Source organism: Cimex lectularius, unplaced genomic scaffold, assembly GCF_000648675.2.
Source record: "Cimex lectularius strain Harlan isolate CLEC.00 unplaced genomic scaffold, Clec_2.1 scaffold177, whole genome shotgun sequence".
Classification (NCBI taxonomy): Eukaryota; Metazoa; Arthropoda; class Insecta; order Hemiptera; family Cimicidae; genus Cimex; species Cimex lectularius.
The window spans coordinates 276,831-348,919 of record NW_019392787.1 but is presented as its reverse complement, the minus strand read 5'-3'; the positions used below and the strand labels follow the sequence as shown (position 1 = coordinate 348,919).

The 72,089-nt window shown below is 33.2% G+C and overlaps 2 protein-coding genes across 4 annotated transcripts; both read left to right on the top strand.

Annotated features, from left to right (window-relative positions):
- The first annotated feature begins 11,999 nt into the window (after positions 1–11,999).
- On the top strand, positions 12,000–55,771 carry LOC106660968 (atrial natriuretic peptide-converting enzyme). Of its 2 annotated transcripts, none has more exons than XM_024227859.1 (18): positions 12,000–12,035; positions 32,389–32,502; positions 40,128–40,272; positions 40,568–41,257; positions 41,343–41,475; positions 41,534–41,623; positions 49,136–49,245; positions 49,486–49,618; positions 49,676–49,828; positions 49,887–50,006; positions 50,072–50,167; positions 51,421–51,562; positions 51,629–51,822; positions 51,907–52,087; positions 52,151–52,310; positions 53,778–53,901; positions 53,966–54,114; positions 54,173–55,771. In XM_024227859.1, the coding sequence occupies exons 2-18, from the start codon at positions 32,411–32,413 to the stop codon at positions 54,350–54,352; spliced, it is 2,892 nt and encodes a 963-aa protein (XP_024083627.1). In that variant the 5' UTR covers positions 12,000–12,035; positions 32,389–32,410; the 3' UTR covers positions 54,353–55,771. The 2 variants fall into 2 exon arrangements, with proteins under 2 accessions (XP_024083627.1, XP_024083626.1); XM_024227858.1 differs by having other exon boundaries at positions 41,340–41,475.
- Positions 55,772–61,712: 5,941 nt separating this feature from the next.
- LOC106660826 (tripeptidyl-peptidase 2) lies at positions 61,713–70,310 on the top strand. Of its 2 annotated transcripts, none has more exons than XM_014383798.2 (22): positions 61,713–61,855; positions 61,930–62,106; positions 63,004–63,132; positions 63,323–63,502; positions 63,560–63,717; positions 63,796–63,959; positions 64,020–64,124; positions 64,201–64,342; positions 64,413–64,543; positions 64,611–64,844; positions 64,905–65,035; positions 65,090–65,270; positions 67,402–67,558; positions 67,615–67,802; positions 67,864–68,018; positions 68,075–68,292; positions 68,354–68,588; positions 68,666–68,913; positions 68,976–69,054; positions 69,196–69,605; positions 69,665–69,851; positions 69,909–70,310. In XM_014383798.2, the coding sequence occupies exons 1-22, from the start codon at positions 61,841–61,843 to the stop codon at positions 70,119–70,121; spliced, it is 3,837 nt and encodes a 1,278-aa protein (XP_014239284.1). In that variant the 5' UTR covers positions 61,713–61,840; the 3' UTR covers positions 70,122–70,310. The 2 variants fall into 2 exon arrangements, with proteins under 2 accessions (XP_014239284.1, XP_014239283.1); XM_014383797.2 differs by having other exon boundaries at positions 61,713–61,870.
- Positions 70,311–72,089: the final 1,779 nt, after the last annotated feature.

The window sequence follows — 72,089 nt, the reverse complement described above, 5'->3', positions numbered from 1 at the left end:
CATAATTGATACCTGATAATTGATTTACCTTAGTTACGATGATATTACAGCTTCACATTAAAATGGTTTATTTTTAAGCATTCAGCCATATTTAAAATTTTATTAATCTCTTTGTTTGCTAAACTTTAAACGTATTGGAGAGTGTACTTTATTTTGAATTTTATTTTATTTTGAAAGCTTTGGCTTTGGCTTATTAGCCTGAAAATACTTTTAATTTTTTAAACCATTAATTAATTAATAAAATTCATAGACTAGTTACTAGTTACAGTAAGTTTGTTTGAAACCTTGGAAACGTTGGTCGAAAACAATTTAAAACTATTGTGAAAAGAACCCTCTCACTCATATACACTCTCAATTTCTTTCTCTCAATGTTTTTTCTTTCACTCTTTTCTCACTTTTTCTCTCTCTCCATCTCAATCTATCCATCCATTTATCTAGCTATCAACAACTGTCTCCCTCTCTTACTCTCTTACTCTCTCTCTCTCTCCCTCTCTTTTTTTTCTTATACTTAATATACTTTATATTTAATATTGTGTATTTGATTGCATTGTATGACACTGTTCGTTTTGTACAGGGTGATCAGCTCGTCATGTTAAAAAAAAAATCTGTGCTAGGGAAATTAAAGTGGAGAAGAATGCCGTAAACTTCATGGTTTTCTCAACCCATTCAAAAGTTATGATTTTTTTGTGTGTTTATTTAAGAAAATACGTTTCTTTGCATAAAACTTGAATTTTTTCCACTATAATTCGATCTTCTTTGCTGTGTTTTCGCTGATGGAGGTTTACAAAGATTCTGCATTTACTTTTATATCATTTACGTGAAATGTAGCTCTGTATTTCAATTCTTACCACTTGGAAGTACCCGAACGATTTTTCTAACCAGGTAAAGATAAATAGATTTAAACAAAAGGTAAAAAACTGTTTTCATGTTTATACATTTTGTATAATGCTGGTTTAACTAACAATTACATAGTGTTTTCAACGCAGTTCTCCTTGTTCACAAGACTGTTAATTTTTTTAATTGGCACAATAATTAAAAAGCATCGACATCATTGGGGCAACGGACTTGAGCTCAAGTGTTATTTATTTTATCCTGTTTGAACAAAGCGGCCCAACAAACGGTTTATCGGTCAATTGCCCAATTTTGTCTAAATTAAAAAAAAGCGGTCTTGCCGTTCATTCAACCAATCGAGCCTTTTATAACTTTGCCTTTTCCTTTCAAACTGCTTGGTTTAAAAAAAGGCCAAGTTTTTTAATCTGTAAAGTTGTACTTTGAAACAGATAAAATTAGGATGCTTGCTTTTCTTTGATGTTATTTTTAATAATATCAGTGAATTTCGAAAGTACACAAAAGTAACTCGAATACCATTATTCGCGTCAACAGAAAGTAATTGAAAGCTGTGAGTGTCTATCTTTGATTTATGGAAGGGTCCTAGGAGCCTCTGGCTAATAGGCAATAAAATATTATTTCTGAGAAATGCGAGTGTATTTCTAACGGGTACAACTTTATTGCAGGGCTAATCTGGCTCAATATCTTTTTATGGAAGTGTCGGCTTTCTCCCAGGGCAAGCCTCGGAATCGTAAAATGTACCACCCCCGTGTTGGATAAGGTTCCTGATAAGGGACATAATTAAGGTATCAACCCCTCGTACCCCTTCTGAAACGGCAAAAGCAACAGGTAGCCAAAGGTTTATAATACACTTTCCTCACTTTTTACGTTTCAAAACCTACGGAATTCTCTCGGTGGAATAAACCATGCTGCTTAAATGTTTGACAAACCGTTTTAGCCGATTAAAACGCCAATGTGGAAAATATGTTTTTGCGATTTTTTGTCTTAATCAACTAAAGCGTTTTTCATATTGTGTTTATATGTTTAACAAAATAAAGCCTGTTATGTACAAAGAGAATTTATCATAAATTAATTTGCTTTATCTCCACTGGAAGATTGTACAAACTCATATCAGTTGTTTTTATTTTGTATTTTATTAAAAATGATGGTAATTGTTTTTCGCAATAATTCCATTGTTTTTCCTTTATTTATCGTTTATGTTTGTCTATTTCATTTAAAACGAAACAACTATATATTTTATTTTATTATTGGATTATTAAAATACCGTTGCAGTAGTTTATTATGGTGATAATAATAAATTCACATCCTCCCATGGAACAATAGAAGGGAATTTGACTATTGTTAACGCCGCCCTGATAGTCATGGAAGTTCCAAGTTTCCACATTTCGGACCAACATCAGATTTGGTATGGAATGCAATGGAACCTTGTCGGTTGTAATTTGTAGGTAGGCGTGAACAATTGACTCTCAGGGCAAAAACTAATTTTAAAAACAATACTTTCGAAAATTATCCTTTTTAAGGATTTTCTTCAGGGAAAATGGAGGAAAACGGGCATAAATAAAAAATAAATTAAACTGTCAGATAACAGGTGGATTCCAAGATTCTATTTCCCCTGTTAGATTTTAATAACTGACTCTCAAGGATTTATGCTCCGCTGAGGTCTTTTAAAGCTTCTAGCCTTTCCTAACTTAAAAATAAATTGTAAAAATGTCATATTTTCTTCAATAATACATAACAACAATTTTGCCCCAAACTCCAGCCATAGGTTATGTTACACATTTTTTAACATGAATATGTTTTTTGACCATTTCATCGTCATCGGATTTGAGTTACCGGAGTGCCCAAGAGTTGAGTTAGGTTAGAGTTAGCGACGGGCTAGGTTAGATAATGTTAGTGAGTGGTAAGTTTAGGAAGGGCTATGGAGGGGTTAGGTTAGGTTATGACGGGTTAGGTTTGGTAGGATTAGATTAGAGTTTGGTTAAGGTTAGGGACGAGTTAATTTATGACTGACTGGATAGATAAGGTAGGTTAGAGTCGGGTTTGGTAGACTTAGGTTAGTGTTAGGTTAGAGATCTGGAACTTAGGAACTTGACGTCTGTGGGGTGCGTGTATTTAGTTGGTGGTATGACAGGGAGAGAAAAGTCAAAGAATTCAGCGATATGATCCGATACGAAGTGGCATTGCAATCGAGATATGCTATTTTTTGCATAATTATTGTAATAATTTTATTATACAAATGTTTTGACTGTATGATTTATAATTCAAATTTGAAATAAAACTGTAATTGGTTAAACAAAATTAAACTATAAGATTTTTATCAATAAGTTAGGCCAAATATGCTCCAGTAACAGTTAAACGTCTTGTCAGCTGGAACCATTTAAACACATTCCTCCCTTATTATTTTTTATTTTTTGACATTATGAAATTAATTTTTGGAATTCCTCTCGCTGAACTGGCTGCTAACAAGAAAGGGGAATGTGGGAGGTGAAGAGTGGCAGGGCGTTGTTTGCATACTTGCAAACTATTCGGCTGGAAAGCAATCAAAGAAAAGTTAACCCGGAGAAGCAGTGATCCGCTCAGAAACTTGTCAAAATGTTATCGAAAGTGAGGGGATAAACTTCCATTTTTAGAGGGAAATTAATGCCAAAGATATCAAGCTAGATTCGTTTTCACAGTTGCTTTAATTGCTTTGTCGAAAAATTACGCAAGTTGAGCCTAACTTGTTTTCATTGTTGTAAAAACAAATGTCAGAAATTTAATTAAATTCCAACAGTTCCAGATTTTCAAAGCATTTATCTTTCACTTCAACTAAAAAGATTATGATTATGCATACATAGATTACACGCTAAGGGGTGGAATGCTAAACAAGAAATAAAAACCTCAACAGAAAATATTAGTGATTTTATACACAAAATGTGTTAATCGACTTAATTGAATTAAAACTTAGTTCTCCATGTTTTATTTACCTTAGCTGCCTATGCAATAAGCGTTCAAAAAATCAGAAAATCAAAGCAGGATAAAATTAAATTTAACCTTCTAAAATATAATTTAGCAACTCTGCCTTTTTTAATCGTTAATCGGCAGAAGTTTGGCAAAGAAACGGAAAATGAAAACGGCAAGAACATTTATTTAAATATGACAATGATTAAAACATTAAAAAGTGATGTCAACTCTGCAGGGTGGAAAACTGGCCAAGATTCAATCATTTAAAACCAAGCAAGAAGAAACAATTTTTTTGTTAAGTAGAAGCTAAAATCAAAAGAAGAAAACAGAGAGAAATTTGTTTATATTTAATAATGGTTAAACATATTTAAGAATAGAGAGAACATATATTTATAAAAAATAGAGGGATTTGTCCTAGAGGATGAATACTTTTCCCGTGTACAATAATTTTAGATCCAATTAACAAAAAGCAATTTGTTGTTAAGAAGAAGCTAAAAAAAGAAAACAGTAGAGAGAAATTTTATAATATCTAAAATAATTTAAAAATTAAAAATTGCAAGGTCTGCCCAGCAGGTGAATATCTTGGCCGGGATGCAGAAAAGAAGTTAAAAAGAACTTACCAATTAAAAAGAAGCAATTATTTTGATAAGCTGTATTTGAAGAAGAACAAAATGGTATAGAGACACTCTCATATTCGGCAACGTGTAAAACATGTCCAAAAAAATTGAGTAGTCTGCCCTGCAGGGTGGAAACCTGGTCGGGAAACAGTAATTCCAGACCCTCCAGATCCAGTTAAAAAGAAGAAATTTTTTGATAAGCACCATCTTAGGAAGAAGAAAATGCAAAAAGCAATTATTATTTGATAAGATTTTAAAATATTCAGGATAACAAAATGGTGATTTCAGAAGCTAAAGTAGAAGAACGAAACGGTTTTTTATTAATGAGAACTTCAAGTTAAATCTTGGATAGGTTTAAAAAAATATTTAAATATGTTTTTAATTTTTTACGTAAGTGTTTTATTATATATTAATATTTTGTATGGGCTTTATCGAAATTTTATGTGAACTTACTGACTTTTGGAGCAAACACACCGACTATATGTGGAATTTTTTAAAAAATATGTATGTCAAGATCACAAAATTATTTTTTCCTTGATAGATGGATTTTTTGTCGTGTCAGAAGCATTGTTTTTAGATAATTGACCGTTTTGAGATACAGTTCATTGTAGAGGATTTCAAATATAATCCTATTAAATACATCGGGTTATCTTTGGATGGAGTCGTTTGATGTGATACAGAGATTGTTAAACGTAATCCACTTTAGATCCTTTGCCTTTTAATCTAACGAAATACGGAGAATAAGTACAAATATCAAATTCTAAAGTTTAAGGGACTTGTTTAAAAAATATATATTGAAATCGAGGGTTTGTATAAACAACAGTTTGACAGAAAGTTCAAACCTTTATATTTTTCTTATTGTAAAAACAACAAAGAATGTAACTGGTGTTATATGAATATTTAAAAGATTTGGGCGTGCATATGATTGCAAATTGATATAAAACAGTCGTTCGTTTGGGAAAAAATTGGAAATCGTGTGTCTAATTCTGAAGTTGTTATTACCCGTCACAATATGAGAATAATTAATTTAGATATTAGGGTATTTATAGGCGTTATTAAGCTGATATTAAGAAATTACCATCTTCCTTAATCGTAGGGGTTGCTATGCAAATGAGCCCCCGCCCCGAGGCAAGTGACGCTTTCGGGCGGTTGTCATCCCGAATGTCACCCGGCTTTCAAGTCCTTGACTTGACTTTGTCGAAGCATTGCGGTGAAGGGAGGAGAGAGAGGCTTGATTTTCAACCGGCTCGTCTCTCTTGTCACACTCAGATTACCGATCGGTTTAAAAACGTCATAACAATTTCTCGAGAAAAATTAACAATCGGATTGAAATAAATCTGGTGTTCTTTGACTTTATATTTAGAATTTATTTGATTAAAAAAACTCTTTTCAGTTTTATAGAATAAATATAAAACACTGTGATGAAACTCGTACTCACTGGGCCTAGTGTTAATTTTTTAATTAAAATAAACAGATACGGATCGGGATAGAGATGAAAAGCGGCCTTCCGAAACTCGACATGCGTAGGTCTATTCTTCTCTGGCTTTTACAGCACACTGGCAAGCCTCAGGTTGTTGATCAACCTCCCCAGCCTCCCCCGGCTCCCTAAGTAAAGATCTGCACCTACATAGACCTTCTCAAAATCTTAAAATATGTTCTGCAGTCTCCTCCTCTTCCTGGCCGTATCTGCACAGTGTTTCTTCTGTCTGTACCCCTATGCGATGCATTACCTTCTTAGTTGGCAGTGCCCCGTCAGCAGGTCAGCAGTCCAATCAGAATCCTAGTTTGGTTGCGGTTGTCTTCTAGTTCTTTTGTAAGTTTTGCGGATGGCTGTTCTATGAATCATTTCGCGCGCCTCATGCCTGAGGTATTATTCCACCAAACTTTGGACTCATTAAGGATCCATTTTAGTGAGTATACTCTTTTGTGGCAAGATGTTAGGACTCAGTAGGGTTCAGGGCCTAGAGAGTCAATGTTGGCTCCCCCTTTGGCCAACATGTCAATCTTTTCATTGTCTCTAAGCCCCGAATGCCCAGGGACTTTTGCCAGGGTCATGACACTGATGTCGCTGAATTCCGCCAGTTCCTCCATGCAGTTCCAAACACTGCTTTTCATATCGTATGAGGCTAGTTCTTTTAGTGGACAGGTCAGAGAAGCTATCTACCGGGAATGTATTCCTAGCCTTTTTATTTCCCTGGCGCAGTGTTGAATCTCTATGATTTCAGACTGGAAAACTGTAGCGTATTTGCCGAAGTTTAAAATCAGTTCGGTCTTCGGATCATCCCGAGGACTCCGGCTTCCGTGCAACTATCCATTTTTTGAGCCGGCAATATACCAGTAGGCACGGCCTTCAGAGGTCTTCACTTTCTGTCTGAGTACCTTGTAGGTGAAATTATATTTTGGAGTATTGATATCGACTGATATGCCTACAATGGCATCTGCCTGTATCTCCTCCGTCAGTTTCCATTATTCGTTAACATGACCTACCTTGCATATGGATGTTCATTTATGAGCCTGTGTGCTCTTGCACTATTATTGCCTGTAAAAAAAGTGTATAAAAATCGTTCAACAAATCAAAGACAAATAGTGACACGAACCGATAACACAATAGATACACTCACAAAAATTTATTAGCAAATTTATACATAAAACTTTTATCCTTGGTTTTATTAGAATATCCGATTAAATTTGTAAACTACATTTTTCTAACATCTTTTCAAATATACAGAAATTTGATTCTGCGTTTTACAAATTCAAACTGCGCTACGCTTTTGTGATTGTGATAAATACTTTAAAAAAAAGATTTTGATTTATTATTGCCTATTAATACAGAGTTAAATCAATTATTTAATAAAACAATGATTCACCCAAACCGTGATTAATATAAAAAATTATCGTTTAAAAAAATAAGGCTTTGTAATTATAAAAACATTAAAAACATATCATCAATCGTATAAAGAACTGAACGTACATACAAAAAAACTCAAAATTTACCCAACAAATTTCTTATTCTAAAAGTCTCATTGAATCAAACTTTTTTTTTTGTAACCCGTAATACATTGTGATAAATACAAGAAAGTACGAATTAAACAGACCTCAATTAAGCATCAAACATTGTAACAAGAATTTCAAGCAAGAATCAATATGTTGTCATTAAAACGGCAAATTAATTAAAACCAGATCATTCTCTACCGGTTATACTTCATAAAAGTAAACGTCCACTTTTTACTTTACCATTAAGACCTTACTAATTGCCTTCTTGAAGATGGAAAGTGAGAGGGATGAACAAGGAAATATTGTTTCGAGTTGATCTTAGTGTAATACCCCAATGATGGAGTTTTGGAAGAGATCGGTCGATTATGAATATTCCCCTTTTGGTAATACTAAAATTTCCGGCACCATAATTTATAAAAATCTGGTTCAACGCCTACTATGAGAAATTTGGTCAAAAACCAAAGGTAATTTAGAAATTAGAGGTCATTTGTTATGAAAAGTTTACTTTTTATATATGTATCTAGTCAATGAGTGTTAATTAGGTAGTCCAAAAGTATTTTTATGTATAGTTAACATTATCATGATTAACGTAAGGCCATAAGTTAGCTTTCCTTAAAGCAAAGTTATAAAAAAAACAAAAAAAAAACATTATCTAATAAAATTGAAAAAAAGTCGTAATCCACCATCAATGTAAACGCTTTTTATTGACTTGTTTTAGTCCAATAGACAGACTATTTGGATTTTATTTTTATTTACTAATCTGTCGATCTTTTTTGCTTTCCTTTGTACATCATTATTTCTCTACTATAAAACAATTATGATATGCTCACAGACCCACCCTAAACTCCCTTTTATTTATAATATGTACATAAGTGATATGGACGGTCAAATGTTGATGATGATCCCTGTCTGGCATTGTCGCTCACTCTTTGTTCTTCTTATTTCTTTTCTGATCTTAATATGCCATTTTTATAACTAATTTCATTCAAAATGATCGAAATGGTTATGGAGCAGTGTACTCCATATTCTTCTACATTTTCTTGAAGGTACTATCATTCTTAGTAATTGATGTTCATACTTTCGTCTTTCATGTACTGTATAATTTTTTCTATTCTATCTGATTTGCTATCCAGCACCTTAAATATTGTGTATGGTACATTCCATTGTTACCAGACGATATTATGAAAGGCACACACGTACACCGCTACATATAACATATCCATATGTCAAAGGCGTGTATTCTCCAAGTGAAATAACTTTTCTTTGTTACATTATTGAGTCAGCCTCTTTACGACCTACACAGCGCGACAAGCATTGTTCTATTGTGCATCTGAGCCCTCATTGAGCCTAGAGACCTTATTGAGCTTAAGGTTTTTTACTAGATATCAAAGTTTTTTCAAAGACTACCGTGTGTATCCTTCAGGCCGGCCTTGTCCTCCCAGGATTAGGAATCATAACCTAAGCATAAGCCTTCACACCAACAGAGAGCATGTTCCGTTGCCTCTTCTTCCAGGCAATATATGCACAAGCTTGTTTCTGCCGCTCCGAATCTGTACATATGCCTTACAATGTCTAGTCAGCAGTCCAACTATTATTTTAGTCCAAAAACCTTCTATATTTAGTAGTTATGCCGTTAGTTTATGCGATGATACTTTGGTGAACTTTTCCGCCTCTGTCCTGACCTACATTCCCATTGAAGCAAGGACTGATTTTTAATCCATTGTCTAATGGATGCACATTTTTCGCAGTTTGGTAGGTCACAAAACAATTCAGCACCGATATCTGCCTTCATCGATCTTTATTTGGCCGATTTATCGGCCACTTCGTTGCCCTGGTACTCAGACTACTCAGTGAGATTTTATTGTTAACGAAAATGTCGAACAGGGCCGTTGAGCAATCCCATGGACTTTACTACCGATGCGCTAATTATCCTTAGTACCGCTTGTTTGTCCGAGTAGATGACTATTTTTCTGTTAACAATACTTTTAATCTCCTTGATAGTGTGACACATTCTCCGCTAAAAGACAGTGGTACATTGCCCAAGACATACATTCTAGTCCTTGGTTTTTTTCATAAATACCAGCCCCTAACCTATACTTAGTATGCGTGGACTAAACTAGCACCGTTTTATTAATCACCCTTAGTTTATTGTCTGACTCTGATGCTCATTCCTGTTGTCAAGGTCTTTCTGAATCTAATGGTATACACTTATTATTTGTCACTTTCGTATTTTCGGCTTCCTTCGCTGTGCTAGTCAATTTCTTTGTATTTACGAATGATATGGTACAAGAATGAATGTAACTTCTATACCTTCTATATTCAGGTTGGACAACAATATTACATCTAGGATGATAAGATGTTCGGAATATATTTGCTTCAAGGACAGTGAACTAACTGAACCTGAACGATTACATTTCCTGGTGTTCTCTGCACTTGGTTAAAGCAGAGCTGTTCTGTATCATGACGTAAGTTAGAAAGTAACAATTGTATTTAATTAAATATTGGGAAAAATCTTTGACTTTGACCCTAGAATTGAGAAATGAATTCATTTTTAAGTGGACCCAAATGAGAAGTTAAAACAGGCCTTCTTGGCTTTATTAAAATATTATTTTCATTAGATTTTTTGTTGTATGTAGCCAAAAAGTTACCACAACATTCGATCTCCCCCCCAAAAGGTTTTTAAAAAACTTGTAATGGTAGATAAATATTTTCCTCTGTATATCGTCCCTCTCTTTGGTTTTTTTCTGACGCTTTTAGAACGTCGGACTGGATGTCCGAAGGAGGCTTTAACCCACTTGTCAAAATAAAGTCCCTCTCAGGAACATAATCCTCTCATAACCAAATACTTGGCATATATGTTTTATCAATCTTAAAGAGGGCTAGTTGTCCACAACAATATTATAAGGAATCGTTGGGTTTTTTAAAGAAAAAAATTCTAGCTTATATGATCCCTCGGTTTTTGAAAAAATATCCAATAAAGTTTAGTTATATTTTAAATCTATATGTTCTTTTTTATACAAGGTTTATATACGTGTGAAGCTTTCTTTTATAGCCTTTAACGTAGGTTTTTCGCTATTGAATTTACTTTCAGATTCCATCTTGACAACTTTATTGTTTTTATGTTCACATTTTAAAAGTTGATATGTCTTTAACTTTTTACACCTAGCTTAAATATTGTTGATGGTCGTAGACATATTTCAACAAAACTTTATTGGTACTCATTGCTTTTTTCTCCTGGCTGTTCGGCCGATTGAATAAAATCTCTTGATTGTTTATTATATTATTATTTCTTTTGGCTTTTTCATGACGAATTTTCTTATTAATTTATTTTAAAATTTTTATTTTTAATTTGACATACATTTTTTATCTAATTATTACAGTTTAAAATGCGTGTAAATTACAATTGAGAATACTATTTTATATCAGTCTAGAAGGCTGAAATTAGAAAATAATAATGGAAAATATAGACAAGATGCAAGGTGTATTCAGAAAATAATGGCAACCTTGAGGCGTAAATCAAAGCAGAACTTTGTTTTTGTTTCAATTGAATCAAGTTTTGTTTAAATTACTCACAGTTGTGTAGTCATTCAGTTTATAAAACTTGCTCAAACTAATTCATCGTATGTACTCTTAATTAAGTTCTAACACATAAAAAATATTATCATCAGTCAATCTTCAGTGTTTGGCTGCTGCCTGGGTGCTTTTTGTTAACTAAAGCCTCTTTCTATAAGATGGTGAGGTTAGTGGGTCTGTATCTTTGGTGGATTTAGTCTTTTTTATTGTTTCGGTCGGCCTTTGCGATCGGCTGTCCTTTTTCCTTTTAATCGATTTAGCGTGTTATGTTTGTACATGTCCAAATTTTCAAAAAAGTTCATATTTCGCCCTTCATGCAGGTCTGCATTTTTGAGAATTCGTTATTATTTTTTAGGTTTTGTATTATTTTCTGGGAAGTTTCATCCCATAGTCTAATTTTCCATCACTCACTATAAATGATCTTACATGTTCTTCATGTATTTCTTTTATTACCTTAACCGCTCGTTATTTCATCTTCTTTCCATTTATGCCATAAATACGGTTTTTGTCATATAACGAATTTTTGGATTTTTATTTGCAATTGTTTTTTGTGAAAAGTTAAAAGGTAAAATTATTGGAAAACGATTTGTTTGGGGTGTGGACGATAAATGTTATACCCTCTTGCTAAATGATCTATGACATTGGAGGGTAAATCCCTTGAGGTTAAGTCCAAAATCATTGTTTCATTAGTTAAATGGCCCAATTTGAGAATTGAAACGTTTGATCAGGTGTAAGGGATGTGACGTTTGTTTTTAAAACACGTTACTCATTGCTTTTTCTTCCACTTTTTCGAACTTAGGGATAAACGGACCCCACGGGCCAGAAGGCGGTTTTTTCGACTTTCGCCAAAACAAAGTCCCTCACACAAAACTAGCTCCAGGTCCAGGCTGTTTTGTCAACAATTATAATTGACTAGGCGAGTAAAAGGGGTAGGGAATCGGCGGGGAGTGCGCCGGCCCGATCGACCCCCTAAAGCCCCTTTGGTGGGGGCTTGCCCCCCTTTACGATACAGCACTACGCTCCCAGACACCTAACTTACTTTTCCTACACATAAACCAGGTGAATATAAAAACACATCACATCATCCTCCCCTTCTTAGTAGCATGCTTAGGAGAGACGTCGACTCATGCTTAGCTGACAATCCAGACGGATAAGAAGGAAATCCGTGATGCATGCTTTAGTGGGCTTTTTTCAATGTGTAAATGTCTTTTATACTGTCAGCTGGAGACTTCGAACCCTTATATTAAAAAAATAGCAAATAGATTTAGAACGAAGTGGTGCGAAAAGTTGCCCTGTGTGCTTCTTGAGTAGCAAATAGCGTATACTCTCGTAGTAACGTTCGCCGAAACCTGTTGCACTCCGGCGCCAGCCATGTTGGCTTGATCTTCGCCGATTTTTTTGTCAATGCAATTAAAAAACATACTCAAATAAAAACATTTGACTCAAACAGTACTTTATGTATAAATTTATTTGGAAATTTCAATTATTCTATACTACAAAAACAAAGTGCAAAAAGAAAAAACATTCAAACAGAACTGATCTAACCCCAATAAAATTAATCAATAAACACAAATTAATTATAGTATAAATAAGTGAAAAACTATTAACTAAAATATTCTTTGTAAAGTGTGTTACTTCAATGACCCTTTATATTTTTTTTATTTGGTCCTTACTACCTAAGACTTTGTGCAATTTAGTGATTCAGTTTTAACCTATAATTTTCATTTCTATATTTTCCATATTAAACCATTTTCTATATTAAACCAACATCCAATTTTAATTGGACTAAAAATAAGAGCTCTTGTGTAACTAGAGCTCTAGAAAAAAAGCTCACTAGAAATGTCTATACCACAAGTTAGGAAGCTGAATCATAAATTACATTAAAATATTTTTACAAAGGAAAAGCCTGAAAAAACACAATTTCCTTTTAAAATCTAAAAATTTTAAAAATAATTATTAAAAACAAAGAAAAATAGCGTCGATTATTATAAATTGCAATCAAACAAGCTTTGATTAGACTCTTGCAGTCTGACTGTGCCCATTGCTCTGCCAAATATCAAAAAACAAGTTTCGTTTCTTTTCAAATTTTCTAATTAAAAAATTAACTCGTGCAAATTAATGATATTACAGCAAAAAGCCCAACAAGCAATAAATAAGTGTTAGACTAAAATTTAAAAAAATTCGGGATAGTAAGTTGTTTTTGTATTTTCTTTCTTTACTTGTTACATTCTGGAAAGCTCAACTAAGATCTTTCAACTATTTAAACCCACGAACGTAGCCGGACCCAATATGTGACCAAAGCAGACGCGCAGACGAACACCCAGCACCAACTCTAAAATCTTTCAAGTTCAAAAATTTCGTCAACCAATTTTAGGAGGAAACCCTTAAGTATTTCATATTACAATATTTGACAACATCTGATTAAAATATAAGTAAATAAAAATTAATTAATTAAAAACCAATATACAGGATGATTTGCCTTGGTTAAATAGCACAAAAATATTTCAACGTAACAAAAAATTAGAACATTCAAAGACTCTTTATAAGGTTGTTTTTTATATTGTTTAGTCATTTTTGCAAATATTTTATTATTTTTAGTTTCGATTTTACCGAAGATTTAAAAATAAAACTTTTACACCAACGAGAACTGCGCGGGCGTTTGCAGTTATGCCATTTTGACATGATTTTCACAACATGTGTTTCTATTCTGATTAAATTTTACAGCAAAATATTTTTTTCGTTTTCCACCTTTCTGACTATATTAATTTCAATAGATTATGAAAAATGCCACTTTCAAAAAATGGAGAAATTCTTTTATAGATTATATTTAAAATGGTGTTAATGCTTCAAAATAAGAATTCGGCCTTAAAACGAATAAAAACGAAAATAAAATAAGACCCAATGTTATTCTAGTATATTCATAGAATTTACAATACATGAACTCAGACACGAAACATCTTCAAATACAAGCTTTTTAAGTTAACTGTTACACAATTATCGTAAGTATAAACATTAATTTTTTAGTCTAGATCTTGTTAGGCAAAACAGATACTATTAAATCCTATTGTTAAATTGGGTTAATAAATTTGCAATCGTTTCCATAAACTGTAAATTACCTATTATCTTATGTAATAATAAACACAATATTGATTGTAATTGCTCTGTTTTATTAATTAGTATAAAAAGTAAAATTAGTATTAGTTATATTTATTATATTATTCAGGGCATTTGAAGCATTTTAAATTTGAAAGATAATTGATTCTTGAAGTGCAAAATATTATTTAACAAAAACATTTTTAATAAAATTGCCCATCTTTTAACCAAGAAAAAATAAAAAGATGACTAATTAGCACGAATATTAAAATAAACTTAACAATTTAATGTTTTATTCTAGTTTTATTTATTTATTATGATTGTACTTTTGTATTTGTATATACAATGTATAAGAAGTCATAATTAACAAGAATCCATTAAATAACTTAATAAACATAATATAAAATTTACTCATTTAAAATAAACGATCTATTCTCCATTGCTAAAAAAAAATTGACCAAATTGAAGGGTGCAACTCCTTGGCTCCGTATAGAGAGCGCGTAGGAATGCCACTCGATATGACAATTGTGCTCGAGCAGCGAGTACCTGGGTCCCCTGTTCCGATTTTTGGAGGGAAAAGGGTTGTTTTATGTATACAGTACTGATAGTTTTGTGCCGCCGAGTAAGTGTTGAGAGGGAATATATTTATTAGCGCGAATATATCGTGTGAGATGGCGGAGTATTGATAACACCATGGACCCTCAATTAGTACAGTTATGTAATGTGTGTAAAGGGTGATGAAGGAATATGGAATTCTCCACTACCCAACTCACTTGGTACATAGGAAAGAATGTATTTAAGAATGTGTGAAAATGCTAATAAGTTTGGATTTAGGAACTACGTGCATTGTGGGTGCTGAAATGACCTAGCTGTTGATAGCCCAACCTCGGTGGCTGGACGGAGAAGACCCTGGTCTGACCCCGGACGGCCAAGATGGGTGATTCTCGAGGTCTGCCTGTAACTTTTTGTAAATTACAAAAGTTGAAATTGTCGGTGGACTGCGAGAAGTGATACACTCAACTCTGCACATGCGTGTATATGTGTTCACACATGTGCATAATTGATCTTCTATAAATCCAAATCCACATTAAATTATAAATTCACTATGAACAGTTGAAGGAATTTCTTCGGCGTTTGTAACGGCTTTAAAGTGAGATGAATCTACGTACCTCAACCACAAAGAAGTTCTGTAAAATCATCGTTTTATCATTTTAAATTAATTATGTTTATGTTCCTACTTATGGCATTGTTACTTTTTTATACAATATAAGGCTCACTAGTTTTTGCAAGTTCACTACAAAATTCAACAGTGTTTTCTTAAAATTGAAAAATGGCAAAAAGGAGGGAAAATTCAAAAGGTGCGGTTGAGATGGGAAGTTAGTGTCCGAGTGGATCGAGGTCACGATAGCTCAAGTGGTAGAGCAGCGGCGTATCTAGCCGAGGATCGTGGGTTCGAATCCCGCTCTTGCCATTGACTTTTTTATCTCGACTAAAAACCTTAAATTGTAATATATTAATTGGTCAAGCGTACCACGAAATTAGTGAATTTAAGTTTTCTTAAATATTTTATTCGAAACTTGTCCGTTAAAAATATGCTTTAAATATGAGGATCGCAATGATTTTCTAAATGTTCCCCTTCATAATTGGAATTCCCCTAAAGATGAGTTACAAATGTGTAGTGGGAGAGGGCTGATGGCGAATATAGATTATCTATCGACCCTCAATTAGTTATTATATAAGTTTAAAGTTGATGGAGGAATATCAAGTCCTCCACCACCCTAAATAAGTGAATAGTATGTAAATAGGAAAGAAGTATTGAAGAGTGATTGAGAGCTTGAATGGGAGGCTGATTGGATTGGAGGCTGAAACCACCTTGCAGTTGCTAGCCCATGAAGCCAATTCTCGGTAGCTGGTCGGAAAGACGAGATTCGACCCCAGACTGCTAACACCAGAGGTGGGTGATTCTCGAGGCCTGCCTATAATTTATTTTCAATTACAAAAGCCGGAATTGCCGGTGTAATGCCAAAAGAGATAGGCTCAAATCTGAACACGTGCGTATGTGTGTATGTGCATGTGCAGATTTGAGCTTATGTAACTCAATAATGTAAATAAGTAAATAGTCAATAAGTAAATGGAAAAATTGCCCATATCAAGTCAGCTTTTTATTTCTAGCTGCTGTTGAAGACACCATCTGATTTTTTTGGTGATCATGTATGATAAATGTAATAACTAAGATAATTATTTTGTATTCGTTTGTAAATGGGAGAACTGAAGAACATTTGTCCCAGATTTTCGACCTCACGTAATTGCATAATCACTCTTTTTATCCTTATTGTTATACCATTAAATAAGAAGGATAAGCAATAAAAGAAAAATTGTCTGTAAACTATAATCAGTATTCCATTACTTTTTCTGTATCTAAAGAGAAGAAATACTAGTCTTTCTTTCAACGTAATACTTTAGATTAATTAATCTTTTTATGTAAGGTTTTGGTTGAAATTAAAAAGTTAGTGCCACGAACGGGATTCGAACAGGCCGAAGGTTACCGACTTATTCAACCCACAGCCGTTCGAATTTTTCCTTCGCTGGAGAGTTGGTGTCCGAGTGGATCGAACTCACGATAGCTCAAGTGGTAGAGCAGCGGCGTATTTAGCCGATGATCGTGGGTTCGAATCCCGCTCGTGAAACTAACTTTTTCATTTCAACCTTACCCTTCCATAAACCTTCCATTATCCCTTAATAAATAATTAATTCAAAGAAGTAATTTTGTCAACAAACCATTAAATATAAAAATCTAGGATACTTTAACCTAATTTTCCAATAGAGATATTTCATTTAATTTTTTAAAATCCTATCCAGTATTCAGCATGGAAATTAATTGTCAGAACCAATTTCATTTGTTTTAATACTTATCAGATAGATCAAAATGTTAGATTTTCCTTTTTGCAATATTTAGTTAATAAAAATGGTTACATCTATTAGTTGGACACACATTGCAACTGACAAGGCGGCCGTAAGAAATTTTTCTAGCCAAGCTCTGAACTGTATTAAAATAAATAATAAATTGGGAGGAAAATAAATGGGCATAGATAAAAGAACTAAAACTCTACAAAACGAAAGGGAAAACATAATTTTCTTTTAAGTTAACTGAAAATGTAAAATAGAATGTAATATAACTGAAAGACAAAAGAAAGAGGGAAAAGAATGAAAAGTAAGCTTTTTTTAAATACAACAAAGCAAAATAAATATAGGACTTCCGCCTAAATAACTTTAATTTTAAAAAAATTCGCATATGTAGTTCCAAGCGCTGCAACCAAAAGAAACTTTTCTAACGCTTGTGCCACTTAACAACTTTTTAAGTTCGGCACATGTCAAAACCCATTTTCCGAGTTGTACTAGTCGAATTTCTCCCAAGATTGAATATTAAGCCAAAAGATCAAAACCGGAGTTGCAGATTATTCTTCTCTCACGTTGTACGTAATGCAAATTCAGGAAATGTACCTCACATCACTCATTAATCACACCTTTTGATAGCCCAAAAAAAAATTCTATGGCCATTAGATTCACCAATTTTTAACCAAATTACACTCACATAATGATTGTGGGTATAAATTGGTAAATGAATTATATTTTTTAATAATTTAAGCTTACTTTTGGAATTTTTTTAAAGTTGCATTTTTTGGGTTTTGCAGGTACTTAGGTACTTACAATAAACACATTTATTATTTGTACTTAGATCGTACGCATATAAAACTAACAACACGCCTGTCCTGTCTTTATTTTAACATAATTTGACGTATTTCAGGTCCATATCTGATCATGCTTGAGTTTTGATTTAATAATTAGGCAATCTACTTTGCATTATTCTAAAGAGATAAGCATATGGGAAACGAGTTTGCGGCTCACTGGCTCAGATTATTCAGCTGCTGTGCTTGCTGCATGACTATTATGAAATTTGGACGGATGTTGATGGTGGTTATACTTGAACCTTTTATCGTGCCAGATGCTCGCTTGCAAACAGAAATATCAGGAAGCTATGAAGCTCTCCTATTTTGGCGCTAAGGTTCTTCCAATTCGGTTAAGCTTTTTCCAAAGAGTGAAAAGAGTTTCAACGGCTTCTAGGACTCTAGGACGCATAGATGTTCGTGGGTAATCCCTCCCTATTCCTCCTCGTTGTTTCATTCTGGAAAAAGAACATACTTGAACTTAGAAATGTACAAAAAATCACTATTCCAATTAAAAAGAAATGACGATCACAAATACGGACGGGGACTATATGTTTTATTTAAAAAAAAAAAACACATACACAGAAAGTAAACCTAGTCTACCAAAGCCACCAAAGTTTATTCCATCGCTGTTTACTTTTTTCTATAATTTACTTCTCATTCCACTACGTCTATATGTCTCCCTTAAACCTTTCACACCTTCTGACGTAAAACCTAACCATTCTTTACTAATCTCCAATCCCACGTACAACAACTTTTCTTTCCAACAAACCTCTCTCAGAGAGTGCGAGTGATTAAGTGATGATTTTTTTTGCTCGTTGTGCTGGGTGAAGCCTTTTCATTTTTTCCCTTTTATTTTGTATTATCTCTTTATCCGTGTAACTTATTGTGCTTCGCGCAGATTGTTGCTCGATTGCTCAATTAAACAAAAATCCTAATTGTGCCATTTCAAACGAGACATCCATCAAAAGTGTTTAGTAATGAAACATTTGTAATACAAAATAATAAGTCAAAAGATACAATAAACTATACATCATGGTTCGCATCCCTCTGTCGTTTTAAGTGATATAAAATGCCCTTTCAGTATTTCCAATTTATTATTTAAGCTTATTGATGTTATCTTAGTAATTAAAATCTCTTTACCTCTAACTTTATCACTTAATTAAAGGTTTATGAAACTGAGTTCTGATAATAAATTACAAAATACGTTTAATAAAGTGCTTTTTTAAATCATTATAAAATTTGTGTATTAGGTACGGAGATAGTTACGTTTTGCCTTTTTGGCACGTCCGTAATCTGAGGCGAGGGGCCGTTCACATGGGTCGGAGATCAAACGGTTTTCCTGGTAATTCCTCTGAATCGAAGACTTTTTGTCTTGGCTGGCTCGTAGCAATCGATTTCTCGACAGAATCCTTCAAACAGGAGCAATCCTCCGCTAATTTAAATTCCACAGTTGTTTGTCCAAAAGAGAGAGGTTAGGCTGACGGCATCTACATAATCTTAGTTGTAGGCGCTCCGTCACGTATTGCCAACGGTACATAAATACATAAATGATACCTTACGCCGGGATAGAAGGCCCGTGGTGGATCATGACGTTGAATACATCAAAGGCCGGGGGTTTTCTTAAAGTGAAGGCACTGAACTCCTTTTTTATCTTCAATTTTACAAGACGGATTACCGATCCGCCAACGTATGGGATTCATAACCGAGATTCGGAAATCGGTCCTTCTCTCGCTCTCTCTCTCTCTCTCTCTCTCTCTCTCTCTCTCTCTCTCTCTCTCTCTCTGCCGCGATGTTTAAACACAAACTCTCTCTCAAAGGCCGGCCTGGAAAGTAAACATATCTCCAGAGGTTTAATCCACTTTTTGGTCAATATTTGTTTCTACAGTTTGAGACTGACAGCAAGAAATTGAAGTGAATGAATTTTCTTAATATAGCTTTCGAGCCTTCATACTCATAACGCAGATTGTGAAAATCTTTATTCATTTTCCTCATTGACTTATCAAAATTTTAAACATGGTCATCATTTTTATATTTGTCTTCTACATCTTATTTTCTATTATCGATAATCTTTCTTGGGCTGGGACCACATTTCAGAAGGTATAACGTATTTCATAAATACAATTCATATTTTTGGGTAACATTTGCGCCATAATCATTCAGAACATGTAAATGTAACAGAAAATTATTTTTTAAATTGTTGAACTTTATTACAAATATCGTTTTTTAACCGTATTTGACATATTAGTCTTTTTTTATAGTACATGTATTATTTTATTATTTTTATAGTACATGTATTATAGTACGGCATGGTTAATCCTCTTATAGTTCTTGATACAAATCTATGAAAAAAATTAATTTCCGCTCTTACCTGTCTTCTTTCCAAAAGAAATCTGTATTTTTTCTACAGTAGCACTTTTCAAAAGGTGAAATTTCTCCATGTTGCTTGTAGGTTGATGAACCTGAAATTTGGTCGTTACCGATTATTTTAGTCTACCTATCCTCGCTGGGTAGATCTGTCAGTCATGTTTTCGACAATTCGCCATTTTCAGAACTTGAAGCCAGAAATGACCGATGTCCTCCTCCCTGAATATAAAATGTCTATGATAATGATGATGAAACTAAGAGTAAGCAGGGGCTCCAAATTATGTCCTCAATACTACCCTCCTAGGACCTGAAAATCCCATTTATCCAAAAATTTATTCTTCAAAAAGTTACCAAGTTATACAATAATTTCTCCCATCACCCAATAGCCTCACCCAAACCTTATCAAACAGAACCCATCCCTACAATCCTATAAAGCGTCTTAAGATAAAATGGCCCCGTGAACATCTTTTCTGAGCAGTAGGCAACAAAGTTTATTTAGTGAAGTGAAGTGGGAGAAAAAGTGATTATTTGCTCCTTCAATATAAATATGTAAACACAGTTGACTTGTTAATTCGAAACTTGATAATTCGAAATCCTCAGCAAGTCACTTCGGTAAATAAACTATAAAAAAATCCGTGCATTTTGATACACTCGGTAATACTAATTAATTTTCGTAACAGTGGGAGAAAAACCATGCCTTTAATAAAAATGGAGTCACTTCCCATCCTTAAATTTGCACATTTTCTTTGATATATTTCTCGAAATTTTCATGTATTGTTTATTTCCTTACAACCTAAATTTTCTGTGAATTTACTCTAGTCTGTTATGTTTTGCAGTCATTGTATTGACAATTTGTTCTCAGCACTGGTCACTTCGGAAAACCATTTAAACAAGTTGAAACAAAAACCACTTCACGATTTTTTAATAATGCGTAATAATGTGCAACTTTACAGTTGAAGTATTTTCTCTTTTTCTTTCCTTTTACTATGTTTTACATACGTACAATTTAAGTGATAGTTTGGAAAAATGCATATCAACTCTTAACAATTTTGTTTCTTTCCTCTTGATAATACGAATTCTTTCTGTGGTCCCTTGGGTTTCGAATTATCATGAGTCGACTGTAGTTGTAAATTTATGTATCATCAAATTACATATTATACTAATAATTGCAGATTGTAATAAAACATAGGGAAAAACTTTTAAATGCAATTTGATTTTTTAGACATATTAAAGTGTATTCCACTTGTCTATTTGTAAATATCTTTAAAAAGATATGTTTTTTTACTATTTTTATTATCAGTTGTTTCGTTGTAGCAAGTGAATTAGAGAAGATATTTTACGTCTAAAATATAATTTTTATGGCAATTTGACTTAACTCATTTTACCAGCCTAGCAAATAGGGAATAGCTCCTTAAATGGTGGTACGATAATCGGCAAGTTTTCTAAATTTGTGTTAAAAACTCGATAGCTGTCGGTTCATAATGAAATAAGTGCTGGAAAGTAAACATTTTTACTAGGAAATCTACATTAAATTTGTGGAAAAAAGATGAAATATGAACACCGACATAACCTACTAACGAGAAAACTTAATCAAGATCTGGTCAAACTCAGGGCTAAAATTTAGAAACAATTGTACACTACTTCGCATACTAAAACAAACAATTCCTAATGGTACTGTACCCGTAAGATCCTGGCATATAAACACCACAATCCACTTATACGTATTGATAACACTTGGCAAAAAAGTATTTCCGACATTAGCTAAATTATTTTCAAAGCATCTTTCAACTATATTCATTCCACATCATTGTACTTGACCAGAATCACTGGCATAATATTGAACATGACTGGAATATACACCTGCAACTTTCTCCTTTTTCCCCTAAAGCGTTTACTCCATCAGACACTATAAAACAACTAACTCGTCCAAAAGCTCCAGGATATAATTTATCTGCAACACAAATATTACAAAATTTGCCCCACGAGGCTTTAACGTATCCATACAATGAACTTAGGTCCATGAAATTTCCATTGTAATGGAGCTTCTCAATAGTTAAAATGATTCTAAACCTTCTGGTCTTTCCAGTTCCTATCGGCCCATTAGTCTTCTATCTATCCTTGAAAAATCCCAACTTTTCAGATGATTATTGGCAATAATTAAAAATTCTAATATTTGTTTATAAATAACCTAATCATCATTTGGGATTCCGCTTATTTCACTCAACAGCTCAACATTGCTGACAATATCGCCTCTTCCCTTGGAAAAAAAACATTGCTAGGGTGTCTTTCTTGATTTAGAATAGGCCTTCGATCCAGTCTGGTATTCGGACTTGTTTTGGAAACTGAAGAACATCCTCTCTCATATATACTATCTCATACTGAGAGCATATCTGACGGACGGATTTTGCCGAGGAATTGAATTCCCATCTTACATACGCATTAGAGTGGGTGTTCCTCAAGGAAGCTACTGGTCCGTTTCTATTTTCAATTACACTGCAGATATATCATACAATGCAGTCTAAAATTCTCCTTCAAATTACAAATGCTCCTTTTTATGTTTCAAATCACACTACTCAAAACGACGTACACATCCTGTTTTCCTCATCAAAACCCGCCATAAAAAATTTCATCAATCACTGAGCATTCAATCTACGCAGTTACCACACCCAACCCTACCAAAAAAATCCTCTAAGTCGATTGAATCGAAAGTGGCTCCGGAAATTTCCCAAGGAGCGAAGATTGGCAAGGCTTCAGTGTGAAGTTGTGCTGTCACTGCGCAACTTCTTCAACAGGTGACGCAAACGACAAAGGCATCATATATGAAAATATTCAATTAATATTTTTAGTTGCAAATATCAAATAAATACAATTCAAAAGTGAGCACGATAAAAACTGTTACTACAAAAAGAGAATTTTGTACCAAAGGTCATAGCTTTAAAATCTTTTTTTTTAATTATCCAGTATGACTCCGAGGTTTCAGTCAGGCACAGCAATAGAAGATACGTAAAATATCAATACAAAAAGAAAAGTAATATTGAGTATAAAACTTGGATATAAATATCTGTTCAGCAGAAAAAAAAATTACTACAAATCCAACAACATTCTTGAAAGAAAACAAATTGACCTTTTCCCAAGGTAAAAAAAAGGTTTACCCCCTTATTACAAAACTGTATTCAATTTTATTTGATCTTTTTCAAAAGTGTATTCCACGAATCGTGTGTATTCGGATGAAAGGTGGAACCCGTATAATGAACACATTTCGAAAGCCATCAATAGAAAATCCAAATGAACCCGGGTATTATAACTTCAGTCTACGTTCAAAGATCACGTTGTGTAGTTGAACCACCTTTACACACACTCGGTGAATCAGGCTTTAAATATCCAAAGCCGTTAGAACTTTCCAATCAAGTTACAATACCCTCGCATAAATTGTGCGGTCTAATCTCACTTTTCCTCGTTCCAATCAACGTCACTCTAATAACACATTTGATATACTAAAATATTTTTTGTAATTGACAATTCCTGCTGTTTAAATAAATAATTAAAAACATACAAATATAATAGTGTTTTTTATGTCAATCTTTGAAATTGCTATGGTTCGCAAATAAATTATTGTCAATATAAAACACTTTCAAAATAATTTTTAGAAAAATATCTAATCTACTTATGTTGAACCGGCATAGGGTCACTAATTTGGTCCGTCTTCACTCGCAGGTTTGTCCAGTTACTCAAACGCGTTTCGGCATTGCGCCATCTTCAGTGTAAATAAACTCTAATTTACCTATTCCGAAACGTATTTTTGTAGTAAAATAGTATGATTCAATTGTGATTGTATGGAATCTGTTATATTAACTAAGTGTCTCATTGTACGTACTTCCTGTTCTGGAAGAGTGAATTCAAAACCGTTTTACTTGCATCGAAACAAACAGTCGAAAATTGTTTACTTCCTTTTCACCATTCAATTCATACAGCGAACAAGAGGCAACGTTTCATTTTCCCACTCCGACACAGTATCTGGCCTCTGTTTCAAATATTCAGCTGTCAAAACAAGTTTACACCGTCGGCTTTTGTGGAAAAGGCTTATAATTTCAGGATAGCTGCGGAGTCAGACTGTGATTAGTTAGGTAGGTAAAAATATTACGACGTTTAACATTTTAAAATCGAAAATAAATTCACATTTTATGTGGACTGAGTTTTAGTCAAATTTAATCAATAATTCATTAACGTTCTACCTTATCTGAGGAAATTTCAATATGGCAGCGTTCAAAAATACCATTCTACGATCGATCGATTGATCCTTAAATGGTGTGCTTAGTAATTCTACTGACCCAGTTCTGTCATTACATTTGTGTTATTCTGATTCATAGATCAAATAACAAATTAAGTGTTTTTTGCATCGGCTTTGCATGTTTGTGTGAAAAATGCTTTTAGGTCGACAGGTTTAAAATCAAATGATAGTTTCGCCCAAGAAAACATTTTAAACTTAACGATTCACCTATTACGCGAAATGAAAATAAATGTCCTTACTTAGAAATTATTGAAAAGGTTCATTTCTCTCCGATTGATCCCTATTGAACTATTGTCATACATGTAGAACTCATTGTCCATTGTTGTGCTATCTATCTTTTTAAAAACGGATTGTCGCCATGGTGTTTTAAAAGGAAATCAAAAACAGTAATGCGGTCCCACAACAGAACATGGTAATGGACTTCTACTGTGTCACGATTATTTATTTTTTCCCTTTATTTATTCTTTCATTGCCTTCATGGCGGTTATACAAAAGGATCTTTGAACGTGAAAATCACAGAAATATTGCATAGACAATTGTTCGTATTTTGGTTATTTTCTATGAGTTACATCTCCCTATCCTCGATGTTTTAGATTGTGATATTTTAGAATGACGTCCTATTGAGCAGTTGATAAGGGAATAAGCAGTGTGAGAATAGGACAACTGTCCTGTTCTTCGTTCACATTTTATACTTTCATAAACTTTAAGTGGTTTTTAGTTGAGATGAAAAATGGCAAAAGGAGGGAAAACTCATAAGGTGGGGTTGAGATGGGGAGTTGATGTCCGAGTGGATCGAGGTCACGATAGCTCAGGTGGTAGAGCAGCGGCGTATCTAGCCGAAGGTCGTGGGTTCGAATCCCTCTCGTGCCATTGGCTTTTTTTCATCTCAACTAAAAACCTTAATTAATTGTAATGTATTAATTGGTCAAGCGGACCACGAAATTAGTGCATTTAAGTGATATGTTGGTATATTTGCGGATCTCAAAGCTTTTGAAAAGATTCGTCACTATGGGTTGTTGTTTAAGCTCTACCTGCCCATTACTTCCTTATTCTACCTTGCTAGAATTGCTGGCCGGTTTCTAGGCGTGTGAGGGTTATACACACTCTGCTATTTTCTCAATTATTGCCGTTGTCCCCAAAAATACATCGTAGGTCTTATTCTTTTTACTAGAAATATATATGACACTTCTACTTTTTGGGTTTTTTATATCATTTTGGCTATATCCTATTTTGTTCTATCAGACGCGTTTCAGCTTGTTGCTAGGGAAGTTGAACTGAGAAGTTGAAAGACAGATAAACAAAAATGATCGGGAACAACCAAAATACAGTGAAAACACTTGTCAGACCCCAGGAGGTTAATTTAACGCTGTTTCCACTGCTGCCATCAAATTTACAATAGGATTAATATATTCTGAGATAAGGGGCTTTATGGAAAAAAAGATATAAATAACCTGAAAAGTGAAATATGTCGAATACAATAAAGATATTTGATACCAATTTGAAATGTAAGGTATCCTCTTGAAGTGTTGTCTATTCACGTGGCAGGCACCTTGCATATAGTATTCTCACTTAGTACATCTTGATGACGAGAAACTGACTTGAAACCTTCACACTAGCTTTATGGTAGATGGTATCTTAATTTAAGTTCTCTTGGGAGGGCGTCAGCCGAGTATTAAAGATATCAGACTCTCGGCTCATAGGATCGTGGGTTCGACTCCCACCATCACCTCAGAAAATTCTGTCCCCTCCGGAAAAAATTCTATTCATCAATACTGTATCAATTCCTTGTCTACACTTCTTAACATCCTTAATGTTAGACTACTGTAAAGAAATTGACCATGCGATTGTTTAATTAGTGCGTAATGAAATTTAGCATTTAAAATCATTGGGTGATAATTCTCTCATTGAAACACAGCACAGTAACTTCCAGCTAGGTTATTCTCGTAATATTTTATTTCAGTTGTAAAAATTTATATTAAGACTAAAAGTTTAATTTAAAACAAATGTCTTATTTACTTAAAAAGTATGACATGAGGTAATTGTTTGTATGAATCAATTTGACCTTTGGGCGGAAGAAAATAAAATTTGTCTTTTACACGATGCATCATTGTTTAAGGCAGGTTAGTGTAGAGTTATAAACGGGGGGAACGGCGAGAAGTAGAAAACAATTGCCAGGGTCCAGGATTATGCCAGGGCACGGACTGGTAAATCCAAGGGCTGTTCCCATCCCTAGGGACAAATGATCTTTCCAGGGGCTTCTTCAGACGATAACGCCGCCCCGCCTCGCCCTTTTAAACAAATTTCACCAACTTGTCATCCCTATCCTGCTTCGTTCTGACCATTTTTTACCACTCTTGTAAAATACCTAATCTATGTTAATAAAATAGGCGTCAAAAAATGAGTTTTACAGATTGAATCAGTGTAAATTGATTTATCACTTTTTTCTAAATCCTCTGTCTCCTGACAATTATTCTTATCGATAAAACTGCCGTTTTCGTTCGAAATTTGTTTTTAAATGTCTTTTCGTTTTTATAAATTATCTTTCAATTAATTTGTTTTACTTAGTTCTGTTTTATCATTAAAAACAGTATTGATTGTTTTACATCATTTTGGTCTATCCATGTTGCTTAGTTGTCAGGCGTGTTTTGTCACAACACCAGTTCAGTGGTTGATCAGAAGAAGAAGGGTGAAGCAAGTGCGGATTCTTATGCGTGCCAACGTTATAAAGTTTATTTGGTTTAGAAATCAATCGTTGAGAATTTCCCCAGGTCAAGAACGTGAATCGAACAAAGAAAAGAGCTGAAGATATAAATGATGAAGTATGATTTTTGGAAGAGATTTGAGATATACTTATGTACTTAAGTATCGTATCGTCAAACACCTCGTGTCCAACTACTGAGCGATCTATAAAGCTATTAAATTTACAAATTGCCTCAATACTATACCAAAATTTTTAAGTAAGGTATTGGGTGAGATAAAAAAGTCAGTGACACGAACAGGATTCGAACCCACGACCTTCGGCTAAATACGCCGCTGCTTTACCACTTGAGCTATCGTGACTTCGATCCACTCGGACACCAACTTCCCATCACAACCCACCTTTTGAATTTTCCCTCCTTTTTGCCATTTTTCAAATCCCGCTCGTGACACTGACTTTTTTATCTCAACCAATACCTTACTTAAATATTAGTTAATTGAAACGAATTTATTTGTTCAATTGGACCACGCAACCTAATCGATTGTATCAAAATTTAAATTACACCGAAAACAAAACAACAAATGAACTCTTTAAAACATGAAACATATTAAGTTTATTGACACAAAACCTTCAACTCTTTAAAGTTTAGATAACAAATTGAAGTGTACTTTCTATTATAATAGTAGGGTGCTTTCTATTTTAATATATTACTTTATAAGTAACTTTTTGGAATGATAAAGTAGTTCCATTTCAGAATATAGATAAATATTTAGACGTGACAATAGATAAAAAATTAAAATATAAAAACAAAAAGAATAAATTCATTTCGATTTAGAGGTCAATTGACCAAGTTACTTGTTTCAATTAATTATTCTTTATATTTAAGGTTTCGGTTGAGATAAAAAAGGATTCGAACCCACGACCTTCAGGTAAATACGCCACTGCTCTACCACTTGAGTTATCGTGACTTCGATCCTCTCGGACACCAACTCTCTAGTTGTAAAGAATAATTAAAAAGAGTAAACTTGATTTAAAATACTGCCAACTTTATTGGTTGCTGGGAAGGAATCCCGGCTATCAATACAAAATAAAATAATGATTTATAATCATTTATTAAATCTTATATGTATGGATGTATGGTTTACAACTTTGGTGTGTGTCAAAAGAAGCAATACTAACCTAATACAACGCTCCTTGGTATTTTGCAATAGCGACATAAACAGAGACATGAACATCCAGCACATCGACACTGTGATCACACTGTATGCTTACTACCTTCTTTGTCAAAGCCACCCGAACACCGAGGCTGCCTGCTACATAATCATCATAGAGGACAAAGCTATTTGAGTTAGTTCCGTAAAACGTCACGCGGTAAACTCAGTAAGATAAACTGTGACATCAATGAATGCACTAAAGTGTATTTATTACTAAATTAGCCATTATAAAATTAATAGATGGTCTCATTTGACCAGTTTTAATAAATAAATGTATTACTAAAAATAAAAAAATTGTTCCGTTTCGACCCGTATTCTCGTAGATTTGAGGAAAATGGTAATCCGGGTCATAAATCTCGTCCGTCCATCTAAGATATGCGGGTCAAGAAATGAAATACATTTTCTATTACGACAGTTGCGTCCAAGCATAAGTAAAACCTATGACCAACTCAAACTTGACTTTGAAGTAGGAGACTATAAATTTAAAAATGTTTAAAAACCTTTTTGTAATTAAAAAGTAAGCAGGAAGATGAACACAAGATTTGATACAAAACTTATGTTTTAAACGTTCCATTATGCTATGATTTACATTAAGTTTAATAAAATTAAAAAATATTATACATTCATTCAAGCTTTGAAATCAATTTCATAGATTGAATTTTTTAAAAATCAAATTTACTTTAAAATTTTCATTTTAAAAAGATCTAAACATCAGATTTTGTACGCCGTTATCATATATCATTTTTATTTTAAATAAATCAACAAATTTTATAATAATATCAATGAAGTAATGATATTTTGGAAATTATATTTACATTTATTACCCTGAATATTATTATATTCTGAATATTTTAAAAGCTTCATTACCATACCAAATTAATCAATTTTAATTATCCCAAAACACGAGGTTTTTGTAATTGATTGGCCGGGATAAGCTTGAAGTATCTAAAAATACGCTTGAGGAAATACGTGATTAATTTTAAATTATTAATTTCCTTCAACGTATCGTTTTACTCTGATGTGTTGTACATGCCTGAATTAAAGCTTATTTTCGTTTACTATTTGAGTTGATTCTATTACATTTTTCCTGTAATTAATTATTAACAATAAAAAATTGTTATAAGAAAATAGAAAAAAAGTAGAAAATGAATTTTATTCTTAGGCTAGGGGCCCCCTTCAATAACAAAATTTGGCACTATTCGAGTCACAATGAATATACAGTCAAAGACAAAAAGACCGGATATTTGTATTTATTTATTTCAAATTATACGTATTTCTATCGTTATATTAATTATAACATACTTATTTTATTGTGGATCAAAATAAACAAGATCAGAAATCCATGAGTTTTTTTAAGTAAAATTATTTAGTCATGATGGTTTGAAAGAAAATCCTCCAAACTCCTTAAGCCAGGTTCACTTAAGCAAGCAGTGGCAGGGGCGATAACGCCGGAGCCACAAACCCTTTTTTTAATAGGAATTTTAGCAGTCCCTTTTCTTGAAGACTTGGATAAAAACCATATTTATATGGCTACATGGTAGCACGTTCTATTCCCTCCAGTCCTGCCTCCCACGACCGACCCCCGCCGCCGACCCTTCCTTTAATTATATTATACTTTGTATTGCATAGTGTTCAGTTTTCAATTGCTCTGAATACATCCATTTTGTTAGATTTCAACAGAAATATGTAGTTAAATAGATGCCCAACTAGGGAAGTAATCTTTTGAAAAACTTGTTCCTATGTGCCTACATTCAGGGCACATCATTAATTATATGTTACAGGTCTTCCACTTCGGAACAAAATCTGCATTGTAGGGAGTATAGTTTTATTTTGTTCAGGTACTGTTTACATATCCCATGGTTTGACCTGGGCTTGTATATTGTACGACCCAGGTTTTATATTCACCGAAGACGAACTGAACCATGATGTTTTGATATCTCCTGTTATATACACTGCCCATCAAATAAATAAATAAACCGACCAGCTGGTTTGAAACTTTGAAAATGCGTTTTTCTCACCCTTTTAAGTCACAGACCTGCGCTAGATCTCATTTTTAGAAAATGTTATGCTGCATAATAAGGCTTTTTAAAAGTTTTCCTAGCTTCAGCCATTATCAGTAAATTCCAAAATTCGGGTCACATGTTAATTTTTGCACTTTTTAGGAAAACTTCAAATTGAGGTATGGAGACAGGAAATTGTCTTTGGAGCGGCCCCATAAAGCAATCGATAGAAAATTTTAATAAGCTTTCAATTAATTGGTCATCTTCCACTTAGCTCGATTTTGGGACAAAAAACGTGGTTATTTATGAGCTCATGGAAAAAAGGTTTTCGCAAATTTTACGCTCTACAAATTTTGTTCCGAGGGCTTTTTAAAAAAAGTGAACAGGGAAGGGACAATTCTTACTTTTTCTTACTTTGACCGTTTTGGGTGCGGAATGCTTCTGCTGGCGATAACCGCGTATTTACCTCACCACAGAAATTCAACTTTTCCTTCCCATTTCATGAGTATTGTGGCAGTTTGACTTCGAACTGAAACAATAGGTTTATGTATCGGGAGTTAGAGGGATCGGTTTTTTTCCACGAGCACGTAAAAAACCACGTTTTTGGCCCAAACATGCGAATAACTAGAAAGCGGTGGAAAAATCTGGCAAAGTGGAAAGTGATAAATTGAAAGCTTATTAAAATTTCCTATTGATTGCCAAAGGGTGTCGCTCCAAAGATGATTTCCTGGCTCCTTAGCTTAATTTTTAGTTATCGTAAAACGTGCAAAAATTAACATGTGTCTCGAATCTTTGAATTTACTGATGAATGTCTTAAGCTAGTAAACATTTAAAAAGCCATCTTGTTCAGCGAAACATTTTCTAAAAAATGGCAGCGCAGTTCTGACTTAAAAGGCTGAGAAAATATGCATTTCCAAATTTGGCCATTCTTTCGAGTAAGAACCTGGTGGTCGGTTTTTTTTATGGACAGTGTAGTTTTAATTTTTTTTTTTTTTTTGTTTTGTTCCGATTACAAATTTAAACTACAAGAAAATTCAGAGCTAAAACCGTTTATTAGTGATAAAAAAACTTACATATTATATTTAACTCTTTTAAGTTGTCTTCCCGCTTTTGAATTATTTTTTTAAATTGTAAATAAAACTCTTTTCCAAATCAGTATAGATATTTTGACTCTAGTAGAAGTTAAATCAATCAATGTTGATTTGAACTTTTTTGCAAATCCTGGATAAAGGTCCACCTGCAAAAATCACGGTTTCTTGTCAAATGCCATAAAGAAATTTTTCTTAAATTTATTTTAAAAAAGAACGTTAAAATCTTATATTAATTGTAAGTATTGATCTAATTTACTCACAACTTTACAATATGTGAATATTGCAACTTATGACCCTGTAACCTAACTTTCTTGAATTTCTCACAAGGTCAACGTTTTAAATTTAGCATTGAAAATATATCAAATCCATATATATACTTAGCAGTCACAATTGACCGTATTAACAATTTTAATCAAATATACTTTTAATCTAAGGGCTTGATTTAGATGAAAAAAGAAGTGTCTTCAAACTGCAGTCACGATAGTTCAAGTGTTAGATCAGCGGGGGTTCGAATCCCGCTCTTCACACCCGCTTTTTCGTCTCAACCAAGATCTGAGATTGAAAGTACAATTTTAATATAAAAATATAATAAAATTTAAAAAATTAATAAAAAAGTTGTAATAAAGGAAAAAATGACGAGAGGTGAGATGATTCAGCTTGACGCATTGTATAAACATTTTTTCGATATTTGGGATAAATACAATTTTGCTAGTTTTGCTTTTAAATGGCAAAAATAAGCAATTGTTTTAAATAACTTAGAAGCCAGATTTTATTAAAGGTCTTCTTTATCTTTGGCAAGAGAAATCAGGTTTAGGTTTGTTTTGCTATGCTGTAAGTTCAATTAATTTTCCATTTGTTCCAACATTTTTACAGGTTTCTTTGTTTATTGTTTCAAACTACACTCGTAATAATATTGTTTTTACTTTGATTTCGCAGGGCTGACTTGGATGTTGGGTGAATGTCAGGGCTGGGGGAATTCAGGCCCCAAGTTTCCAACCAAAGCAATAACCCGTTTCAACCCTGGCTCCATCCCGTGGCGATACACGACAGGTGAGCTTTACCGACAAATAAACCTATTCACTTCGACAAGTCTATTTATTCCTACTTTCAAGTTGACTAGAACAAAGTTTTTCTATGTACGGTCATTGGTAAACGGGATGTTATGACGAATTTACGCAATTTTTATAATATTGTGCAACCGCATATCAAAATTAGTTGAATCATGGACAATTTTTTTGATAACTTTTAACTTCTTAAAAAGCAAAGTTCATTTAAAATAGAAATGTTTTAAATAATAAATATTTATTATTTGATACTAGCACTTAAAAATAAATTGCATCATTTTGTCAGATGACTTCTAAAAAAAGGATCGCATCTATTTTTTTTATTTTCAAAAATCAAACAAGCAATCGAAAACATTATTTAGTAATATTCATATATATTTTTGCTCAATTTGAAACGCTAAAAAATTTATTTACTTGTGTTTTTTCAAATTTTTCATAATGACAATACAAAATTGTTGGAGTTAACGTTTTATCCAACATATAATTATCATCAATTTTTATTATTTTCAATAAATTTCATTTCTTCGTTTTCAGAATCGGCGTAAAAAATTACAGAAAAGAGCATCATCAAAGTGTCACGAAATTAAAGTCATAATTCCCGTTATTTCCTTATATCCCGATTATCAAAAGTAATAAATCCCAGCATTTTTTTCGGAATCTACGTAAAATCTACGTAAAAAATTACATAAAAGTGCTTCATTATAGGATCCCAAAATTGAAGTCATCAAACTCCATGAATTTGTTGAAATTACATGAAAATGTATTATCAAATATCACCATATTAAAGTGATCAAATTCTTTGAATTCGTTTTTATGTAGTCTAGGTGGAAAATACATTAATATGTATCATCTGATTTTCACGTCATTGAAGTCATGATATTTAACGAATTCGTTTTCTATACAGAGTTAAAAATAACTAATAAATTATATCTTACATCAGGCCCACCCAATTCTAAGAATTGATTTTTGTACCCTTTCTTTCCAAATTTTTGGTTTCTTTTCAAGTTTTATGAATGACTGACTTATTGCTGTTAACACCTTATCGAACATTCGAAGTGGAAGTTGTGAGATGATATTTGGATCAAGTCTTCATGAATGTGAATCTAGTGCATGTGCATGATTTGGTTAGTGTCATAAAAGGGAATGTTGAGGATGCGATAGAGAACTTTTGATTAAAAGGATTGGATTATTTGAATGTTGGATGGTTGGACTCCGTAGACCAAATTGGTCTAACTAGTATTTTGTAAATTGTTAATTTATTGTGTTACTCATTGCGAATTTGGGTCCAAGTAGGATGAGTTGTTTGCATCTTCGGTTCAGATCTTGTTTTTTTTGTTTTAAGCGTGAGTTTTATGTAAGTCTGCTGTCCACGTAGAACCGAAGATAGCGGATTTGGTTGGATGGAGGTATTACCTTACTATATGAGCACTGGTCTTTTATGATAATAAGTACAAAAAAGATAAAATAGATTTTCAAAGAAAAGCATATTTTTAATTAATTACAAATTTAATAATTAAAACAAAATATGAATTTACATTTGTTTGTTTAAATGAGTTAAATTCAACAAAAATTAATTTGTTAAACCATAGTGTAAAGAACCCACCTCGCTCTTATGAAAGAGCGGTGAAATACCGCTTATCCATTAGAAGTCATAAAGAATTAAAACCAACATAATAGCAAAAGTCAAACTCGCCTCCCTTTTTTTCATGTTTACATTTTAAATCTGAAAAGGATTAATTAGCCACTATTACGCGGAATATCCCAGTGAAAGCACAAAAACGTCCCTGTTTCTGGCATTACTCCGACTGACGTTGTACGAACTAATTAAGCTCTTAGCTCTTGTATGTAAACACTGAACTTGTCAAAACAAAGATTAATAGAGAGAGCCCATGAGGAGAGAGGGAGAGAGATAATAAGAGATAGAGAGAGACTTATTTTCAGGAGCGCTTCAACTCACACAACCCTTTACATATATGAAGGGCCCAGTTTAATAGTAAAGCCTATCCATAAAATTTCACTGTTCAAAATTTAAAAAAAAATAAATAAATAAATAATGAGAATTTGTAATTGTACTAAACGGGATGATGAGACAATTCTTTATGAAAAGCTCTTTTAGTCTATCCGTGTACCAACTGATTGTACCTTCTTTGACGTAACGATAAGAAAATAACACGGTTCTTGTAGATTGATGTGATGATTAATTTGTTTAAAAGCACAAACGTAATGGATCAGTGAAGTGAATATCGACGGTTATGTCTTACCCACTGTCCTCCCTCTGACAAGCGCTTACATATCCGTCGAAAAGAAAAATGCTCCAAGGGAAGAAAGCAGTTTTTCATTGTTGTCCCAGAGCTGTCGGAGTATTTTTCACTTGACTTCCCCTTTAGAGAAATATTGTAAAAGCTGCTTTCATCGAAAGCCCAAGTGAAAAAGCACAGTGAGAGAAAAACACTTTCCTTCCAGCTGCTGGGAGTAAAGTAATCAAAATAAAGTATTACAAAATTTTGCTGCATTAGCATATCAAAAGTTATATATGGTTTTTTAAATAATAAAAATCTGAATAGTTATTTAAAGCAAAAAAGAAAAAACTATTTTAAATAACTATATACATACTATTATCTTTAGCATTAACCATCAAATTGTACGTTCTAATTATTTCAACACTTCACAATTTTGTCGTGAACAAATTTTTAAATGTTATCAATAAAGACGGTCGCTTTATTCTTTAAACGGGCAAAGATGGAATCTTTATTATGAAATTTGGCAGCTGTCAGCTCTTATTGTAAGCCATTTCGTTTACAACATCAATTGTATATTTCACGCCCCCCCCCCAATGTCATTTTATACACTTGCCCTTGGACGCATTTCACCGCGAAAAATTATTTATAACGAACGAAAAAAATTAAAAATTCAGAAACATCTTGACCACTATGGATTGCCCAGGTATTAAAGGTATTGAGGTATAATGTCTTTTTCAGTGAATTTTATTTAAATTTCAAACGTACAAGAAAGTGTCAATATTCATTATTTAGCTTTCGTGTAAATTATCCGAGGCATAAAAAATTACAAATAAAGTTCCTACGTCATAAAAAATTAAACTTGAGAGAATATAACGCGGATCTTTTTTTAAAAAGATGGTTCCTACTCACATTAAGTTGTTTCGCAACAGTCCGGATTTCGAGCCCTTTAGCTCATCGTCAGGTTGAAGGGTTTCTACAAACACGTCTTTCGACATGAATTGCAAAAGTGAACCCGCTGATACCCCCGTAAACGCGACGTTCCAATGAGGAGCTGGTTTTTTAATGGCGCTCAATTTGAAGGTGCAAAAAGCGGGAATTATATTATGCTAAAGGGTGACAACGAGCTAAAGGGCTCGAAATCCGGATTGTTGCGAAACAACTTAATGTGAGTAGGAACCATCTTTTTAAAAAAGGATTGAACTCCACACTCACTCTATCATTCATAATTTCTATAACGCGGATTGTTAAAAAGAGAAAAGGCAAAAAATAGACAAAATTTAAAATATAAAATTGATTTAGTTGCAACTGTTTTTATAAATAATTAAATATAAATATAAATCACCACGGAAGTGGAAGATTTTTATTAGAAACACACAGTTAAATTTGTTTCCTCCCTACTGTCGAAAAAAAACTGGAAAAATAAAATGTAACCGTTCCCAAAGTCTACCATCTTTCTGTAAGATAGACTAAACGAGTCGGATAAACATTTGCGATGAAAGTGTATACAGGGGTGAAGTGGAGTAATGGTGGAGATACCCTCCCTGAGCCTAAAATGAAAAACATTTCCCTGAAAGTAGCTTTTAACCGTAGCCGGTTTAAAGGGCGTTAAAGTCGGGGGTGGAAAAAAATTCACACGCTTTTTCCCTCGCCGATGCTTACAAAGTACAAGTACAAAACCTCGTATCTTGTTTTTGAATAGATTAATCTGAAATTGAAGTCTTGCGGTAATTAAATATCATTAAACACAAATGTTACAAAAGAACATTAAAACAAGCTAACATTTAAAGTGTATAATTTTTCCCCCATCAATAAATTTTTGCTAAAGAGGAACATCCGTCAATCAGTACGAAATCTACAAATCTAATCAGCCTGTTTTATATTAATATTCTTGTTATAACATTATTCAAACTTTTTTATTACAATATGTTATAATTTTACCAAAATAATCTTTAAGGAATTCTTGTACAAAGTTTTCCTGAAAAAATAGTCGAAGGTGAGGTCATTTTTTTAAATATTATTAACAACGTTATCCTCAATATTTATATTATAAACAATAGTTAATGCATATTCTTTAAGCTGTCATACAATTTTATGAACTCTTGATGTACACAGGTATTTGATTTATGTGTAAATAAGCCTCTGGTATAAATGTTAAAATTACAAAAAAAGACAGTCGGTTTGTTAACTCAATTAAACTAGTTTGAATTTTTTTGTCACTGAAAGGATTTATTACTAGGATGAGCCGGGCTAAAATTCAAGCTAAAAGGGAGAAGACTGAATAGAATGTTAGCCGAATCAACAGGTTGTATTTAAAAAAACCTTGTGTAGCAGTTGTATCAAATTGTGACTTCCTATTTACCGTATCCTTTTATCCCGGGTAAAAAATAACACTTGGAAAGTGACGTTATCGGTCGTAGTTTAAAAATGAGAAGAGTTTTCACTTATGAAACTTAAATAATCGATTTAATAATTAACATTATCGCCGAAAATAGGGAAATTTATTGTGTCGATATATCTTTTTTATAAATAACTACAACTTTTCTTTAAAAACAATTTAAACATACTAAGCAAACACAAATTTAAAGTTGTCCTAAGCCACTTATAACGCAACAAATATCAATTAAAACATAAAATTGTTAGATCTTTATTATCTATTTAATTAATTGTAATTATAAATTGATTAATTTAAGTCATAAGTGTGTTAATTTAAAATGTGGTTAGGCTAAGCCCGCAATACCTAGAAGTCATTCGGAACTGTATCGGACGAGCTATGTATTATTATCGTTATATGGTCGATTCTGAATCTTTTTATGTCATTTTTTAACAATTGGTCTCCGCATATTCGCTCTGTATAGCTCCCTTTTTTTAAATCTTCGATATTTTCAGTTTGTTTTCGGATTTTTAACAACTTCCAAACACAATTTTAAAAGTAAGTTCTGATAAAAATCTATTTTCCTGTAATATTTGAGGGAAAATGCTCTTGTTCAGTAATTTTTGTTTTGCCTTAGTTGTTTGAAGGATTTTTTGAAAGGAAGACAATTTCGCAACAAATACTGAGGATCTTTATTTTATACTGTTTTTAACGTTAGATTAGTTTATTTATGAACGTGCTCGATCAATAAACGACAAACAAAATATCTACGAACTTTTGAATAAATTGAGAAAAGAAATACAGTATTAAAAAAAATCATACGAAACACATTTGAAAAGCTTGTCAACAGAGTCTGGGAGCTTCTGGCGTAGAATTTAACGTATCGTTTGTCATAGCGGTGTCCCAAGAATGTAAATAGAACTTGATTCGTTTCCGATAAGAAAAATCCACAATATTTGCCTAACATCTCTCCGACATATTAAATGTACATACAGTTGTATAGTTAAATAAATGAAATTTAAAAAATAAGTTCCATAAATATTCTGTAGGTTAGATTATTCACTTTCCTTTTTTTCCATTCACCTTTATTTTTTATTTTGTTGCTTTTTCCATAAATATTTTCTATATAAACACATACATTGTTTGTGTAATGCATTTACATAATGAATGTAATGTAAAAATTAATATTTTTTATTGATATTTCATCCATAACGACCATTTTGTTCTGCCTACCCTTACTGGGTTGGTCTGTGTAATTATCTATTATAAAAAAACGAACACAATCACAGATCACCAGTCATCAAAACACCGATGGGACTAATAAAAATATTACAGTCTCAATCCACCAAAGGCGCCGACAAACAAAAATAACTTTTACAAACACTCCCACCCATTACTTTATAAAAAAAACTTAACTTCACAGTATTTCACAAATATTAACAGGCACACTGAAGAAAGTGAAGTAACGAAACACGTCTGACAGGCCAAAGGATCTAAGACTAACAGAGAGGCCAAAATGATCGTTAACGACCAAATTTCATGTTTATCACCCAGCAGACAACACGAATTCATCTTACAATTTTTATTTATTTCTTTTTTAACGAAAAGATTTAACAGCTTATTTTAATATTTTATTGATACTGGGATAAATCCGTTCTTAGTTTGTAAAGTGCTAAACCTGTATTTTTCTCGTTTTCGATTAGTTTTGGCCTGTCTACACTCCCTGTTTTACCCTGTCAGGGGCTTTAGTGCTGGTCAGAGTAAATAAGCCGGCAAGCCGATCCATCAGGCACATCTGACAAATGAAATTTTTTATTAATATTCAATAGAACATTGTATATTAATACATGAATTGATTCTACCTAGATGGATAATATTTTTTATAATAATAATGATCTTATCAAACATTAATGATTTAATAATTCAACTGATAAAGCCTTTCTTTACCTCTAACCGATAGGGTTCATTCTTTCAACAAATACATTTGGTGATGATCATTTAACATTCCATTTCTACATTATAACGAATCCCTTGTAGACTTTGATTTGTCTACACTTTCAACACTTTTTTGGTCAATTTTCCTGTAGTCATTATATTTTAAGGAACTATGTTCGATCCAACAATAGAACGTGTATGTCGGTTGGTAAAATTGATTGGTCTCTCTCACTTTTTATTTGTTTTATTTTATTTTTCGGAATCAACACAATAGAATTTCCTTTACAATCACGTACTTCATTTGATTTGTGACGGCACGTACCGAATGGTTGTATTTCCCGTATAGGACGACAGTTATTAGAAGCCCGGAGACCGGAAACTTTCTTCCTCCTGTAATGAAGTGAAGGCTTCTTATATGGCGCCACAAATCAATAACTTGGTAAACTCTTTAGAAAAAAAGAGAAAGAAACAAGGGCTTTGTCGAGCTTTTAAAATAAAGTGTGAATAGAAGGGGGAAAATTGATCTTAGCGATCGACTACTTTTATAAAAATACTTCACGTTATTTTGTAAAGACTACAAAGATGATTATTTTAGTCATTTATCCTATTTTTTCTTCGTTTCGATGATTGCTAACGACCAATCTTCTTAAAATATTTTTAGTTACAGTTGATTAAAAATGTTAGGCAATTTATTTTCTTTAAGGTAGAAATTATTTCATTATTCCTCATCATGTAGGTTAAATTTGCTTTTAATTAATATCACAGTTAATAATCACTTACTTCATAATAATCACTTAATCAAATAAATTATTTATTAATAATCACATTAATTAGATTTTATTACTGTTTGAGTTACACATGTGGTATTGTCTGAAAAGAAAGATTTCTGGCAGAAGGTCTGCCTACATCTTCAATTTATTAGAAATGCAAACGTTGGCTTTTTTTTACTCAGCTTTTTGAAGTCAGGTCAACACTTAATCAAATATTTATGCTATTGTTGATTTTTTTATCGTCACTTAGTTTATTAGTCATCATGTTTGTATTTCCTAATTTCTTTTTTTTCAGTGCGAGGAACGAAAGTGGAGGAAAAGCGCCGTCTCAAATCACTTCCACTGTACTTCATCCGCAGCAACAGCAATCGCCTCCCCAACAGCAAATCCCAACAATAAAATATGTCGTGACACAACCGCCAAGGAGATACCCCATATCTGTAAGTGAATATTTCATGACGGTTCCCCTCTGAAAAAAATTGTCTGAAACGTTTCTGGCTCACTTAACTGAATAATTCTCGAGTTTCATGCCAATTTTTATTTTAGAAATAAGAATGTTTTATATATCGATCATTTTGGTCTATTTATGTTGGTTTTGTCTATAAGCTATTTTCAGTGGTTTTGAAATTAGCAAAATACCCAAATATATCTGTCTGGTTTTGTGAGAAAAAGTGATGGGAGACAAGTTTGCTAGCAATCATTGAACCTTTTTAAGGAAATACTTTTGTTTAACAGAAAGTCCCACCTCCAGTACCTGCGAGGACGAGACCATGCGTTACTGGAAGGCAACGGCCTCCACCGCCTCCGAGGCCTCACAGGACCGAGACACCAGTAATAAAAGAGGCTGACATCCCACCACCGCCTCCTCCGTCGTACTCCGAGCTCTACCCCATAACTAATCAGACGATCTTGAGGCGGTATTCCCATGGTCAAGTGCCTGAAAACAGGGATGACACTCTCAACAAGTTGCCACCTCCGAGACCGAATCCTCCAAACCGGAAGTTCTCCGAGGGCAACCTTCCAGCAGACATTAACTACAAGTTCAACCATAAAAGGAACACAAATGTCATACTGCCGCCGCCCATCCAAACCGAGTATGAGGACATCAAAGTCGAGCCGGAGATTCCAGAGAGGCAAGACTCGAACGTCTCGAGCGACAGCTTTTCCCAGAACTCTTCACCGAGCTACACGACGAAAAGCATGGAAGCCCCTCTCCTTCCCCAGATCGCGAAGGGGACCGGAGTACGGAAAAAAAAGTACGGGAGCGAAAGAGGAAAAGACCTGGGGCCAATTAAAATCGACAGGGACGAAACCGTGCCCAACGATCCGAACACTTCACCGATAACAAAAAGCCATTCGACACCGGCCAGTTTACAGACAATTGTCAGATTCCATAATGGATCCAACATGTCCCTCCACCACAGGGTAGGTAGTCCCACTCTTTCTTATTAACTAGCCTGGCATAATTAATTAATAAACTCCGTGTTGATTATTAATGGGATTTAAGCAGATAATACGAGACATGAGGCGTCCGTCCAACCATTACATTACAAGCGGAAGATTGAGATTCCAGTTTGTCCAAGTAATATTCAACGCACTCGCCATTATGGCCATTGCGGGTGGTGTTGCCCTTTATTTCAAAGGTAACAACACATTTACTCTAATGTATTAATAAAATACTAATTTTATTACGAATTACAGCATATCCACCAACAGTGAGATACGTAAATCGTACAGTTACAACTACAAAAAACACATTTATACCACAGCAAGATATCAACCCTGCACCAGGTAAGGAACAAATTAATTTTTCACTAACGCACAGGTAGGTATAAAGAATTTTCTTCACCAATAGTCAAATAAAGAAATAAATTGCAAAAACTAATGAAAATAAGTAGTTTCTGATTTGACAATCATTTTATGATTTTGAAAGTTAGTAGTAAGTTAGTTAGTATCTTTATACGCTGGAGATACGGGTTATTTATTTATTTTTTATTTTATTTTTGTGCATGGGTTTTGTGACTACAGCTATAAACGCAAGTTAATATGCCTCAAACGGCTACACTATATTACGCGGTTTATTCTACTGTAGTACCAGCACTCTTGTTTACAGTATACATAATAATTGGAAGGACTGTTACAATCCTTGGCAATGTTGGAGCTGAGTCGGTCTTCAAAAAAATTTGAAATCGTCGAAAAATTATGTCAACCAATAGACATATTTATGACGGTTTTGCCCTGATGATGACCTTAAAATAGGTCAAAAGCTTAGCATTAACAATTGAATTTGCCTTCATGATAATACCGTGATCCAGAGTATTCGTGATGTTCGTTTTTAGGTACACATTTTAAGTCCTGATTCTGGAGTTAGTCTTGCATATCAATTTACTCATTTATTATTTATACCCGTCTCCAGTTTGTTTAAAATCCGATCCCTTGCTGGAGCTCATGTACCCGTCCTGCCTGTGTTTTCTACCTTCATTTTTTTATTATTTCGTACAATTTTTTAATGAAGGAATTTTCTCCTGGTTAATTGCCAATTTGATCAAGGAGTCCACTTTTTCGTTGGACATAATTCCGCAGTAACACCTCACCCATACAAAATGAACTAACTTCTGTTTGTTTTTGTTGAGCATAGGAAAGTTTAGCCAATGTTTCGTAAAGGTCGTTTGGGTTTCTGGCCCGAAAGATCATGAGTTTCGATAGAGGTTAGAATCTTAGGAGGAACTAAAGCAAAAGCCTAACATTTGTAAACTACTTTTGCAATTAAAGCGGTTTTACTCAAAAAGTTAAACTACATTTACATGAATTTCACTTTGAAAATATGGGCCGGTGTTTTTCACCACTTTTCTTCATCAAATCATTTGAATTTCTTTACGATACTATTATTATATATTCGTGTTGAAACAATCTTCAGTTTTAATTTTCGAGATATTAGCAGAGTGGGGCAAAGCTCTGCTTATTAAATTTCTGCGAATTTTGCCTGTACCAAACTCAGCCCATACAGCACCAGTACACCACCAGGTCCGGCGTCTGGGGGTAATCAATTAAAAAACTTTTCCTTCCCTTTCGCAGGGCTTTGGTAGGGTACCGAAAACAAGTCCCTCAAGCTAAGGGCACAAACAGTAAGAACTAGTGAGTCATACTTTAAACAAGGAAGTAGAGACTCAAGTGGTTCTACTATACGATGTGGTCGTAGTTTGAGAACAACTTGTAACTTGAGGGAACTAGTCAACCGGGTCGACTGAAATCTTTATAGCTGGAAGTCATAAGTCTTTCTTAAGGCACACGTATCGATGTGCTCCTTGTACCACTTCTGAAACTGGCATGTAAAATCACCCTGGTACTATCCTAGGGGGAAAAAAACTAATAATAATAAGGATTTATTAATGTTTGTTAATGTTATGTAGTACCTGGTCACCCTGATCCGTCTTCTCTCGATGTATGTTTTTTAAACAAAAATCCCAAATCAGTAAAATTTTTTAAAGTTTATTTATTTTCCAGATTTTGTTTTGTTTTCTGTTATTAAAGTTTAATAACTTAAATGAATATCATTCCACAATGGTATAAAAAAGATATTCGTTTATCTCTCAAAAATATGTTGACAAATTAGCCATGGCTGATCGTAAATTAAATTTTTACAATTTTTAATTAAGGGTGAAATGTGTTCTCTCTTTTTTTAACGTGCGTTGTAATATATAAAAATTAATTTCCAAGGGAGAGTTTCGAGTAATTTTTTAAAAAATCCTGGCAACATCTGTTGTCACTATTGCTGACCCCCTTCCACCAAAGGAAACGCCTCTCTTCTTGGTAAGCCCCGTTAGTAAACTCGGTTAATTGCATCTCGAGTTGGAAAGTGATTAAATGAAGAGGTTGTATCATTACGCAGGGAGCAATTAAGAACCGGCCACTTGGCAAACCAAAAGGACTATAATCTACAAACCTAAATTATTGGCCGTTCACTCACTTCCACCAACATAAACCCAACCCCACTCTATTACATAGTTCCAAAACTATAAAACAATGGCAACTACTTGTCTCGTAAGTCAATACTTAAAAAATTAAACCCTAATTTTGAACTTAGTAAACGGATTTGCTAGTGGCCAAAGACTTCAATGAAAAAGCCAAAGACAATGAAAAATTTAATTTAGAATAAATACAGTCTGCGTAGAATAAATAAAATACATAAACGATCTTAAAATATGAATGGTAATCTCAAAGCGTAAAGCCGTTTTTATATTATGATAACATAGCACACAATCTCGTACTCTGTACAGAATAATCTTACTTGAAATAAATATACTGTGATTCTTAAATTTTATGATATATTTATAATTTATTTTCTATTAAACAACTAAATAAATCTGGCATTGAATAACAATTAGTTTAATTTATGCTAAAATATGAATTTCATTAATTAAGAGAAATTTAAAAAATCATTTGCCGGATTTGTCTTACATTTGTTTAAATTCTACATTGTACTGATTGAAATTAAATAATAAATTAAAAGTAAAAAAATTGATAATCCATCCAATTAATAAAATACACTAGTACACAATATTCATATTTGGAAATATCAAGGTATTGTAAATTAAAGGGGAAAACCTTTTATCCAATATTCTGATTTCCTACGTGTTTTTCAAATATTAACCGCAATGGAATAATCAAGGTTCCATTTAAAAATATTCCAAAAAAATTACCACAGTCTACTTCCATATAGAAATAAAATCATTTTACCGAATGATAATTAAAAAGTTTTTATGTGTTTGAATTAGATTTTTCATGAAAAGGATTTAATCATCTGAAAAGGCAAGCAAGAAAAGTAATTAAGTATAAAGAATTCACGATTAAAAAAAAAACGTTAAAATAGCTCAACGTGAGTTCTTTTACGATTGGGTTACGTATTTATTATATATATTATTTTTTTTTTATTTATTTATATTTTTTTAAATATACCTTGTATTCGTGACAACTAAATTTCATTTATTCGTCTTAAGAATCTACTTAAGAAATTAAATAAAAGTGCATTATCAAAGTGTGACGACATTGAAGTCACTAAATTTCATAGATTCGTTTTAAAAATCTAAGTGAAAAATTACATAAAAGTGCATCATCGCAATACCACAACATTGAATTCAACAAATTCCACTAATGCGTTTTTCAACCCTAAGTAAAAATTGCATAAAAGTACATCATCACAGTATTACGATATTGAAGATACACAATCCCATTTATTCGTTTTAAGAACCTACATGAAAAGTTATATAAAAGAGCATTATCCAAGTGTCACGACACGAAAATCATTAAATGCCGGTAATTTGTTTTAAGAATCTGTGTAAAATCTACCCCAAAAAAATATATAAATAAGCACTATCACAGTATCACGATATCAAAGTCATCAAATTCCATGATTTAGTTTGGATGGATTTTCTTGATAAATATATAAATGTATAGCACTAAACGAAATTAATCATACCAAATCCCATTAATTCGTTTTTACAATCTACTTAAAATAAAAAATATATAAAAATTATATAAAAGTGCATCAGCACGATATCACCGACATTGAAGTAACTAAATTTCATTAATTTGGTTTAAGAATCTAAGTGAAAAATTAAATAAATAACATCATCAGAGTGTCCTGACACATGAAATCACTAAATCCCGTTAATTTGTTTTTCGAATCTAATCGAAAATCTTCGTGAATAATTACGTAAAAGTGCAACATCACAACATTAAGTCATCAAACCCCGTAAATTTGATTTTAGAATCTATGTAAAATCTACGTCAAAAGAAATGAAAAATGCATCATCACAGTATCACTTCATTGAAACCATCAGATCGAACAAATTTGTTTTTCTACCCTAAGTTTAAAAAAATATCATAAAAGTGTCACGGAATCAAATTCTATGAATTCGGGTTTTGACTCTACTCCTCATCTATACGTTATGAAAGACAGTTGGAGAGTGAAAAATAAAAATTCAACTATATATACAAAATCAGGTTTGAACTTTCATTATATATATATATATATAATGTATGTTACATATTCTCCAGACCTTTATCTGCAACCCGTCACATTCATCCCTTATCACATCTTCACGGGTTCATTACCAAGAAACCCCCTCCTTTGTTACATCCCTCAAGTCTTTGCTAATATTAATATTGTTAATTTAATCCATTCTTGGACCGGAGATCCTTAAGACCGTTAAGATCGAAGATTCCCTAATTGGAATTGGTTACTCCAATTTTGTATTGTACTGTCGTGTAATAAATAGTGTCCTTTTTAAAAACTATTTCAATCCACTTATATTTTATGAAGTATTATTATTTCATAAAGTAAACCTACAGTTTAGGATTATATATAAATCATATAATAGGATGATTTATGGATTTCTAAAAAAAAATTATTTCCATCCAAGGTATAATTAATAGGCAAGAAAACAACATTGAAATATTCAAACCAGTATGATTTGTTACTATCGACATTACAAACAAAAGGTATTTTTCAGTCGGCAAACAAACTTTGACCAGAACGATATCGAACGAAAGTTAATTAAAGTGAATATGAGCTCGGCGGTCTAAGGAGGAAATTGGTTAGGTGGATTTATTTTTGCTACCGTCCACTTCCAGTTTTCCAGACGATAAGGCGGAAATTGCAAAACTGCGATTTTTGTTCGAATTAATACGTTCTCTAACGTTACGACATTTTCCAATATTGTTTTGCAAAACGAATGATTTCCACTTTCCACCTTTTGTCAGTTCGGGCGCGGATTTGTTTCTAAATTAAAGGCGTTTCGAGATTTGGCAACAATCCCGGTACACAACAACAACAACAATGTTTTATTGTTATCACTTCCGAGAAGCCGACACCTTCGTGTTCTTATAAACTTATTTTTCTGAATTTCACCTGAATTGGAATTTGTGAAAATTCATACTAAAAAGTTGATTGGTTTCCAATTACAAGTAGAACAGTGTTCTAAGAAATACGACTAAAGGGGTTAACAGCAACAAAATTAATTGTTGAATATGTTAACAGTAGTAACAAGCTAAAAATATTGTAATTTCGCAGATAATTTTAGTCTGCTTATCCTCGCTGGTTATGTCTGACAGGCGTATTTCGCAATCATGGGTTGTAGGTTGTGCCTCTTCCTACTTATAATCCGGACAGACCAACTAGCGAGAACAGGCAGACCAAATGATGCGAATGGATGAACATATGTTAACACTGATCACTTTGCTGGGTCCGTCTATTCTCGCTGATTCATGTGTTATTCAATAATGAATAACAGTGAGAAAGTTATTTAAGATTTCATTGGAAAACGTGAAACAACTGAAGCACACTTTATCTTATTATTTTATTTATATTTTAAGTCATGAGATTTTTCTTTTTTCTATAGGGTGATAAACTTGTAGTTTAGTCGTTTCCTATCATCCTCGTCTGCTTATCCCTGCTCTTTTGGTCTGGAGGATTTCTAAGGAAAGCAAGGCGAGGCTCCCATTCCGTATGTTAAAATGAATTTTGTCTGGATAAATTTTATAAACTAATAAATTAAATAAAAATAACAGATAAACCCAGCAACGAAGATGGCGAGAAGCCAAAACTCGTCTGACAAAAAAAAAACAGCTAGGGTAGTCGCCAAAATGGTCGTAAACGCCCGAACTACCAATTTATTTTACAATTATTTGTATTTTTGCCACAAATGATGCCAATTTGGGCAATATTTCAAATTTTGGATGTGTCATTAGAAACTAAGTAGTTTATAATATCACTAAAGCTATTGGGTTGTCCGGAAAATAATGCAGGATTTTGGTATTAAACAAAAAAAAAGAAACTAGTTACTTTAAAGCAATGTTCTTTAATCAAAATAATTTCCCATACTCTCAATACATTTCTCCCAACGTGTTGGTAACTTATTAATTCCGTCTGAGTAGAATTCAGAATTTTTAGAATTGATAAAGTCAATAAATGCATTTTCCAGTTCCGTTTGATTTTTGAATATTATGTGTTGTAAGTAGTGGTCCAGGTGTCTAAAAAAATGGTAGTCAGTAGGCGAGAGGTCCGGAGAGTAGGGTGGGTGAGGCAAAGTTTCATAGCCAAGCTCCAATAATTTTTGTGACGTTACACGTGACACATGTGGTCGAGCGTTGTCATGCAACAAAATGGGCCCTTTCCGATTGACCAAAGAGGGCTTCATTACTGCCAATTTCTGATGCATGGTATTAATTTGGTTACAGTATGATTCAGCATTGATGGTTTCGCCAGGATTTAAGAAGCTGTAGTGTATTAAACCAAATGAAGCCCACCATACCGTAACCATTACCTTTTTTTGATGAGTTGGGGGCTTTGGAGCTTCTCCTTTGTCGAGCCACTGTCCAGAACGTCTAGTGTTATCGTAGAGAATCCACTTTTCGTCACATGTAACAATTCTGGCCAGAAATGGGTCATTTTTGTTTCGACAAAGAAGTGATGCACAAACATCAAAGCGCTGATTTTTTGGCGATCGTTTAATGAGTGTGGAACCCAATTTTCGAGTTTTTTCACTTTTCCAATCGCCTTGAGGTGGTCAGCGACGGTCGTTTTACTGACTTTGAGTTGCTCTGCAAGTTCTCGAACAGTTGTTTTGGGGTTTTCTTCCACCACTGATCGCAGAACATCATCATTAAGAGAGGAAGGCCTTCCACGACCTTCTTCATCTTCAAGGCTGAAATCTCCCTCCCGAAATTTTTTAAACCACCTTTGCACAGTGCACTCATTAACACAACCCTCGCCCCAGACTTGGTTAATGTTTCTAGCCGTTTGGGCTCCGCTTCGGCCGAGTTTAAACTCGTAAAAGAAAATCGTACGAAATTCTCGCTTTGACATTATAAGGATGACTGAATTATTTCCAAGTAGCGGAATGCTACAGAGGTAAACAAACAATATCATTTGGAAGAGGATTAATAAGTGTTGACATTCATACAAATGAGTAATCCTGTAAACGTAAACAGAATATTTTATATAGATTTTTTTTAATGAAAACTTAAAATCCTGCATTATTTTCCGGACAACCCAATACTAAAGCTCCTAAATTAATATACAAATAAATTAAAAATATCAAGCTACTCTTAGAGTAAAACATTAAAAATAATCATTTTTTTACATACTTATCAGTTATTGATGATGCTAGAAATTATTGACTATGACACTCCAAAATTAAAATATTTCAAGAAAATTCTATTATTTTCTCAGAAAATTTCACTAAAATAAATGTAAATAGCTTAAAATTCATGTAAAAATATTTGATATATTTATTTTTCTAGGTCTGTGTGTACCTGTCATAGTGAAATTCTGCCTCCAGCATGGTATACCATACAATTTCACGATGTTCCCCAATTACATCGGTCATTTCAACCAGAGAGAGGCCTCCCCTGTGAGTGACACTTGAATTTGTGTTGTTTCTAATCCGTTGTAAAAACCTTTTGTTGCTCACCGTTAAACCCGGGAGGGTGAAGTAGCTATTAAAAATCTCCACGTGTAGGTTTACGGTTGGCAACAAAAGCTGGTCCGCTTTTTAAAGCGTATCTTGTAACTTACTAGATTTACTGCCTTCGGCTTTTATGCCCGAGTTTACGATTCAATTTTTTCCCTTCTCTGTTCCACTCGTTTAAAGGAACTAGAAGTTTATGAAGCGGTGGTAGACGTCAAGTGTTACGAGCTCGCGCCGCTGTTCTTATGCTCGGTCTTCATCCCGAAATGCGGCCCGGACGGACGTTTGGTCAGGCCCTGCAAAAGCCTATGCTTCGGTATGTCTGTAAACAACTTCTGTATAAATATTCTTAACTAAAACTTTCTTTTTTTAGAAACGAAGAGACGATGTGGGTTTTTCTTGGAGGTTTTTGGCCTTACATTGCCTGATTACCTCGACTGCGAATTATTCCCTGAGTCCGAAGATCCTGATACATGCATTGGCCACAAGGAGGTGATAGTGGCCGATTTGAAACAACAAAGACCAGGTTATTTATTTATTTTTTAACCTATGTAACAACAATAAAAAAACGTTAAATTTTCCAGTTTGCTCCAGTGGCTTTCAGTGTGATGTGAAAAGATGCATTCCTGCCGACTGGAGGTGCGATGGCCACGTCGACTGCGAAGACCAATCGGACGAGCTCAACTGCAAAGATTGCGCTGCAGGTAGGCCAAGTAGATAATTTTTATTAAATTAAACTTTAATTTTTAAACCTTTCTTTTCTCTAAAGGGATGATTCATTGCGGGGCGAATCAGTGCATAGCGCAAAGTCATATGTGCGACGGTGAAATTAACTGTCCGAAAGGCCAAGACGAAAGGAATTGCAGTTAGTACACTATAAACATTTTTTATATATATTCATATATTTTATACAGGGTGTCACGTGAACAGACGGCAATACTTCAGGAGATAGTTCTACATGTTAAATTGGACTAAAAAGTCCCTACTGTCCAAAGTCTGATTCTCAATTGTATTTGAGATATTTCACTTTTCAGATCACTTCAATCGTTCGCAAATTTAAAGATTCTTTGATACAAAATTAAATGCATGAAAAAACAAAAAAAAATTTTAAATTAATGTGTGTTAATCTCTTATTTCCTAATTTGTTGAAATCGTAAGGAAAGTTCAAGAATGAGGTACTTTAGAAAAACACATTTTTCATTTTTTTGTTTGCCGATGTTCCGACATTTATTCGGGTCATCTTCAGGGCATAAAGTGTGGTGCTTTCCTTGTGGTGTCATAATGGTTTTGTGTACAACACTTTCACAAACATAAAAAAAGAAAAAAATGTTTTTATAAACTACCTCATTTCTGACCGTTCCTCACGACTTCAGCAAATTTAAAAATAAAATTAAATGTTCAAAATTGGCCAAAATCTTGACATTCTCTTGGATTACATTTTCAAACAGTGGACATGTTGAACATTTAACTTAATTTTTAGAAACTTTTTCTTATGTTCAATTTTGTGCTAAGTAGTCTTTTTTTACTTTTTATTAGTTTCATTAATTTTAATAGACGTTTCAACCTATTAAAGACTATTTGTAATCAAAAAATCAAACTTTTAGCAATTAAACGTAAATTTTCAACTAGAGATGACTGATCTTTGAGAAATTAAGTGCATGTGTATAAATCTCGTTAGTCGTAGCAACTTTTCTGTAAACGCCATATCTGCCAGTATTTATAGAGCCAATTAAAATCATACATAAACTTTCGACAACAAACTTTGTAAACAGGAAAAGTTTATGTTCTAAGTGATTATGATCTCGTTTTTCTTAAGTTAACTAAAAAAATGGCTCTCATAAAATTTTCAATGCTCTTTCCATTACTTTAATTACATTTATAGTAGGATTAACATTTTATGAGATACGAGAAGCTTTATGGGATAAGTTGTGAAAGGTTCAAGTAGCCTGAAAAATGAAATATCTCGATACAATTGAGAATCAGACTTTGAACAACGGGCTTTTTAGCTTAATTTGACATGTAGGATAATCTCCTGAAGTATTGACGTCTATAATCCCTGTATATACTAATGATATTTTAAGGATGTCAAAACCAAAATGATTCCATTTTTTTCTAAAGTGCGATTGAGTGAGAGGATGGGAGATGAAGGTCACGGAAAGCTTGAAATCTTTCAGCCAGATCTTCAAAGTTGGAGGCCCGCTTGTGTTTCTAACTGGGCCGATTTGTCAGCCAAAGCCATCTGCAATTTTCTCGGCTATGCGTGAGTATTCTTATATTCAATGTATCAATTGAAAAAAAAAAAATCCATTTGAACAATTTCTTGCAGTGATTCCAACTCGAGTACACTATCGCTGAAAGGAAAAGAGGGCTTCACTCCATCAAGAAGTTCCAAAGTTCTTGACCCTTCTTTAATGTGGAGGACAAAAAGTAGAAAAAAGAGGATGTTCTTGCTCAAAGAGCTCAGGAATTGTCCAAGGACAGAGGCCTACCCTACTGTCGACTTATCGTGTACAAATATAAGTAAGTTAAAAAAAACTTTGCCTTACTAAAAATGTTTTTACGCTCTTTTATTTATTTTATTGCCTTTACAAATGGTTTTTACAGTCTGTGGCCAAAGAAGACAAGTGCTGCAACCTTCGACTCGCATCATCGGAGGAAAAATTTCTAGCCCGGGAGATTGGCCATTCCTGGCGGCACTTCTTGGAGGACCAGAACAAATTTTCTACTGCGCTGGCGTTTTGATATCCGACCAATGGGTCCTCACGGCATCTCACTGCGTTGGAAAGTGAGCACTTTTGGAAATTTTACTTATAGACAGACAAGAAAAAATGTTGTACTTTTCGTTTAGTTTCAGCCATGGAGATACATCGGGTTGGACAATCCAATTGGGCATTACAAGGCGTCATGCACATTCCTACTTTGGGCAGAAGGCCAAAGTTAAACGAGTCGTGCCTCATCCACTTTACAACATTGGAATCCCTCATGACAACGACGTGGCATTGTTTCAGGTAATTGAAAATCACTTACTAAATAATAAAAAAACTAACAAATTCCATTGCTTTGAATAAAATTGAAACAATATTTTTAACCAATTTCCTTAATATATGAAAATAAAAATCTAAAGAAATTAAAAACCTCTTGATCTTTTAGGACTGCAAGATGCTAAACCAGCAATGCTGAACGGTTTTGCCAAACTGTATATCCAACGCCTGATTGTTAATCATTTTGAGGTTTCATCTGTATAGACTAAAACCAAACATTTTGAAAATCCAATTAATTATTATTTTCTTCTAAGGTTTTTGGTTGAGATGAAAAATTAGTGTCGCGAGCGGGATTCGAACCCACGACACAGCTCAATACCCTCAATACAACTTGAACTATTATGATTTGATCCCCTCGGACACCAACTTCCCATCTCAACCTACAACCATTCAAATTTTTCCCTCTTTTTGCCATTTTTTAAATGTTGTGTAATCAGGATTGATTCTCAGCGACTTATGAAGTGGCCACAGGGAGTGAATTAATTAATTAATTTAATTATTAAATTAATCCATATTTGTTTAATGGCCATAATTGATCATAATAATTATTGCAATTAATTATTCTTTCCTTTTAAGGTTTTTGGTTGAGGTGAAAAATTGTTTACTGCTATTAAAAGATTGCTATTGCTATTAGGCTCATAATCAGTACAGTAAGACATTAAGACCCATAATCAATGCAGTACAACCTCTCTTATATAATATATATCTAAAATGTTAATAGGACCTCTAACCAGCATAAAACAATTGTATGACTTGTAACTAGGCCAAACTATAATAATTTTGCAATAAATTTATATAAAAACCAAATACATCAACAAGTTAGTTGTTAAATTACTTCTCATAACATCCAATTAATCAAAAAATAAATATGACTAAATTTAATTAAAAAAGTTCATTTTGAGTTCTATAACATTAACCAACGATGAGCACATGCAGATATATAAGTTCATTTTTAAGGTATCCCTACCTACCCCCCCCCCCGTTAGGTACCACTTTTTTAGTTGGCAGCATGCATTTTCCAGTTTGGTATGATGTCCTGAACAATAATCACAAGAGAAAATATGGTGCGTTATTTTTGCATACTCAGCCTATCTCATACCTAATCAGTTTCTGGTACTTAAAATCTGTAATTTTTATGTTTACCTTTTTTTCTCATTGACCATAACTGGAGAATATCTGAAGTTTTAACTTTCTCCTGCAGGTTTATAATTTTTCTTTTTCACTCATTCGATTGGTCTGTCAAACATGTTTCGGCATTTTGGTAAACACATTGCAGATCAAAACAGACACACATAAGATTGGAAAATGCTGAAACACATATGACAGACCAACCGAGCAAGGATAAGCAGACCAAAATGATCATTAATGACCAAATTACTGTGAAATTGGCTAAAAAAATTTCTAATAACCTTTATATTGAACTTTTGTCTACAGCTTCAACAGCGTGTGACTTTTCATGAACACTTACTTCCTGTATGTCTCCCTTCTGAGGGTGAAGACCTTGTACCTGGGACGTACTGCACCGTCATAGGATGGGGAAAGAGGGAGGATACAGACTGTAAAAAAAATTCATTAATGAGTAAATTCTTCATTATAATATGCTAATATTTTACTATTTACAGTATCGGAATATGAGGCATCTGTAAATGAAGTGAAAGTGCCTGTATTGAATCGTACCGTATGCAATAAATGGCTTGAACCAAGAGACCTGAATGTGACACAAGGAATGATATGTGCAGGATATGAGGCCGGTGGTAAAGACGCCTGTCAGGTAATTATTAAAATGTTCTATTATTAGATCTTGTGTTAATCTTTGTCAATTGGTACAGGGTGACTCAGGTGGGCCATTGTTGTGTCCAATGCCAGGAAATCCTGACAGGTGGTTCGTTGGAGGAATCGTCAGTTGGGGAATCAAATGTGCACATCCAAGGCTACCTGGTGTATATGCTTATGTACCACGTTATGTACAATGGATAAGACAGCAAATGGCACTATTTTCCGATTTGTAAATGATGCATTGACTAATATTTGTCATTGAAGAAAAGGATATAAAGTATGCTTAAGATATTTATTTTATGGAGATAAAATAATATATTCTTCAAAAGGCGCATTTAACAACACTGATTTTCTCATAAAAACTTAGTAAAAAAAAATTGCATCAAGTAAAACAAAAATCAATTAAATTGTTGAAAAGGAAAAGTATTATAAAAAATCATATCAAAATGTTTTGATGATGATCATATATGATCTTTATTTTCAAAACATATCATACAATATTTTCAATTTGCTATTTGATACAAAATCTTAAGATTTATAAGAAATACAACCCAAAAATTTGGCACGTAAATTAAATGAATTCGTCCTGAATTTGAGTTGGCCAATTTTATCAAAGAGTACAATGAAACAAAATGGCAATATTAATTAGTAAACAAAGACAATAAAATCATTAAAGAAACGACAATAAAAGTAACAAAGTTCATTTAAAAAAATAAACATTTTTCAAATAAAGATGTGACATTTAACAATAATGCAGTAAAAAAAAAGAATTTACAAAATAAACTAATAAATAATTTATGTGTTACATAAAAAGTAGCTAATTAAAAGTTAAAATAGAATTGTAAAGAATATTATGTTTAAGGCTTTTAGGACATGTACTCCTAAAAGATACTGCAAATGACAATAAATTTATGTGCATTAATTTTTAAGAAAAAAGTTGTCGCCTGCAAAGTTTCTAATTTTAGAGAGAGAAAAGGTCTTCCATCACAGAATGTTTTGAATATATAAAATATATTTTAAAAAGACAAGTTTGTATTGATACCGGGAAAGAGGGGAAACTTTGCAATGTTGTAAACAATATTGGTGTAAACAATATTGGTGTTAGGTTTTCCATTTGTGGTAGTGGACAATAATTTCTCTGTGTAACTTCCATTTTGACAATATCTAATTGAATATCTTAGGTTTAATGTGCAGATAAAAAAAAGCTATTATAAAGAAAAATTAGATTAAAAAATAATCGTTTTCAAAACTTGTTAAAAAAAAAAGTACAAGTATGATATTAAGTTCTTAGGCACTTTTGGCAGTGTTGCTCATGTTGAATAAACAAACTGCAGCCATGGAACTGTTTTCCATTGAAGCTAATAATGGATTAAGTGCCAAAGAGCATGACACAAAAAGAGAAATAATAATTAATTTTGTAGAATTATCAGGCTGTTACTTGTAATAAGGGTATCTATGAGAAATCTCTTTCTTATTAAGTAAAAATATTTTCATAACTTTTTTACTGAAGTATAGATCCTAAAGGTTGAAATGAGATATCAACATAAGAACTCTTTGCTCATCTTTTGAGATTTCCTATATTTAAACAAAAATAAATCAAATCGAGGAAAGAATAAGTTTGAAACAATTGAATTGTTTTCTTCTTGTGATGCTTAGTGTAAAAGCATATTTTTTCTTTCCTATTTTTTTTTTTTTTTATATTTTAATTAATCATAGTTAAGATCATCAGCTTGGATAAAATAATTAATAAATAAGATTAAATTAAAAAATAAAGTAAATTTGCCAATACAGTTTCTTAACAAATAAAAACACTCAACAAACATAATACATAACTAATAAAATGTTAAAATTAAAGTGAATTATTTATTTAAACATAAGAAAATATAATGAAAATTATTTGTTTTGAACAATAAACATACTATCCTGGATTAGGTGTTTGTTTTCAAATAAAATTTTCAGCGTGTCTAAGTACAAATTGTGCTCAATTTGTGATTTGAGTATTGTACATTTCAGATAGGTGTACAATTAAATATAAATCAAGAATATCAATTGTTGTTTACCATATCATCTAAGTCTATAATTTAAAAAATAAAAAACTAGTAATAAAATAAATTCAAAATGACACTAAGTAACTTAAGATTCTTCCAAACTTTCTTTTCTTTATCTTTAAGGATCGATCAAACAAAAAATTGAAAGGGAATTAATTTTGCTTAATTTAACACAAAATTAAACAATGAACATGTCAATAACTCGTATCTTTTGGGTTGGCAGTTAAGAACTGTACAAAGGTTTCTTTAGATAATAGAAACAGTCATTTATAGTTAGTAAATTTAATTATAGATAAATGCTCAAATGACTATTAAACAATACTTATACCTGAATTAGGAACCATAGCAGTTCTACTAACATAGCTAATTAAAAAATAAATAAATAAAATTACAAATAGAATAATAATAGTAATAATGAAATAATCCAGTCATTATTTTTTTTACTGTTATGATTGAAATGCAATAATTTCATTAAGAAATATATTTACAGATATTTTTTATGTTTTAATTGAATAAATAAATCAAATTGTATATTTTTGGCTGGTTTCTAGCTAGCGTCTATATTCAAATGTCTATTTTTTAAATTAATCTTGAGTTGATTTTCAAATCTTAACCTAAAATAGAAATTGACTACAAATACAGTTCGTTAAAACTCGTTTAAATATACAACAATCTTTCACAATTTCTGAAAGAAAAAATTATGAATCTCTCCTTTCTAGGCGAAGAGGTTTCCATATATTCATCATTTTCTATAGACACGGTTGTCCATTAGATAGATCATAAAAATAAATTTAAAAAATACGCACAATGCTTGTTTAAAAACTATATCAATCTTTCCAAACAAAAATCAATTTTATTAAAAATTGTCTATTTTTTCAATCATTAATAACATATCTTTAGGAAAGACAAAAAAATTAACATTTCAATTCTTATACATTTCACTTTTTAAGGTATTATTTTGTATAATTACGTTTACGAAAGTATGTCAAACATACATGTAGCCCGGGGCTCAGAGATAATAAATGTATGCCTTATGTGTCATGCTATTTTCTCTTTAAAATGTGAAATAAAAAACATGCTTTGAGTGGCACAAAAGTGCTAATAAGTGTTTGAATGTCAATGTTTCAATAGTATATATACCTATGTAATAAGTAAATCAGTGTATTTGTCATATTTTAGAGAAGTGTTAACAAAACTATTATTTGTATTTTATATTACGATAAATCTAATTTATTTTTCTACTTTGAAAATGTTTTTTAATTTTTATCTTTATTGTAATGAACAGTCTTCGGTTAAATGTTTATTGAATGTAAAACTAATGTTAAGATAAATTCAAGATAGAGAAATAAATGTTAGTAGGATAAATAAAACTAATAGAAAATAACAATTATAACTATTTAAAAAGTAATAGAATAATTTGAAAAGAAAAGTAAGATATTGTTAAATTATATTTTCAAAATCAGAATTTATTTTCAAAAGCCAAAATCATCTCTGATTAAATACTAGTAATATTGACAAATAAATATTATTTATATGTATATAACGGTAATTAAAATACCTCTTATTTAGGGAACAGTTGACAAATAAAGACAATGCACAAGAGAATAATTTTGTAAAAGACAATATATTTTTCATGTTTCAATTGTAAAAAATAAATAAAATTACAGCCATCACTTTATGGTGGACCGATTTTATAGAGAAATTTTCTACAGCTAGCTTATGCTAAAATGTTTACAGAGCATTTTATTAACCTTAGGAGAGAGACAATAATTATAATTCTCTTGTGCATTTATATTAAATCTTAATGTAATCTAAGTGATAATAGTTTCTAGGACTCAAAGCCTTCATGGGATTCCAGTTTGTAACTTAATTGGTAATACTTTAAAACAGACAACAACCAGAAATACTTTGCTTGCAGTTTTCATGTTTCAGTTGGTTAAAGAAAAAATGTTTCTTTTCAGTATGTATAATAATATTGACTCCCCAGAATTGCTATCACACCTCAATTTTCAAGTCCCATCTGCCCACATAAGTAAAACAGTAGTAAAACAGTACTATCAAATTTCCCATACCAACTACACTTCTCCCTCTTCCATATACAGGATGATGGATCTTGTCAATACTTTCCAACAGTACAGATATGAATAATACATCTAAAACCAGTTTGAAAAGGAATTTGAGATGAACTTGTACAACAAGAGTCAATCAGTACACACGGTGTGTGTCTGTGTGTATGTATGTGTGCTGGATGTGCTGGTTGATTGTTGTTGTGTATATATACGTACAATTAATTAATAATTGATTTTATTATTAATTTATCATTGTTTTTATTGTCTTGTATTTAGTGACTGTTAATTAATCATTATTTAGAGGTCGTGAGATGCGGTCTTGTGTGATGTAGGTTTAGAAAAACATTTTCTTTATCGTGCCAACGTTTCAATCTTTACTTAGATCATCTTCAGGGCCTGGGATTTACAAACATTGTTTGGATTATACAAATGCATGAAAGATGTGAAAATGAATTTATACAATGATGTACACAATATAGAAATTTTAGGTTTATTCGAAGTATTTGTACTCACTCAAAGAGTGTGTTACACAGAAAACCTACACCACACAAGACCACATCTCACAATCTCTAAATAATTGTTTTCATTTACTAGTCAAATCCCAAATATTATTTTTGTGTATTCAAATATTGGTATCTAAATTGCATTATTTTATTATTGCCAATATTTAATATGTCAATGTTTTTCATGCTTTAAATGGTCTTTGTCTTTCTTGTAATTATTGTAATAAAATGGACTATTGCCCGTAAATTAATAATTAAATTTCAATTCAAAAAACAGTACAACTTCAACAAGTTTAATTAATCAGTATAATTCTTATTATTCAATTGTAGGTTAATGTTATAAATGTATTTTTTTTATCAAAGAGAAATGCATATAATGGAAATAGAAGGTGGAATAAAAAAGTTATTTAATAAAGGAACAAGAGGTTAATTGTTTTGTAAATTTGAAAGTACATGGTTACACCATAAACTAGGTAATATTGAGCTTTATGAGGAAGGCTGTTATTGCATTTCTACCAAACAGTGCTTCCTTCTCCGTTTTAACACTGTGACATATCACAGGACAGAAATTAATTCATAGAAGAAGGAAAAAGAGAAACTTAAATGTAAGAAGTAGTTTAAATGTATGCAAATAGTTGTCGGATGTGTGCTTACTGTAGGATGTTCACTACTCTGTCATGCTTCAGCTTTACTATGTGATAAAATATAGATGAATATATTTATATAAAAGTGTGTTTAAAATAAGCAAAAAAATATGTTTTTTGTTTAATTGTAAATCTCTTCCTTTTGTTAAAATTCACTGATTGTTTTTCTATGTTTTATGTTAAAAACAAAATAAATATAGTTGGTTTTTTAATATTCAATTATTACATGTCCAGTTTACAAAACAACATATAGGTAAAAGTCGGATGAGACAACTGAGGCTAGGATGTAACAACCACCAAACTTAACCACCACAATCTGGCCCTCAATGCCAAAAATGCAATAAAAAGCCTGTTTAAAAAATAGGGCAGCATTGATGGACCAGATTGTAGAAGAGCTACCACGTAACTTGAGCGCTGTTGATGTCTGTCCACAGAGGATCTGACCTGTAAAAAAAATGTTCATCCTCACTTGATTAAGGATAGTCCACATATTTGACCAGCACATAGAGAAAGATTCCTCGATGTGTTCCATCCAATGAATGTAAAGCTGAGTGTCATCAGCATAGAGGTGAAATTGGGAGAAATTAAGAACTAATGGAAGAGAATTTAGAAACATGGAAAAGAGTAAAGGTCGAAGGATAGAGCCTTGGGGTACACCAGCTGGAATTGAGATAGAAGAGGAGGTACAATTTGAAACTTTAACTCTCTGAGTTCTATCAGACAGATTAGCAGTAGAAGAAAGACCAAAAAAATGTGTTAGTTTCCAAATAAGTAAATTACGAATTATGGAATCAAATGCGTTGGAAAATTCAAGTATATTTATTAATACCTAGACAAATATCATCTGAGATTTTGGGAAGGGCTGTCTCACAACTATGAAATTTTCAGAAGCCAGATTGAAAAGGGGATATAAGTGCTTGGGAGTCAATAAAAAAGGATATCTGTTTAAATAAAATCTTCTCAAATGTTTTGGATAGATATGGAAGAAAATTAATAGGGCAATAGTTGCAAGGGAGGTTTGGGTTTCTTGGATAAAGCAGCTATTGGGGCTTCCTTCCAGAATGAAGGAAAACAGGATGAAGTGAGAGAGAAGTTCAAAATATGGGTTATGTATTTTAAAGTAACAGGAAGGGAAAAAATTATGAGTTTAATAGGAATAAGATCGGAACCTGTAGCATTAGATTTAATTGATTTTAAAACATTTTCATGAGTGATACTATATATTATTAATAGTAATATAATGTAATTAATATAGTATAATAAGTAATATATTTTAGAGAGAGTTAGGGAGTGAATGGGTTTGGATATAGGAACTGACCGTATTGGGGGCTGAAATGATCTAGCCATTGTAGATCAATTCATACCTCATCAGCTGGATGGATAAGAACGAGGTATGAAATTGGATTACCAACACCCAGGGGTTCTTCTTGAGGCCTGCCACCTAAGAAGGACAGGATAGAAGGGACTGCTGAACACGTTTTATGTTTATGTGAGGGTCTATGTAGGTGTAGATTATCGCAACTAGAAGAGTAAAAGCTGCAAGCAAGATCCTACACTAAGGAACTGAATAACAACTGAAGCAGGCCAGTGAGTTATAAAAATTGAGGAGCACTAGGTTGAGGTGCAGACGGCCTTATGGCCACCACTTTTATCCCTATCCCTTACCCCCTTTAATAATTCACTCCCTTAAGAAATTACCTTAAAGGTAATTTTAAAAGCTGTACTAGTACCACAATTTGTCTTTGGTAAAAATAATAAGTAGTAAGTACTTATAGTTTTAAATAAGTCATTAAAAACCAATGATATTTCGTATTATTGTACATAAAAAAGAGTAAGATTCCACATTCAAAAGAGAAGCCTTCTACATTGATTGAACATTTCAATCTAGGAAAGGCCGAAAATTTTATTTATTTAAAAAAAAGAACAAATATCATTTATCTCTTGTCTAGTTTTACAAATTTAACGCTCTATTTGTCTTTTATGTTTTCAAACATTAAAACCCTCAGGACTGGGAGCGGATTACATAACATTGTAATTTGATAAGATAGATTTTTTTTAAATAGCAAAATTTTTGCCTTGTCACAGTTGGCCGGCAAAGAAAATTGAACTTCCATCGATTATAAAACAGTTCTAAATAAAATCGATGTCATTTTTTTTTTTTTAAGAAATAGTGAATGGGAGGATGAAAATATAAATTTATATTTAAACGGTCTGGCAGAAGAACCCTAGCTTGGTACTTTGGCTGATTGAAGACGGATCAAAAGATCGAAGATCAAGTGATCTTTTGAACTTGGATAAATCGATTCTGCCAAGTATTTTCCCGTTGATAGCACCGGGATAGTAAATAGTAACCTTCGTACGAAGTTATAAATCCACAATTCTGCAAATTCCTGCTGCCAAAAGAAAATTTTGCTGCTGAAAGGCTTTATAACTGCATAATACAAGCGATAAAGTTTCATGACAAGATCGAAGGTCGACGAGAGCCAAGTTTGTTCACTTTTTACCCGAATTTGATCCTTCAAATTTGTGATTTGTCTCGGTTCCAGAGCCCTCCTCGCATCGGGATGTTCAGCGGAAACGGCGAATACCCGGTCTGGGCCCTCCTCCCGAAGAGGGAAACCGGGGTCACAGCTTTCCTCAGCAAGTATCCTGAGTACGACGGCCGTGGCATCACCATTGCCATCTTCGACTCGGGTGTGGATCCTGGAGCTCCAGGCCTCCAGGTAACTCAGTATTATCTGTTTGACTCTTTACCTTTACCTGAAAGCTAAAGAAACGACTAGTAATTTTTTCTAAATAATAAACACGTAAGATGTAAAAATTCAGGGTGATTTAGAATATTGCACCCTTTAAGAGCTGTTGCATCTCAGGTTCTTTACCAGTATCACACTGGTGAGTCCCAGTTCATCAAGAAATTTCATTTGTTTTTATTATTTACGTTATGTTATATATCCCAAAGCATTTTCTCCTACGGATAAGTTTAGCAGCACAGTAAAGCGGGGGACACATTTTCCTGATGCAATGCCTTGTTGCATGTTGGTGGGGTGTGCACATCTGTTCAACACAAGCACACGCCACACAACAGATGATGCAGTGTATATCACAGGATTATACTGAGGAAGAATATGAGGAAGCAATGGCGATTTATTCAATATAGATTTGAATATATAACAATACCACCTGATCCGGTCCCTTCATTTGTTTTGGATCTGTATGCAGCAGGGAGTGTTTTACTTCTTTCCTTAATCAGCACATATCCCGTGTTTCTTAACTAAATCTGATATAGCGGTGGGATGTTGTGGGTTCAGCTGTAATATTCTGTTTAGGAGATTGATGATATCATAGTTTTAATGTTGCCTGATATCATCAACCTCCTAAACAGAGTATCTTAACTGTTTTTCTAGCATCTCAGTCTGCAGTGTTTTACTGAAAAACAAAGAAACTTTGTAACATCCATACATCTTTAGCGGTGATAATTGACCATATTAAATATTTCAATTAATTTTTTCATCTCAGTCGAGACCTTAGATAAAAAGAATTGAAAAATTAATTGAAACTTTATAACTTTCAAACTTCAAAATTTCTCTCTATTGCCTCATTGATAAATTTATTTATTTAAGGTGACAAGTGAGGGTAAAAGAAAAATTATAGGGAGGTATGACTGCACTGGAGCTGGCGATATCGATACATCAACTGTTGTCAAACCAAACAATGGAACCATCACTGGTCTCACTGGACGGGAGCTTAAGGTAATAAAATGTAATTTTTTTATTTAAAAAGTCAATTAAGGTATTTAAACGATACAAACTTTAAAAATAGATTTTTTTAAAGTGAATATTATATGTTGATTGGTAGAATTATTTTCCAGTGAAAAGCCTGGCTCACATTCACTTGTCATTAAGGATTAATTTAAACACTTTGGCTGCTGTGTTTTTATAGATCCCACAGACTTGGAAAAATCCCAGTGGAACATATCATGTAGGTGTTCTGAACAGCTACCAGATTTACCCCAGAATGCTGAAGGAAAGGATGACCCAGGAAAGGCGACAAAAAAGTTGGGATCCAGGATTTAAAACTGCTCTAGCTGAGTCAAACCACCGGCTCGCTGAAATAAGCCAAGTAAAAATGATTGTATTTTGATATATGCAATGAATTCAATTTTTTTTTATGTTATAGAATATAGATAATTGTAAAGGAACCATATCAAGGACTAGCAAGCTCCAAAAAGAAAATGTAGAAGCACAAGTGGAAATGTTGAATCAGTTCGAGAAAAAATATGAAGATCTTGGTCCAACTTATGACTGTGTTCTTTTTAATGATGGTGCTGTTTGGAGGTAGTAATTCTGTACTAAATTACAGTAAACAATAAGGATTATTTTTAAACAAATTAAATAATTGATATATTTTATTAGGTTGTGTATTGATACAAGTGAGTGTGGTGATTTAGCTAGTTGTTCATTGGTCGGGGAGTATTCAAAAACATATGAATTTGCTCCCTTGACAAAAGAGGATGTCTTGAATTACTCAATAAATGTGTACGACAATGGAAATTTGTTGGAATTTGTCTCGTTAGCATGTAAGTAATTTTTCTGTTGGATTTTTTGATTCGATATAAAGGTGTTTTTGCCAAAATTAGCATCACATGGGACTCATGTTGCTTCAATAACTGCCGCTTACTTTCCGGATGAACCGGAGAAAAATGGAGTCGCACCAGGAGCCCAACTGGTTTCCTTGAGTATAGGTGATCCTTATTTTCATTTCTTTTTGTATTTCCCTTTTATATAAAGTACTCTTATTTTAATAAAATATTGCCTCAGGTGATCAGAGAATTAACACGATGGAAACAGGCACTGGTTTGGCCAGGGCAATGATAAAAGTTATGGAGTCTCAAAAGACTAACAATCCGATCACTGTTATTAATATGAGTTATGGTGAACAAGCCAGTTGGAGTTGTTCTGGGTAATAATTAGCTAAATTGTTTATTTAAAAAAAAAAAAAACTTAAAATTTATATTTATATAAATTTATAGGAGAGTAGGAGATCTCATGAATGAGGTAATTGACAAATATGGCGTGACATGGGTCGCTGCTGCTGGCAATCATGGCCCATGCCTATGCACTATTGGTACACCACCTTCCATTTCTACTGAAAGCATAATAGGTTTGTTTTTTATATTTTGAGAGATTTTAGATTATACATGTATATATATATTTTTTTTCTTTTAAAGGAGTGGGAGCATATGTTTCGCCTGAAATGATGGTAGCTGAGTATTCGCTTAGGTCAAAAGCCCCTGGTCTTCCTTATACGTGGACATCCCGCGGTCCAACAATGGACGGTGCCAAAGGTGTTAGTGTATGTGCTCCTGGTGGGGCTATAACTTCAGTCCCACAGTACTTATTAAGGAGCGCACAGCTATTAAACGGGACAAGTATGGCTTCCCCTCATGTCGCTGGTGCTGTCGGTAAGTTAAATTTTAATATAATTACCGCAACAACAAAAAATTAATTAAAAATCTTTTTAGCTATTTTGTTATCCGGGTTGAAAGCCAAGAACATTAAACATACTCCTTATTCTGTGAAAAGAGCTTTGGAAAATACAGCTCAGTATCTTTCTAATGCTGATTATTTTGCACAAGGGCGGGGTTTGCTTCAGGTGCGTATGAAAAATTGCACACATTGTCTGGTAAAATAAATAAATAATCTGCAGGTAGGAAAAGCTTTTGATCACTTAATTTCATACAATGAATCGAGAGACAACAAAGTCAGATTTCATGTCTATCTAAGTACGAACAAGGACAAAGGAATCCTATTACGAGGAGGAGCGCATAATGTGTCCAAAGAATTCCCAGTGTGTATCGAACCAATTTTTGCCGACTCCTCAAACATAGGTAATAATTTTAAATATATATTGATAATTGTGAAAAGAGCCAGTGTGATACACAGGGTGCCATTTTTAGATGGCCCAGCTGAATTTCTCTTGAACCAAGACTGTATAAAACATTACGTGTTTAGTATTTTTGAGTCTAGTTTCAAATTTTTACCTTTTTTGGGAGAAAAATTGTACAGGGTACTTCAGGCTCAGTTGAACTTCAAAGCACGACCCTATACATCCTGACACACCATTTTAAAGGATTTTTTTACACTGAAAACAATGTTGCAATCTGACTTTAAATTGGTCAAAAAATGACAAAATTTTAGCAAAAAGAAAACGGCAATTTTGGCGAGGAGCTGAATATTTACTGTATACTTGCGACAATTTAAATTCCTCTGAAATTTTGGAAAGGTTTTAGGTTTTTCAAACAATTAGAGAATAAAATTAGAGATGCACTCCGGCCATACAATTTTAAGCTATATCACTCTCATCCTGTCCAGGGATTTCGGGACTCTGATTATGACAGGCGTCTAACGTTCCTTGCACAAATGCCAATTTGAGAGGCTGAAGAAAAGGTACTTTCATACATCCTTTGGGCTGATGAAACCAAGTTCACCTCTAATAAACAGTTGTACTTTTTAAACGTGGTCTGACGAAGATCCGAGAATTTCATACTCTGGTCATCACCACGTTTGGTGTGGTCTTCTCGGAAATAAATTAATTGGGCCTTATTTCTACAACGATCAGTTGGCCTCCTCGGCCACTGGATTCAACTCCGTTTGCCTATTTTTTTCCATTAAAAAACAGTGTCTGTGCCAATCAAAACCCAGCAACATCAGTTGAAGAACCGCGGCTAAGGTTAAAAATGCTTGTCGATCCAACTCCCCTGACTCTATCACTTTGAGCACCGCCAGTGAAGAATGGTTAAAAAGAATTTTTGCATCTGCGAAGGCAGGTAGTTCGAACATGAACTGTGTGTGACTAATTCCAGCACACCAAATGTTCCTTTTTTTTCAACTTTTTGCCATCACTTTGTCTTTTTTAACCAATTTAAAATCCAATTGCATAATAGTTTTCAGCATAAAAAATTCTTTAAAATGATGTGTCAGGGTGTATAGGGTCATAGTTGAAATTTTGATGTTGAACTGGCCTGAGGTACCCTGTATAATTTTTCTTCAAAAAAAAGGTAGAAATTTGAAACTAGATTAAAAAATATTAAACCGTTATTTTTTGTTTTTTGATAGCGTCATTGGTTCAAGAGAAATTCATCCGGGCCATCTAAAAAGTACACCCTGCTTAACATTCTGAAAAAAGCATGAATATAACTTATACAAATTTGTAACATTAGTACATAATAGATCAAATTGGTGGTCATGTGTAAAGTTATAAAGAGAGCCAATTCCTTTTAAGTGTCACCTTAAGAGTAGTATTGTGTTATAAAGTAAGTTTTGTTTTTCAATCATTTAATTCTGAAAAAAGTTCTGGGAGAATGGAATCACAAAATTACATGGAAGCTTGTAACAGATAGTGGAACAAAATTCATTTATCATTGTTTAAGTTTGCATGAGCCATTCAGAATGTAATAAGATAAAAATCCAATTTGATGTTGGAATTGAATTTCAAAACTGTTACTGAAATTTTTTTTGATTTTTCCCTAATTATTGATTTTGTTATGTTGTTTTTTATTGAAATTTCTTACTAAACAGCTCATGTTTTATAATGGTGCTTATTGGGGGAGGGTATATATGTTATGACCTATTCTTGGTCTTGTCAAGAAAGTCTCAGTATCTCTTTCCTTAACTTTACTTTTCACATTTCTCTAATAATTTAGACACATTTCTCAGAGCTTGTTTTCTGTAGTTTTTGCTATTTGTTAATTTAATTCCAAAAATTTTGTACATGAATATTTTGTAATAAGTACGAAGAACGTATAATTGGTTGTGGGATTGTTGGTTTATTATAATTTCAATAGAATCAAAAGAAATATTGTGAAACTTTATTGTTTGTAAGATAACATGTAGTTGATCACCCTGATCTACCCGTTCTCATTGGGTCAACCAGCAAGAAGCTCTCCAGAAAGATCGTATATGATCAATTTAAAAGAAAATTTTTGTTTGTTTTTAACTCAAATTATCCAATTTGTGCAGATTTAAAGGAAAAGCTTGATTTCCAAATGAGTCTTTCTCTGTCGTGCGATCAATCGTGGGTCCAACACCCTGTCTCACTTGAGTTCAACAACATGATGCGAACTATCAACGTGCGCGTCGACCCATCTGGACTCCCCACAGGCGTTCATGCTACATCGTGAGTTTTCCAATGACGTGCTATTTATTAACCTTAACATATTCATTTGAATCTAGAATCAACGCATACGACGTCAAGCAAGTTGAAAAAGGTCCGATGTTCCAAATTGAAATAACAGTTATAAACCCTTACGTATTACAAGAGCCGCCGATCAAGCCTCTCATCCAGTATCAAACGATTAGCATTAAACCGGGTGAAATTCGAAGGCATTTCATTTTTGTACCTGAAAGAGCTTCATATGCAAGTATGTTTTTAATAAATTAAATATGGGTAATTTTTTTAAACAAATTTTACTTATTTGATAGCTGTGAAACTCAGTGTTCTTGATATTGATAGACCTGGAAATTTTGTAATACACGCAATGCAAGTTTTATCAAAAAAATCCTGTCGTGCACAGGAGTACCATAAAATGGCAGTGGTCTCTTTTGACACAGAAGGCATTTTTACATTCCAAGTCAAGGTATATTTGTTTTTAATAAAGGGTCTTTATTGAATATAACATGTATTTGTTTCAAGGGCGGGATAACAATGGAGCTGGTGCTTTCAAAGTATTGGTCTGAACAGTATGAAAATACTATTAACTACAGCATCCAATTCTTCGGGTGTCCTCTTGAATCAAACGAAGTGACTATGCATCACAGTCATGCAATCCACCAACTTGAAATTCTAGGTGGCCTTCAAGTAGAGGAAATTTCACCGGCCATTTCATTAAAATTCAATGTTATCACGCTTAAGTAATAAAGTTTTATAGTTCAATTTTCCCCAAGAGTGAATTTCTTTGCAAATTTTTTTCAGACCAGCAGATGCTAAGATTACTCCTGGGTCGGTTAGAGATGTAATCCCGCCATCCAGGCATATTTACCAGCTGATGCTCACTTACAATTTCCACTTGCCAAAACAGACGGAAGTAATGCCAAACTGTGCATTGGTTAGCCAGTATCTGTACGAGTCTGAGTTTGAATCTCAACTTTGGATGTTGTTCGATTCGAATAAGCAGTACATCGCCTCTGGGGATGCTTATCCTAAAAAAGTATAATTTTTCTTATATAAGAATATTACATTAATAAATGTATTAAACTGGCTAATTTTTAAATTGTGTTTTTGCAGTATAATGTCAAATTGGATAAAGGTGATTATACGATCAAACTCCAGATAAGACATGAAAAACGTGATCTCCTTGAAAAGCTTTTTGAAACGCCTATGATGCTCTGGCAGAAACTTCAAAACCCCATCAGCCTTGATGTGTATGCTACCCAGCATGCGGCTGTCTTGCAAACAAAAAAATTAAACTCTGGACTTGTACCGAGCGGCACTTACCGGCTCCCAATCTATATCTCCCCAATCCAGAATGAGAAGTAAGTTTTTTTTTCTTTCTTTCTTTTTTGAAGTATTAGTTATTTATGTTTTAACTTTACAGAACGTTGAAAAATATCACACCTGGGCAGTATCTCACAGGGACTTTAACACTTAGTAAAAATGATTTGGGGAAGAAAGTGGTAGGTTTCCATTATTAAAACAATTTTTTTAATCATATTTTAACCTTATCATTAAAAATTACAAATTATTCAATATACACTCTTGGATGCTTGCATGCATTTTATTAGGAAAACGGATTCATTTTCTATTTCTGTTTTAAGGATACATACACTTTCAATTACATCCTAAGTGATCTCACTAAAAAATCAACCAACAATTCAAAAAATTCTCCGGAAAAGAGTAAATGGGAGGAGTATCAGGAAGCTCTTCGAGATCTCAAGACTTCATGGCTCGCGAAAATGGACAATAGTGAAATGGCCGAGAAGCTTTATAGCGAGCTCAAAGAAGAATTTCCGTCCCACGTCACTTCTTATATGAGTATGCTTCAATCTATGGAGCCTGAATCAAAGCGAGTCTTACCGGGCGCCAAAGAGACCGAAGAGGGCCTCCGTCTTGCTCAAGGAGTTCTCAAATTAGCGAACGAACTGTATGAGAGCATAGATCAAAAATCACTACTTGCTTATCTTGGAATGAAATCTGATCTCAGACCTGAAGCAACTACCATCAAACTGTAAGGAGGCTCATTTATTATTTCCAATCCCTTGTTTTAATATTGTTTTAATATTTCAGCATGATGGAAAAGCAGAAGAATGCTTTGATAGATAGTTTATCGAGAAAAGGTGCAATACTCTGTAGGCTCTACCTGAAGCACATGGCATCAGGAGAATCAGGAGATAGTGAAATGGCCACTTCACTCGACGAGATCGATGACTTATGGCTCTGTTTGTTAAAATACGCAGAAGTCAGCGATTTAAAGGTCAGTATATTGAGTAAACCTCAGTGATGAAAATTTATTCTTAAACAATTGTTTTAGTCGACTGGCTATTTTGGCCTCTGGCACGCAGCAGCATTTGGCCATTATGGGCGACTGCTTAAACTCCAGTTGAAAATGTTTGAAGACAAGCCTTCAAAAGAGCTTGAAGAATCCGTCGTATGGTGTTTGGAAAACCTCAGATGGTCTTGGGCAGCAGAGCACATATCAAGATCTACCTATGTGAGGTTCCCAGCCCAATTCAGACTCGTTTAAAAAAATTCTCAGTTGTCAGAAGTTCTTTTTTTTTTCTTTTTCTTAAATAATCAATTTTATGGAAGATTATAAGTGTGTATTGAGTTTATTTGAATTACCTGAATTGTTATGAGTAACTGAAGAAGATAACTTAATTATTTAATATACTGTATTGCACTAAGTAAAAATTATAAACTTTTGTAATCTTTGTTTTATGTATTTATAACTTACTCCTAAAAACCTTTATAATACATGTACATACACATGTTATTACATCTATAAGTTCAAACCTAAAGATCACAGTAAGTGCAATCAATTGTTTGGCTTTATGAATTTCAAGTTAATGCAATTAAGGCAAGTGTAATTGTTTTATTACAGTAAAATGTGTTAAAAGTAAGACCAATTTATTACTAACAAATTTAGCAAAATTTAAAATACTTCCTGCTATACATGAGGGCTTAATGACAAATTACTCATTGAGTGTACTGTACAAAGGGTCAAACCACTTTACAATACCTTGCACACATGATTACCAATTAAAATTCCATGGGATGTGCCAGGATTTGAACCCAGAGCTGGTAGCATGGCACATACAAGTCAGAAACCCTGCCACTCAGCTACCACAGTCCCCACAAAGTTATTAATAAATTAAGCATGCCAACAAAAATAGTAATGGAACTCCTTGATATGGTTGTCTGCAAGTGGGATACTTCCCAGATATGAGGAAAAATTGTAATAACAGGAAAGTACAAAAATTTTCAAACCTACACCCTATTATCAGCCAACTCATAGGAAAATTGTTAGAGAGTAAAAACCAACCTCCTCAAATACACTGAGGAAATTATACCACTACACCATTTCTGGTTTAAAGCAAAGCACTCATCGGTTCAGCAAAATATTTTGTTCATTCGAGGGAAGATTGTTATATTTTAGGGTAAATGTTTTGCAACAACAAAAAATCCAATTTAAGAACACAAGGCCTGTACTATGCCTCATACTTTTCAAGCTGTACTTATTACATTTTCAGACATCAAATACAACTCAAGTTGCAGCCTTGATGAGTCCACCACATTTGATTCATTCTTGACATATGCCACTAATGAATCTTTCAAACAGCCAGCACCAAATACCCTACTGAGAGACTTAAATGTTGCTAAATGTGAGAAAAATGTTACCCGAAGAAGCCGTTTGTTCCTAGGAGTTATAATATGGTCTAATGACTCACCTAGAATTTCCATATATCTAATATCACTGCTGGAGGCATTTGAGTTGAGTTTTTCCTTGGGTGGGTTTTCCGAAAGATGCACATTCATCCAGCCATAAGTACTGGTGAGTTTGAGTAGCAAGTTCCAGTTGTACAGACATTGAAGAACAATGTACTTCTCTATCATACCTCAGATTTTATCATTTTCAGTCCCATCCTTAAAGACCAGATATCCCCTTTAGCCCAATTGGACTGTTAGTGATGCACTTTAGGCAGTTTTGCCAGGGATACATAATGGTCAACAGAGCACAGGTTTATCATGTTTACAAAAGCTTTTTGTTAGGAGTGCTCATCTTGGACTTAGAAATATGAAAAGAAGTCTGATGGCCATGCCTTTGTCTGATAAGGTAAACAGTAGCTTTTTTAGTAGCCACGACTATTGTAATCTCTACATCACAAATTGAATGGTGTTTGTTAATAACTGTCTCTGTTTTTATTGAGTTTATTTGCAGCTTCTATTTCCTGCAGTGTGTCATTATTTTAGCTAGAGCATATTGTGCTTTGCCTCCAGGATGCTTCAGTAAAATCAGATTGTTCGCAGATAGTGCATATTATGTTTTTGCCTGGCAGCAGACTATTTGAGGAATGTAATGAACAGCATGGGTCTTAATGCAGAGCCCTGAAGTACACCAGCACGGATCTTATGATGAGTGGACAGGGCCATTCTAAGACCACTGGTTCTTTAATGAACGGGCAGATGCACTAGCCAAACAGGCCACAGAATC

What these genes read in the sequence shown, in the direction of transcription:
- LOC106660826 (XM_014383797.2), top strand. Translation starts at nt 61,841, where the DNA reads ATGACAAGATCGAAGGTCGACGAGAGCCAA. An exon ending in CGAAGGTCGACGAGAGCCAA is followed by an intron (nt 61,871 to 61,929) that starts GTTTGTTCACTT and finishes TCTCGGTTCCAG; the next exon opens with AGCCCTCCTCGCATCGGGAT. An exon ending in TGAAAGAGCTTCATATGCAA is followed by an intron (nt 67,803 to 67,863) that starts GTATGTTTTTAA and finishes CTTATTTGATAG; the next exon opens with CTGTGAAACTCAGTGTTCTT.
- LOC106660968 (XM_024227858.1), top strand. Translation starts at nt 32,411, where the DNA reads ATGTCAGGGCTGGGGGAATTCAGGCCCCAAGTTTCCAACCAAAGCAAT. An exon ending in AGATATCAACCCTGCACCAG is followed by an intron (nt 41,624 to 49,135) that starts GTAAGGAACAAA and finishes TTATTTTTCTAG; the next exon opens with GTCTGTGTGTACCTGTCATA. An exon ending in AAAGAGGGAGGATACAGACT is followed by an intron (nt 53,902 to 53,965) that starts GTAAAAAAAATT and finishes TACTATTTACAG; the next exon opens with TATCGGAATATGAGGCATCT.